Source organism: Engystomops pustulosus, chromosome 1 (genome assembly GCF_040894005.1).
Source record: "Engystomops pustulosus chromosome 1, aEngPut4.maternal, whole genome shotgun sequence".
NCBI classification, from domain to species: domain Eukaryota; kingdom Metazoa; phylum Chordata; class Amphibia; order Anura; family Leptodactylidae; genus Engystomops; species Engystomops pustulosus.
Genome location: NC_092411.1, coordinates 38,058,290 through 38,130,378, shown reverse-complemented (window position 1 = coordinate 38,130,378; position 72,089 = coordinate 38,058,290). Strand labels below are relative to the sequence as shown.

At 43.2% G+C, this 72,089-nt stretch overlaps 1 protein-coding gene across 1 annotated transcript; it reads right to left on the bottom strand.

Annotated features, from left to right (window-relative positions):
- Positions 1 to 25,750: 25,750 nt before the first annotated feature.
- On the bottom strand, positions 25,751 to 38,999 carry ENC1 (ectodermal-neural cortex 1). Its single transcript, XM_072138568.1, has 3 exons — positions 38,660 to 38,999; positions 30,565 to 32,364; positions 25,751 to 28,293 (listed from the first exon to the last, which is right to left on the bottom strand). Exon 2 carries the CDS (start codon positions 32,351 to 32,353, stop codon positions 30,584 to 30,586), a length of 1,770 nt encoding a protein of 589 aa, XP_071994669.1. The 5' UTR covers positions 32,354 to 32,364; positions 38,660 to 38,999; the 3' UTR covers positions 25,751 to 28,293; positions 30,565 to 30,583.
- Positions 39,000 to 72,089: the final 33,090 nt, after the last annotated feature.

Below are 72,089 nucleotides of genomic sequence, written 5' to 3'. Positions count from 1 at the left end.
ACTTTGAACCTCTGCTTGGTGCTTGGTTGTTTCTGCACCATGAGGGGTTAATTCCCAGATGCTGTCCAGCACCTATCAGGTTCTGGAGGTGGAGTTCTGGCTGCATAAATTGCAGCTTCACTAGTCACCAGTGCCAGTGTTTGAAAATCCCTTTCTCCACCTGGTTGCTGCTAGTTTGTATTGCTCTGTATCTGTATCTATATTGTTGCTAACTCGGCTAGTTTTGGACTTTGACTCTTGCTTACTGATTCTGCTTTTGACGTACCCTCTAGTTGTGACTCCGGCTTGTTTACGATTCTTTTATGTTTAATGTTTGTCAGTCTGTTTGTGTTCCCCTTCCCACACTTACCCAGAATATTTCGAGTCTTCAAGTAGTCGCCCCACGGTTTAGCGTGGGGGGGCTATAGGAAGGGACAGAGGTTGGGGCAAGCTCAGGGCACACTATCCCCTGTCTTTTGTGTACCAATCCTAACAGAAACACTGGCCACACATAGGTCTGCATCCTGTATCCGACCTGCTACATTCTCTCCTTCCATGGAGCCTTTGTCAGCTGTGGTCACTCAGGTCCAGACCCTAACTCAGCTTGTTCAGGATCTAGCTTCCCGTCTCCAAATTCAGGAATCTATGCAGGTTCCACGGCAGACATCACCGCAGGATCCACTGCCACCCACGCCTGAACCTAAGGTTCCTCTCCCTGACGTGTTTTTTGGTGACCGTAAGAAATTTTTTTCATTTCGGGAGGGCTGTAAACTTTACTTTTCTTTACGCCCTCGTTCATCGGGCACAGAGATTCAAAGGGTGGGCGTGGTAATTTCCCTGTTGCGTGGGGATCCGCAAAATTGGGCTTTTTCTCTCCCACCTGACTCTCCATCCCGTTCTTCTCTTGACGCTTTTTTTTCTGCTTTAGGCCAGATTTATGACGAACCTGACCGCCGAGCACTTGCAGTTTCCCACCTTAGATCTCTGTGTCAGGGAAAACGGACAGCAGAAGATTATTGTGCCCAGTTCAGACAGTATGTGACTGACTCTCAATGGAATGACTGCGCCCTAAAAGACCAATTTATGTCCGGACTGTCAGACCGAGTACAGGACTTAGTCTTAGCTTATGCCGAGCCTCAGACATTAGATGATGCTATGACTCTGGTCATCCGAGTTGATCGTCGCCTAAGATCCAGGCGATCACCTCGGGTGTCCTCGGACTGTCAGCCAGCGGCCAGTCCGTCTCCAGGTAGTCCAGAATTGGAATCCATGGAGCTGGATAGCATCTCTCCTGCACAGCGGAAGCAACATCGAATAAGACGCCATCTTTGTTTCTACTGTGGAAGTCCTGATCATCAGATCAACACCTGTTCCAAGAGGCAGCAGCAGGAAAACTTCCGCTCCTAAGCAGTAGTCGGGGGGACTGCTTAGGAGCTCAGGTACTCCCTATTGTGTCTAGAATGTATTTACCTTGTACGGTTAAGTTTCAGTCTGTTTCCTGCACTGGTCGCGCCTTTTTGGATTCAGGTGCTGCGACTAATTTAATCGATTATAATTTTGTCTCTCAGTTTTGCATGTCATTGATTCCATTGTCCACTCCTATCCAGATGTCGGGTGCGGATTTGACCCCTCTACAGGCAGGGTTGATCAAATTCCGAACCCCGCAGATAAAGCTTATGGTAGGAGCTATGCATGAAGAATGGTGTTCTTTTCTAGTTATGGAAAACCTGTCTGAAAATGTCATTCTTGGTCTACCCTGGCTCCGGATCCATAATCCGGTAATTAATTGGGAAACTCTGGAGCTGGTTCATTGGGGTCCTCTCTGTAAGGAGCACCTGACCAGAGTTTCACTATGTACAGTAGTGACGGAAGATCAGGGTCTTCCAGGTTTTCTCTCGGACTACTCAGATGTGTTTTCAAAACCCTTGTCCCAAGTCCTTCCTCCTCACAGGGAGTTTGATTGTAAAATTGACCTTCTTCCTGATGCTAGATTGCCAAAGGGTCGTATATATAACTTGTCGGTACCAGAACGGGAGGCACTGAAGAGTTATATTGATGAGAGTTTGGCAATCGGACATATTCGTCCCTCTGAGTCGCCCACTGGGGCCGGGTTCTTTTTTGTTGAGAAAAAAGATGGTGGTTTACGGCCGTGTATTGACTATCGAGAATTAAATAAGATAACGGTAAAAAACTCAGGTCCCCTCCCCTTGATCCCGGATCTCTTAAATCAGGTTTCTGGGGCCCAAGTTTTCTCTAAATTAGATCTCAGAGGGGCTTATAACCTGATTCGGGTCCGAGAAGGGGATGAGTGGAAAACCGCATTTAATACACCTTTGGGGCACTTTGAATACCTGGTTATGCCCTTTGGTTTGAGTAATGCCCCAGCGGTTTTTCAAGGCTTTATGAACTCCATTTTTCATGATTACATCGGTGTGTTTATGGTGGTGTATCTAGACGATATTTTGATTTTTTCTCCTGATATGGTTTCTCACCAGCAACATCTCCGCCAGGTACTTACCAGGTTGCGCAAAAACCACCTCTTCGCTAAGCTGGAAAAGTGTGTTTTTTGCGTCCAGAAGGTTTCCTTCTTAGGTTATGTTGTGACTCCCTCTGATGTACAGATGGATCCGAGTAAGGTTCAGGCGCTCACGGACTGGGTTCGGCCTACCAATCTTAAGGCCCTACAACGATTTTTAGGTTTCGCTAACTATTATCGGAACTTTATAAAGAACTTTTCTGTGATCGCCAAACCCCTCACGGATCTAACCCGTAAGGGTGCTGATCCAAACAACTGGTCCCCTGCCGCTTGCTCAGCGTTTGAAACTTTAAAAGCGGCATTCTCGTCAGCCCCAGTTTTGGTTCAACCTGACCTCTCTCTACCGTTTGTTGTGGAGGTTGATGCCTCCGAGGTAGGAGTAGGTGCAGTGTTGTCTCAGGGGTCCTCCACTCTCACCAGACTTAGGCCCTGTGCATATTTCTCTAGAAAGTTTTCCTCTTGTGAGAGGAATTATGATATTGGTAATCGAGAGCTCCTTGCCATTAAGTGGGCATTTGAAGTCTGGCGACACTTTTTGGAAGGAGCTCTTCATCCGATAACTGTGCTCACAGATCATAAGAACTTAGTATATTTGGATACTGCTAAGCGTTTGAACTCACGTCAGGCTAGGTGGGCCTTGTTTTTCTCTCGCTTTAATTTTGTGGTCACCTACCGACCTGGGTCAAAAAATGTGAAGGCTGATGCCTTGTCCCGTAGCTTCGGGACTCCTGAGCTTCCAGCGACTACGGACAGTAATATTTTGTCTCCAGGTGTTGTGTTGGCAGCTGTCTCCTCCCACCTCTCCTCTCAAATTTTAGCAGGACAAAAATCTGCACCCAAAGACCTTCCGGAAGGCAAATTATTTGTTCCTCTTTCTTGTCGTTTGAGAGTGTTGGAGGAGACGCATTGCTCAGTATTGGCAGGTCATCCGGGAATGCGGAGTACCTTGGATCTCTTAAAGAGAAGTTACTGGTGGCCTCACATGACTAATGATGTGCACGCATTTGTCCAAGCCTGTCAGGTCTGTGCGCGAGGAAAGACTCCCAGGAGACGTCCTGAGGGGCCTCTTCTTCCGCTTCCAGTTCCCACCAGGCCATGGTCTAAAGTGTCAATGGATTTTGTCACTGATCTGCCAGCATCTCAAGGCTATACAGTGATTTGGGTGGTAGTGGACCGTTTCTCCAAGATGGGACACTTTGTTCCATTAAAAAAGTTACCTTCAGCTGAAGAATTGGCTGATTTGTTTATACAGAACATTGTACGCCTCCATGGTATACCAGATGATATTGTGTCTGATAGGGGCGTACAATTTGTTTCCAAATTTTGGCGAGCATTTTGTTCTAGACTGGAAGTTAATCTGTCGTTCTCCTCAGCGTTTCATCCTGAGTCTAATGGTCAGTCCGAGAGAATGAATCAGGAGATGATTCAATATCTGCGACTCTTTGTCTCGGACAGTCAGGACCAGTGGGTGAAATTCCTTCCGTTGGCAGAATTTGCTATTAATAACCACTGTAGTTCGTCCACACAGGTATCTCCGTTTTTCTGCAATTATGGTTTTCATCCACGTTTCTCTTTTTCATCTGTGCCTGTCTCTAATATTCCTCGAGCGGAAGCCATTACATCCAAGTTGCGCTCGCTCTGGTCACAAGTTCGGGAGAATATTCAGAGGGCACAAAATTCTATGGTCCAACAAACTGAAAGAAGGCGCACTAAATCTGATACGTTTGTGGTGGGGGATAAAGTGTGGTTATCAACAAAAAACCTTAAATTGAAGGTCCCCTCTTTGAAGTTTGCGCCCAGGTTTGTGGGTCCGTTTGTTGTTACTCATATTGTTAACCCGGTTTCCTTCAAGATTACACTTCCAGCAGGGTGGCGGGTCCATAACACCTTCCATAAGAGTCTTCTGAAGCGCTATGTTGAGCCTGTTTTGCCTCTTTCTGACCCTCCTTCTCCATCTATTGTGGAGGGGAATCTGGAATTTGAGGTGGAAAAGGTGGTGAATTCCAGATGGGTAGGTAACTCCCTGCAGTACCTGGTCCATTGGAAAGGTTTTGGTCCTGAGGATAGGTCTTGGGTTCCGGCTAGGGATGTTCATGCTCCACGGTTACTCAGGTTATTTCATCAGACCTACCCTCAGAAGCCATCTTTAAGATCTAGGGGTCCGAAGGCCCCCCGTCAGGGGGGGGGTACTGTCAGGTTCGCTAGGGAGATTGCTGGGACTTCTGGTTCTTCTGGTGGTACCAGCAGCGTTCTCCGAACCCCGGCGCGTATCCGCGCAAACTCCACCTCTCGTCCTGGGCAGCGGCTGCTAAGATCTCGCGCTGTCTAGGAGTGGCTGGGACTTTGAACCTCTGCTTGGTGCTTGGTTGTTTCTGCACCATGAGGGGTTAATTCCCAGATGCTGTCCAGCACCTATCAGGTTCTGGAGGTGGAGTTCTGGCTGCATAAATTGCAGCTTCACTAGTCACCAGTGCCAGTGTTTGAAAATCCCTTTCTCCACCTGGTTGCTGCTAGTTTGTATTGCTCTGTATCTGTATCTATATTGTTGCTAACTCGGCTAGTTTTGGACTTTGACTCTTGCTTACTGATTCTGCTTTTGACGTACCCTCTAGTTGTGACTCCGGCTTGTTTACGATTCTTTTATGTTTAATGTTTGTCAGTCTGTTTGTGTTCCCCTTCCCACACTTACCCAGAATATTTCGAGTCTTCAAGTAGTCGCCCCACGGTTTAGCGTGGGGGGGCTATAGGAAGGGACAGAGGTTGGGGCAAGCTCAGGGCACACTATCCCCTGTCTTTTGTGTACCAATCCTAACAGTTGGTTCATCTAAATTACAGTTCTGGACTAAAATAGTTAATGCTACAGTGTGTACTACAAGGCTGCTCCCATTGTTATAGATCATAAAGACTGGGGGAATTTTCAAATTGGACTTAGTGTCCACAAAAAGCATCTCTGTTTCTGGAGGCCCCAGTATCGCTATAGATTACAGTAAAATGGTCAACATGTACTATTTCATTTTGCCTGCAGTGGCGCTATAGAGGATTTGAAGATTAAGGGTTCATTCACACGACCGTCAGGGGGGGGGGGGCGTATGTACGGCCGCAAGCTTGCGGCCGTACATATGTCCCCCCATAGACGGCTATACAGTACGGTCTCAGTACGGTGAGCGCAGCAAGCTTCTATTTTCTATGGCAAGGGGTGGGGGCTAGCAGCGCTCACCCCTTCCTCCTCTCCAGTGCGCCGATGTGTGCCACGGCGAGCACACGTTATTGTGAAAGTAGCCTAATCTTGATGGTTGAGGCCATCAGCAAATTCTCCTCTAAAGCGTTATATGCTCAGCTTTTTAACCAATAGGGATTGAAAGAGTGGACAAACCCTCTAAGAGTTCATCTGCCATATACATACATTTCTTCCATTGGTTGTTATTGAGGGTGCAGTCACACTTTGCAATTAAGACTGCATCGCAATCAGCTTTAAGGTGGATTTAGGTGCAGTTTTGTTAATTTTAACACGTGAAAGACATTTGTTGAACAGGTTCCCCCTTCAAAATCAAATTCACCCGTTCAGTTCATGTCTTTCACCTGTTAAATTAACAAAACTGCCCCTAAAACCACCTCAAAACCGATTGTGATGCAGTTGTAACTGAAACATGTGAGGGCAGGCTTAAAAATATACCTGTGTGAAGATCACTTCTCATAAATGTAGCCATGTAATCCCTTAGAAACAAGATTGTTGTCCTTGGATACAACCACTGCTACTGGAGAGATTGCACAAATAAAGCAAATAGTTTTTTGCATTAAAAGGGAACCTGTCACCGGCTACATCCCTTCTAAACCAGCAAACGTACCTTATATGTGCTGTTAATTGCTTTCTAGCCTCGTCTTATTAAATTGCAAGAGTTGCTGTTATCCAGAAAAATAAAGTTATATCCTTGGACAGCCACCAGTCAATGGAGGTGAGGTTCAGGGAACAGCAGTCAAGCAGACAGTCACCCTCAAGGCCGCCTTGTTAGGTAGCCCATGCTTCCTTCCTTCTGGTGAACTGATTCGTGCCATCCCCACGTACCTGCTAGCCAGTCGTGCTGCCTTGTGGATGTGCATGTCGTGGCAACGGATTGGCCGGCTAGCATCAGCTGCACCAAACTCCTACCTTTATTTAGGTACATTTGTTAGCTCCTACCTTTATTTAGGTACATTTGTTAGTTTAGAAGCAATGCGGCTGGTGATAGGTTCCCTTAAATAGGAGTTACTGTATGTCCCTGTGGTAATGAACACTGAATCCGGGTGGTTTGGCTATCTTGTTTCTAAGGAACACAAGATATTATCTTCACAAAGATATGTATTTAATAACATGAAATTGAAGAAATGTATATATGTGGAAGATGAATTAATTTAAATCTAATGCTCGGATGGGAATAGCCCTTTAAGTCCTGCACACTAAAAAGATAAGAGTGAATATGAGCTAACATTCTTAGAGGTAATGGGAATCCCCTACACTTACATTAACCCGGCCTTATCACGACAGGGAGTATAATAGGATTTGCTAGCGGCAGCATGTGGTTTTATGGGTAAGGCTGTGTCATGCCTCACTCCTTTCATTCAGTATTAGTTTCTACATGTCCACTCCATGACTCTGGCCTTGATCAAGAGTCAGAGGTTCTGTTTCCTCTCAACTCCCAAAACTTGACTCCTCAAAGAGCCTTTGTAGTATCATTAGATGAGTTTATCAGGCTGAGTATCCTGTGTGTTTACTTTGAACATGCCAAGTCACATCCAATTGCTCTCTCTCTAAACATTTTACACGACCACAATGACGGCACACTTACTAACATATTGCTGTGGATGGAACTTAACAGAACCAACGCTCCTTCTAGAAGTGTCTGACCTATTTTAATCAAATCTGTCGAAAGCCCTGAGAATCTACAAACAGCAAAACTAAAAAAAATCTGTTGTTTCATCGTAAAATGAATCTGATAGTTGTGTATGTAAAATAAAGCTGACTACGCACTTGAAAAAGATATGACGTGGGCTCCTCCAGATCACAGCTGGAAACCCACTCACCCCAAAATGTACATGCACAATAGTCTCAGAGAAGCCTACATCATGTGGGGAGTGGAGAGAGACACTACTGTAAGTAATATACATAGACATTGCCTAAAAAATATACCCCCTTAACAAATTGAGGCTCTCACCATAATGAATTTCAATGTACATTGCCCACATAAATTAACCCCTTTTCCCCCCGCCATACTAAATTTTAATCCATTCTATCCCCATCAGGGTCTCTTGACAAAAATAATACAGAAATTGTCATGGCTTGTATAAATAAGATGATCATGGAATGCTCAAAACGTGTTGAATAAAAAGTTTCTCTCTTCTGGAGGACTTTATGTATTTAGTGCTGGATCACTTTTCCACTTTCCTTAGCACTGCAACCAGGCCCCTTGTGCCAGTACCACCACTACTGCCAAGATGTCTACCATAGGGAATTATTCAAGGGGCCTTTGTTAAAAGACTCAAAAAAGTGATAAAACCATACAGCATGTTGAGATTAAAGAGATATTCAAATTTTCTGGGACACTGCAATGTCTGGGCCTAAGAATGTGTCTAAAAACCTTCAAAAATTATCCAGTGAGCATCTAGTCAATTAATTCTAAAGAGATGTCACGTTATATAAAGAATAGGTGTGGTGTTTTATATTGTTAAAAATGCATGAAAAATGAAAAAAAGAAGAATAGTTAATACAAAAAGTTGTGCTGAGAGCAACAATTTTATAGTTTTTGAACACATCATATTCAGGAAGATTAGAAATGGAAATATGGGTGGAAATCAATCACATAGTAATGCTTAAAGGGGTATATTTTGCATGAACGTCTGCACCGCAACCACCGACTACAGCCAAACGTAGTGGTGATCACATGACCTGCCCAGGTAGGTACATTGATGTGGGCATGTGACCAGTGGCCATCTTCTGTCCTGTCTGGAAGATATCAACGGACTGATTATAGGGCCGGTAGCATTTTAATTCTCCATCATAGTGCATGTCCACATTTTTCTACGTAAGGGAGCAAAATTTTAAATAACAATTATCTTTATATAATTTATATAATTAATAATCTTATAATAATAATAATAATAATAATAATAATAATAATAATAATCTTTATTTATATAGCGCCATCAAATTACGTAGCGCTTTAATATATATATATAGCGCCATCATATTCCATAGCACTTTACACATCAAATACATATTAGCTTATATTTTAAGGATCAATTTGAATATGAATTATGCTTATTTCTGGAATACCCCTTTATTATATTTAATATTATTTAATGGTTTATCATGAAAAAAAAACACCCATATAATTATAATATAAAGATCTTCCCACAGAAGTGTAAGCAGGGAAATCCTTGTTTTAACAAGAGATCTTATGGTAACATGGGAAAGGATTACCAGACAGGTCTGTGAATTGCCGCCCGCCTGACACCCTCATCTCTGCAGAGATAGAGATTACAGTATCTACGGCAACTGGAAACAAAAATGAAGCTTTGGTTCCTAAGCTCTTGAAGAGAGCCCCATGGGCCAGACTTTCAGCTCAGACCTGGTTATGATATTACCAGTTTTACCTTCCTCTCGTCTAGCACATCGCCTGTTAATAAGAAATGTGCTAGAAATCGTCACAGGAGATCCCTTACCTCCGGAAAATATACATTCATTTATTTCCATTACCTTTCACATGAGAAGCCATTTGTTTTAATAAGATACCAAACTCCTCTTTTATCACAGTCAATACCATTCCCCGCATAGAAAGGGTTTGGTGGTTATTTATGGGATTTTACGGCAGTGTGTTCCAAGCAAAAAAAGCAAAAATTTCGGGATCAATTTGTCTGACAGACTGTCATTGATACTCGTGATGTTTTATATGTAGAACTGATGAATAACTAAATTTTTATGAGAACTGGAATCATTTCTCTCCTCTACATATTCACATATATCTTATATTTTGGGAGTGTGGAAGAAAACCAAGGCAAACATGAGAAGAATGTACAGATTCTATAAATATGTTGTCTTAGGCCCCCCCAATGCTGCATATGACTTATATGATACAGTTCCCAGAGCTGGCAAAGATTTCTAATAACATAGGAAACGCATCTGTGTCTAAAGAGAAACTTGTGTATAGACCTTAACACGTTTTCAGTTACTCCGAAGGTAAAACATACTGGTCACTATCATAGAAGAATACGTCATCTTCTTTTAGTTTTAGTATATATATGGCAATGCACATTTGTATTTTTCAATTATCCCAAACATTATAGGTCCCAATTCACAGTGTGGGGTAAACCTGATGGGGCACATTTACTTATTCGTCCTTTGCGCGATCCCCGCTGTGCGTTGTCTAACGATCATCGACTCAGCATGATTCACTAAGATTGTGCGCCCGATATCCTGCATGTGTCTCTTCCTCGCTCAGGTCCGCCGGAGTTCTCCTTCTTCTTCTCGGTGCATGTAAGTGCCTGGCTTGTGACACAAATTCAAATGTTAAATCGTCACATAAATGAACAACATCCGATCGCGTGCGCCACAATCCCCTTTTAAATGCGGCGCAAAATGGTAATCGTAGGAATATCCAACATTTGTGCGGTCCGCGGACCCTTAGTAAATGAGCCCGATATCTTTTTTATCCTAAGAGTAAATTACACTGAATCGTTACTTTATTCAGGCCACCCATTGTGAAGTACATTGGACTAGAGTTGTACAGATACCAGAATTCTGAGTGTGATACTATACCTAGAGAAGTATCACGATACTCAATACCGATACTTTCAAAAAAAGAAAAAAATATATTATCTGAATGTTTAGGATGTGGTTACATGGGGCGTTTACATTGGGTATAGAAATACAATGCAAACGTCTGTGGGTGGGGCTCAGCCTAATCGCATATGTATTTCCATTGAAACACATGTGATCAGTAATGGTCAACCAGTGTTTTTTGCAAGGAGAAATTTTAGCGCTTTATGACAGATTATTATATGTATTGTAGAGGTTGTCCTGGTAAAGTTAATGCAACACCCCTGCCAATGTATAGGCAAGGGGGTAGTTGCGAATAGGGCCCTCTATCTGTCTCTCCCCAGCAGGTGAGCCTGCGCATCTCGCCTATAGTGCAGTAAGTCTGAGGTAATTAGCAGCTGTAGATCCTGCCTGGAAAGGCAATAGTTAATTGGGTGTGAGTTATCAGTAGTGTATGTGTCCATGTCCGGTTTTCTGCATGGTCAGACAGTCATGAAGAGATGGACAAAACACATACGGGTACATTTACTTACCCGGTCCTGTCGCAATCCCCGATCTAGACTGTCCGACGAGGATGAAGTCCGGTGCGATTCACCAAGATCGTGCACCCGATATCCTTCATGTGTCGCTTCCCCACTGAGGTCCGCCGGAGTTCACCTTCTTCTTCCCGGTGTATGTAAGTGCATGTCTTGCAACACAATTTGAATTTTAAATCCCGCGCTTAGTCCAAATCAGTCGGGTTGTCTGACGGCCACACCCCCCGATTTGTGTCACATGAAAGTGGGCACCAAAATCCGATCCCATGCGCCAAAAACCCCTGTTAAATGCGGCGCAAATCGGAAATAGTCGGCAAACCCGGCGGAAATGCGGTCCGCGGACCCTTAGTAAATGTGCCACATAAATGCTCGTAGTGCAAACAGCCTGGACACTTTGCTAGAGACTGTTGGCCCTCAAAGGGCCACAAAAATTCCCCATCTATTGCCAAGCAAAAAGAATTTGCTGCTAATGGTCAAGCAAAGGGAGCCCCCTTCAGAGCATCCATAATAGTATTAAGTAAAGTTGCCAGATGACGCTCAGGGTGCTCAGGTGTTAGCGTGGTCTACAGAAAGGAGAAAAGGTGGTAGAGAAAAAAAGAGGCAACTGGGCTGCCTGTGTCACATCTATGCCAAGTCAAAGGAAAGATGGGTGCCCCTTACTGATGTCAGCCCAATCGCTACAAATAAAGGCCAAAACATTAGGTGGTGGAATCCCCTAGAGCAGTGATGGCAAACCTTTTAGAGGCCGAGTGCCCAAACTACAACAAAGACCCGCTTATTTATCGCAAAGTGCCAACACAGAAATTTAATTTGTGATTTATACTCCCTTCTCCGTCACAGTTTTCATTGATACCAGCCCCTGAGGACACCAATAAAGCAGAAAATAGTCCCAGGTAAAGCTGTCACTTTAAAATAGCTCTGTGCACAGCAAGTCCTGGTTGTCTGGGACTGCAGGAAGATACCTGGAGTCATCTCTGGTGATGGCCTGAGTGCCCACAGAAAGGGCTCTGAGTGCCACCTCTGGCACCAGTGCCATAGGTTAGCCATCACTGCCCTAGAGAGTATCACTAACATCTACTGTACATACATCCTATTGATGATAGCCTTCCCTCAATTCCCTCAACAGATATTGCTGTAGGCATTCTTATAAGTTCCCTTTAATTACTAGAACATATAAACCAAACCGGTTTTTCAAGTCAGATGGTAATTATCAGTGTATTAGCTACTCCTGGTTGTAAACTTGACATGTCACGTACAGAGCTTAAGCTCACATTGTGGTCTTTTGTTTCTGAAGATGTGGGGGGGCACATAAGAGAAGAGTGTAATGTGGATGCATGATGGTATCACATTAGACACATCTCATAAGTGCCCTCACAAAGACTGCAATGGATGTTAATAAGCTCATAAATACACTGGACTCATTACTCTGAATTTGCTGTATGGGCCTGCTTATTTTTTATGTGTTCCGAGTCATGTTACTGCTAGATCTGTGTATCTGCACATCTCTAGTATAATGTGACAATATGTAACATTTATTATGCTGATATAATGTTCATTCTTAATATGCGTATATCAGACATAGGCTAAGATTATCAGCAAAGGGATTATGCACCATCACCGTGAGAATTGACAAAGGGTATTGCACCGGGAAGAGGGGGTGGGCGGTAAACCCCTTAAAGACCACAGGGCACAGTTTCAGATGGATGCAGAAATTGGAGCCTTCCAGCCAAATAATGTGACTAGTTGTGCATTTGAGTAATTCCACTACTTTTTAATAATTTCTTTTGCATTACCTGGCTCCCTGCCAGCAGAGGAGAGCAGTGGTGAGTTCTGGGAAGGCGGAGGGTCAGTTCAAACGGCATTAGTTGTCTTCTCCTCAATGCCTTCTTCAGCCTCCCCGCTCCCCCGTTTACGTCAGCTCAGTGCCGCAAGTTATTCTCATTTTAACTGCACCACACGCTTCTGGCAGGAAGCCAGGTAATGTTAAAGGGAACTTGTCATCAGAAATTGCCTTAAGAAACCACGACCAGTCTGTTGTCAAGCAAGTGAACAGCTTCTAGATGATGTTTCTTTAATGGCCTGGAGGGGTAGCATCATAGAGAAAGTCAACTTTGAAGTGAGATGTAAATTGGTTTTATGAAGTCAAAGAGGCGGAGAGTTTAACACTGAAGTAAAGCTTTCCCTGCCTTAGAGTGTCCCCTTTACTGTAATTATGGTCCTGCGTCCAGGGACATCATTGGCCAGATCTCTTGAAGTCTGGTGCATGATGTCACTAACAAGGGAAGAGGTGTTCAGAGGCCGGGAGAGCTTGACTTCGGTGTTAGACTCTCCACCTCCCTGACAACCAATTTACATATGACTTCAAAGTTGATTTTCTGGATGGTGCCACCAAGCTGCACCATAAAATAAACAAGATCTAGAAGCTGCTCAGCTGCTTGACAACAGACTGCTAGTGGTTTATTAGGCCAATGTCTGATGACAGCTTCCCTTTAAAGAAATGATTAAAAAGCAGTGGAATTATTTGGATTTGTATCATAAATATGCCCCACACAGCATATACACAATATACACACATACAGCATATACAATTTACAGATACACACACATACACAACATGTATGTTACATACATATAATGCTGTACAATGTGCAGCATAATATGTATATAATCGTGCACATCCTCAATTCTTCAGTGCCAGGTAAGATGACGGGGCCCCTTGACACTTTAGGCCCCATAGCAGATGCTACCACAGTAGTTATGCCCCTGGTGGTCAAAAACATGGGAGGTTCATGATTTATTTTTACATTTTCGATGTTTTTAACTCGACCTCTTTACCCACATTATTGGTTATCAATATAAGATTGGTTGGGATCAAATACCCAGCATCTCCATAGAACAACTGTTCTCGGCAGCTGACCAGAAGACCACTATCCTAGTCTTATGTACCAAACAGGACATTTATTCCAAAAAAAGGTGAAAGCCCACGAACCCATCCCTTTTCAACCCTTTATTACTGTTCCAACATAGTCCTCTGATACAGGAGTGGTTAATCGGGGGACAAAAAAGGGATAAGCCAAATGACAGATGACTACATTCTTATTATATTTAGATGGCACAAGATCAAAATCCCATCAACGCAGATGAACTGATGAAAGGAAAAAGCAATACCAGGCCGGCTCATGCTGGAGGTACTCATTGCACCCATACGTCAGTGTCCCTGGCTTCCATACTGGCCGTCCTCTTCCTTTTAGCCTATTATATAATCAAATACCATTCTAATGATAACATAGTCTCGCTTTGGTGACTTGTACATAGAGATTCCTTATTCGTAGCATTGTGCAGTACAGAACCTTCCTGATGACTCATTTACAAATGGATTATATTATATTGACCAGAAATGGAAACTACTGCACTCTATGAGTAACATCAAGCTGCACTCATTCTGGTGACAATGATTCATACTTAGAACTTACCTAATCTTTGCATATTCTCAGGATAAGCTTCCATATGTGTTTACAGGAGCAGTAACTTTTCTGGCAATAATATGATTTCATATTTAAGCAGGTTACTCCGATGCAGACTCCAAATATCGGTTGAATTATTGATATATACAGGTTCACACGCTCACTCTACAGCATCATATAGGACATTAGAGATTAGCTCTGAGTAATACTGATGTAAATAAAGCACTTAAAGGGGATGTCCACTTTCAGCAAATAATAGATATGGTTTGTGTAATGAAAAGTTATATAATTTTACAATACACTTTCTGTATCAATTCCTCATAGTTTTTTAGATCTCTGTTTACTGGCAGTAAACTACATTGTTTACTTGTTGTAGAGAAAAATCTTTCCCTTGTCATTTCATGTCACACAGAAATAAATATCTATAGGCGTGCACCTGTGTGACATCACATGACCAGGGATATAAGGAGAATTTCGCCTGTGTGATATCACATAACCAGGGATATAAGGAGAATTGTACCTGTGTGACATCATATAACCAGGGGTTGGAATAATAATACTATCTTACCATACCTCCCAACATTTGTGAAAAGGAAAGAGGGGCAAAATGGCGGCACGCGTAGTGATCCCCCTAAGCCACACCCCCAATCACTCCCTGGCCACGCACCAAATTTTAGCCATATTAAAATAATAAAAATCATCTCAATAAAAAAAAAAAATTATCCTCATTGGGATTTAAACCCAGAACCTGTCCCAGAACCTGTCCATGTACAATAATAACACAGCGCCTCAACCCACTGAGCTATAATCTCTGTGATTAACAAGGTGGAGAATTTTGGTAACTAAGAACTATGAGTATATACTGCCTTGGTATATAGGGAGGGATCTTCTCAGATTATTGTAATTATTGAGACTATTATTATTATTATTATGGAGATTATTATTATTATTATTATTATTGAGATGATTATTATTATTTTTACCATTATTAACCCCTAGGCGCACCACGACGTTATACTACGTCCCCGGGGCTAGATGCTTAGCGCACCGGGACGTAGTATAACGTCTAGCTTCTGGGACCGGCTCACGAACGGAGCCGGTACCAGAAGCAGCGGCTGTCAGCTGTCTATCACAGCTGACACCGCGCTGTAACACCCGCGATCGGAGCCGGCTCCGATCGCGGGTGTTAACCCCTTACACGCCGCGGTCAAGCATGACCGCGGCGTGTAAGGGTGTTCCTGCTGTGGATCGGATCCCCCGTGCCGCTTACCGGGGGATCCGATCCTCTTCCGGGCAGCTCCGAGGACTGGCATGTGCCCCGGAGCTGCCCGGTCTCCATGGCAGCCAGACCCCTTCCGGGTCTGGCTGTAAACTGTCTGAGCATGCGCAAGCTTGCTCAGACAGTTTACACTGCTCTACAATAAAATAGTATTGTAGAGCAGTGTATTGAACTTAAACCAGTGATCAGAGCATCACTGGTTTAAGTTCAAGTATGTATAAGTAAAAAAAAATGCAAAAACAGTTAACACTACACATTATAATAAATAAAAAATAAATACATAAAATATAAGCCCCTAAAATGTCACTTTCCCATAAAAAACTTAATAAAGTATAAAAAACATAAAAACACAAAAAAAACCTGCATATTTGGTATTGCCGCGTCCGTAACAATCTGCATAATAAAACAGAATTGTTACTGGACCCGCACGGTAAACGCCGGAGGAAAAAAACGCAAAAAACGTTCCGAAAAAAGATAATTTTTAATTAATACCCTATAAAAAATGCTCTAAAAAGTGATTTTAAAAATTTTATGCACTCTAAAATAAGCCCACTAAAAAGAACAACTGTTCTCGCAAAAAATAAGCCCCTAACCAGATTTGTCAGCCAAAAAATAAAAAAGTTATGCATATGAAAAGATGGTGATGCTAAAATGAATAAGATTTTCTCCAAATTAGTTTTTATTCAGTACAATTGAATAAAATACACAAAACCCCCACATATTTGGTATCCCTGCGTCCGTAACAATCTGTATAATAAAACAGAATTGTTATTAGATCCGCAAAGTGAACCCCGTAAAAAACAACCTAAAAAAACTCTCTCTGAAAAAGATGATTTTTTATTAATGCCCTTTAAAAATGCTCTAAAAAAAGTGATTTTAAAAAGTTACGCAATCTAAAATAAGACCACTAAAAAGAGCTATCATTCTTGCAAAAAATAAGCCCTTAAACAGATTTGTGAGGTGAAAAATAAAAAAGTTATACATATGAAAGACGGTGATGCTAAAATTAACAACAATTTTGCCAAATTACTTTTTATTCAGTAAAAATGGTAAAAAATTAAAAATATATATAAATGAAGTATTTTCATAATCGTGGCGACCCATAGAATAAAAATAATATACTATTTTTATGGTATGGTTAACGGCCAAATAAAAAACACATAAAAATTTTCCTAAAAATTGATGATTTTCATTTCCTCCACCAACAAAGAGTTAATTAAATCTCACCAATTAAATGTAGATGCCCCAAAATTACATACCAGAAAAGTGCATCTCATGTGGCAAAAGAAATAAGCCCCTATAGGTCCTCATTAAAAAAAAGAAAAAAATTATAGCCTGTACAATGTGACATAGCAAATCTGATTTGGATGGCGCCTCCTTCCCTTCTATGCCCGGCCGTGCGCCCATACAGAAGTTACCACCACATATAGAGTATCCGTGTACTCGGGAGAAATTGGGTATCAAACTTTGTGGAGCCTTTTTTAATTTAATCCATTTTAAATGTTTAATTTTCCACCCAAAATGAGTGTATTGTGAAAAAATATTACAATTTGCAGACTGCACCTCCATTTTGTTTTAACCCCTATAGAACACGTAAAGGGTTAACAAACTTCTTAAAAGTAGTTTTTCATACGTTGAGGGGTGTAGTTTCCACAATGGGGTAATTTACGAGTCTTGCTATTATTTAGGCCTCTCAGTGTCAATTAGAAGTTGATCAGGTCCATCTAAGTACGGGTTTTGGCGATTTTACAAAAAATGTGAAAAATGGCACCCAAATTCTGAGCCTCATAACATTCTAGTAAAATATGTGGAATCTTAAAAAACCATGCCAACATAAAGCAGACATTTGGGAAATGTAAGTTATGAATTTATTTGGGTGCTATGACTTTCTGAATCAAAAGTAGAGAATTTAGAACGTTGAAAATAAAGAATTTTTCAAAATTTTTGCCAAATTTTGTTTTTTTTCATAACTAAACGCAAAAGATTTCATCCAAATTTTTAAACTAATTTGAAGTACAATGTGTCACGAGAAAACAATCTCAAAATCCCCTGGATATCTCACAGCGTTCCCACGCTATAACCACTTATAGTGACACAGGCCAGATTTGAAAAATGGGGCCGCGTCCTTTAGGCCAAAAGATGCTGTGTCCCGTAGGGGTTAATAATCATCTCCATAATAATAAAAATAATAAAATTTATAATAATAATAATAATAGTCTCAATAATGACAATAATAATCCCTGAGAAGATCCCTCTCTATATATCAGTGCATTAGTCTGTGTCACAGTGTAAATGGCAGATAACATGTCTTAGTTACCAGAAATCCTCAGCTCTGTATTACTGGGCTTATAGCTTAGTTAGTTAAGCTCCTGTCTATGGTGCAGAGGGTCCCAGGTTCGAATCTCAGCCTGGCCAAAATTTTATGTAATTTAATTGTATAAAGAGCTTGTGTCTGGGGAAGCCCTGGAGACCATATATGGACAGATGCTGATCTGAAGCTGATGACGTGGTCCCTGCTCTCTCCGCTAAGCACTTCTCTGAAAAGGATTCCCTCCCGATGTCTGTAGCAGCCATTTTGTACTGTGAGTTCTGGCTTTCAAAGTATTTACTATGGGGACACAGCGGGACCTGGGGGGAGAATCCGTGACAATCTCATAGCTGCCCGTGACGCGGGGCAGAGGTACGAAAAACGGGAAAGTCCCGTCAAAATCGGGACGGTTGGGAGCTATGTATTACTGTATGCAACAACTACTTTTGTATGTATTGCATGTATGAGGGATATTGTAAATGTTAATAAAGTTAGGCTGTTTAAAAAAAACTCTCTGAGACAGGAAGAGACAGCACAGACATCTTTCCTTGCTTGTTGCAGATGGACTGATAGCAGTACAGACATATTATCCTGTATGCTGAGAAATACTGTGAGTTCTGTTCATAAATAAAGTTCCACTACTGGAGAATGATCTGCATAATCTACTGCTAAAACAGGGATATAGCAAACAGTACCTGTGTGTGACTTCACATGACCAGGGATATGATGAGCCTTGCACCTGTGTGACATCACATGACCAAGGATAATAATTCTTTATTTATATGGCACCTACAGATTACGTAGCGCTGCACAAAGCATGACAAATTGGTCTCTGTCCCCATGGGGCTCATAATCTAAACAACCTACCAGTATTTTTTGGAGTGTGGGAGGAAACCGGAGTACCCGGAGGAAACCCACGCAAACACGGAGAGAACATACAAACTCTTTGCAGATGTTGACCTGGGTGGGATTTGAACCCAGGACTCCAACGCTGCAAGGCAGAAGTGCTACTCACTCAGTCACCGTGCTGCCCTAGTTATAATGAGCAGTGCTCCTGTGTGACATCACATGACCATGGACCAGTAAAGCTCTTATAGAATGACAGCAAGCAGAGATCTAGAAAACTGTGGGGAATTGATACACAAAGTATAACTATGGAAAATTGAATAACTTTTCATTACACAAACAATAATTATTTTCTGAAAGCGGACGACCCCTTTCTGTCTCTATCTTTGATTTTGTCTAATTCACTCATATATTCTTCCACCTCTAAAGAGACCCTACACGTGGATACACGTAATCTAATACAGGAAAAGGCAAAATTAAGGAATGCAGCCTTATGACTATAGGCGATTAAATGTCTGAAACGGGTTAATGGAACGCTTGGATTTCAATACAATAAAAACAAAATTACATTGTACGGAAATTACAAAATTATTTTTAAAAATCCAATTAAAAGCAAGGGGGTCGCTTATAAAAAAAAACCACCTTGTTATGCAAAAAGCAAGGCTTAATAGCTCTATAATTAACAAAAATTGCCCCAATTTCTAAATCATTCCTAGCATACATAAAATTGCAGAATATCCCAATTATGGTTCTGTTCTCTATAATGCATCTCTATGAGGATACGGCAGCCTGTTTGGCAGAGTATCGTAAATCCCGATATCTCTGTGATCCTATTTACCTCTGATTATAACAATCTGGTGGCGCTGACAGAAATGGCCGTTGTAGATGTAATTTCACACAAATAAGTAGATGGAGGGAGACAGCTGGGAGCGCTCAGATCCCTCCATGCTTCACAGTGCCAGAGATTGACAAGCATTGTATTCCTGGACTTACTTTCAAATCCAATCAATGTTTAAAGCAGCGGCATATGCCATGTGCGCACCAAGGACGGATCTTAAAGGAGCTCAGGAGATTAGATCTTGTTGTTACAGTCTAATAGGAGACGCTGCGGTCAGTTTATTTATATAAGATCCGTTTACAGCATAGATCATGTACGATCTACCACTTCCCCTACACTGAAGCTTATTGTCTAATGTGAGAACCTAGGACAATTTTGTGGGTTTGTTGTATCAATGTAAAAGCCTCATGACAGCAAATTATTGTAACCACAAATAGACAATAGTGAATAATCCTCTCTGAGTATTAACCACCAGCAAAATAATCACAATAGGAAGCATTCAATCATGTGTTAATACTGCGAATGTCCTAAGGAACATGACACCAAGGTGCGGAGAAAAATAGAACAATGCTTTAAATATACATTCGTCATTCAAATAATCCGGCATTGACTGGAGCCCAATTATGATGCTGTTTAAGTTTTCTTGTATCAGTAATGTTCACTAAACCCCATTTACTAACCTCAACCAGACGATAATTGGAATGGGACGTTCCTATCATTGCCCATTCATGGACAATTATTATGACTATTTGGAAACTTACAAATAGTTCACCACCATTCGGTTGGCATTGGTTGGCAACTCTGGTAGCAAACAATACTTTTAGGTTACATTTAAATAATGGGACAACAAATCTCTCCCTTCTCTCATTGATTCCCTGTCTGATGTCAGAGAAGTGATCCAATCATCTTCAAGACCAGTGGTTCAGCATCTCATATAAGGTTTTGTGGGTTATTGCGCTTGGTCTATACTGACCTAGCAAATATTTATTCTGTATTCTGGTATATTTGACCTTTTGTGGACTGAATTGTCCTCTTGGTTCAGACTCAATTTTGTCCTCATCTCGACTTTGGCATAGGAAGGGAACGTTGACCAGTTGTCTCCTACCGCTGTGGGTTGATAGACCAATTCGGCAGGGACAGCTGGGAAGGATGTTTAGTCTCAGGGCCCACTGCCCTTGTCTATTTCATCAGTCTCTTTCCTGACTATGCATAATACAACCATTCCATTAAAAAGTAGAGCATGTCCTAGTTCTGATCGATAGAAAAAAATGTAAGCTACAAGGTTGCAACTTCACAACGATAAATTTAAGAAAATGCCCATGCTTCAAAGAGCCGAGACTCAGCCCAGCCGTGGGCATTCTTCTGATTCTGGTATCCTGCCACAAAGCCATTGTGGGCCAAAAACAAGTGTAAGACTTTACAACTGGCAAGACAATCAGATTTTCAGATAAAACAAATTCTGAATTGTTGATTGTTGATAAGATGACAAACCATCCTCTAGTTATGTCCCAGACAAAACATGGCTTATCTCATGCGATGTATCACTACTATGTTTATTCACACGCAATGCAATGTTATAGTCTATTTAACACAACATCTGCATGAAGTTTGCATGTTTTTCCATGTTTGTGTGGGTTTCCTTTAAGTTTTGCGACTTCCGATTGCACTCTGAACAGATAGGTGACAGACCTACAAAGACTCTGATGAAACGGATGAACATCGAGCATATAGAGACTGAATGCAATAAGTGTGGTTGGGTCAAGAGGTTTTTCACGAAGTGGAAGCCTTTTATAACTATCCACAGTCTTTTATATGAAGAAAAGAAACAGTAGCTGACCTCTTGCATAAAAGGTACCTGACCGAAAACCTAAGAGGTACATTAGATGTCCTGCTGGTGAAGAGACAGTGTCGGACTTGGTTTCCTTTAGCCAGTGATGGCGAACCTATGACACGCGTAGCCATTTTCAGTGACACACAGCGGCCCGAGAGTTAAGTTTCATCCTCGGCTCCTGCGAGGCTGAGGGATAGTCACGCATTGAGCTCCCAGCACAAAATGCCATACTATAGTTATTTAAACTATAAATATAACAAAATTATAGGGTTTTTTTTTTGTCAAGGTGACACACCACCCGATTAATGCTCGGTTTTTATGGTGAATTTTGACACACCAAGCTCAAAAGGTTGCCCATCACTGCCTTTGGCCCACCAGAGAAAATCAATTTGGGGGCCCACTCTTCATTATCCCACAGGAAATATACTCTAGCAGCCTCCATATTGTGGTGTTTTCTGATGGACCTCTGGGGTTCCGTATTGGGTTGAGCCAGGGCCCACCGGAGGATCCTCTGGTACTCTGGTGGGTTAATTCGACACTGTGTAGAGATGCTCAGAATCCCCCCTCCTTGTTGTTGGTGATATGTAAGCAACTTTGCCCCAATTTAGCAAGCTCTGCAGAAACTGTGTGTGCTATATAAATAAAGGAATTATTATTATTCTCCCCAACTTTTTGTGTGTTCCTTTTGTTTGTCAGATTTATGTCAGTATGTTGTTTATGTACTCAAAAATCAGCCGCCCCTGTCTGTGCTACCTAGTATGCTAAATAAAATAATAATTAGTATAATTACAGTGTATGTTAAATAGATTTTTTTTAATATCCATGCTCTATCCATAGAATAGGTCAATAATATCAGATGAGGTGAGGGTCTGACACTTGGGACCCCCAACAATCACCTGATTTTTGTTGCCCCCCGCAGTACATCTTCTATTCCAGTTAAAAGAAGTCAAGCTGCAGTAACATAGCTGGACCCCTACACAGAGAACAGGGGGGTTATCTAGCCCTCCAGACACTTTTTATACTGATTATACACAGACTCATGTTAGGTCATCAGTATGGGATCTGTGGGGATCTGACAACCAGACCATGCACCAAACAGGTTGGTGCACAATTTTTCAGTTTCAATGTATGCAGTGTACAGATCTGTTACCAGAAGGCCTGAAGCTCTACTGTCATTTACTTTATATCTTTAAAAGGAACAGGTCACCACCAGGGTCGCCATCAGGGGGGTTTAGTGTGACTTTACTCAGGGGGCCCCATGGATGAGAAGGGGCCCCAAGTCACAGGATACCCTCCTACCTTCCTAGGTGCAGGGAACTCACTGTGAAGACAGGACCAGATTATCATTCTGTGGGGGGCTGGGGCCCACAAAATTTGTCAGTCAAGGGTTACAGTAGTAGAACAACTAAAAAAGGCCCAAATGTTGCGGCGTAGCACTGGCCTAATAGTGGATTTCATCACTGACAACTTTGTTCACTTCCAGCCATCATATGTACTGTATGGCTAATATATTCACATTATTATATATGGGCCTTTTCTGTTTCTTGTCTTTTAACCCCTGACACACATCCAATGGTTAGAAACATTTTTCACTTCTAGTCACTCTCCCCTCCGACAGGTGTCAGCGAGTCTGAATGGAGCCTAAACAATCCGACGTATAGTGGAAGGCTGACCATTGTTAACCGTTTCTACAGCAACTGGTGCAGAGAAAAGGAGGAACCTCCACGTCTTCTGCCAAGGTTTTATGTGCGCGGTGCTGTGAATCACTTCAGCGTGTGGGACGTTTTTGTAGCTTTTTCTAAATTCATTCCCCTCGGCAGCGGTGGAGTAACAAGCCTAAATTCCCACATCAATGGGAGAAGCATGAGTCCAGAATGTTCCCTATGGAGCGGAGAGGCCCACCCGGACTTCACCTCCTCCCAAGCCTACACACAGTAATTAATAGAGGCAATGGATCAGACCGCTGTCTCACTTCAACTACAGTGAATGTAGAAGTAGCCTAAAAAGACGACCACAAATGTTATTCAAATATTGTAACGGGAGAACTATACTAAAATATGATGGAAACATTTCAGAGTCCTTATTAACCATGCATTCAATGCAAAGACCACAGTTTCAGATCTTAAGAAGTTAGTCAACCATCCAAGACTGATGATTAAAGCCTCTCTTCACTTCAACCGCAGTCGCCTGCTAGAGATGGGAGTTTTGCAAATGACTTAAGTAGTTCGTTGTTCCAGGGCTTGAAGTACAGAGATAGAAGCCAGGGCCCCAGGTTTTAGCTAGAAAACACATGACGGTACAAATCAACATGAGGTCAAGAGGAGAAATCCTCAAGGCTAGAGAAGACTTTGTATATCTTCTCCACGTAAACAAATTCATCTTATTTTTTAGGTAATTGTAATGAATTCCTTAACTTAAAGTGACCTACCAGAAAGGCTTTATTCCCATGTCTTTATATTTTAGATAAGTATCCTCCATGATTGGAATGCACTTGTTGAAGATAACAGATGTGGTGACCATGGAAAACATTCAACATTCCAAAAATATCTCCCCCCCCCTCCCAAAAAAAAAAAAAGAAAAAGATTATTTTGCTATAAATTATCAGGTCTTGGATAATTCTTTGGGCGAAAGTTAGCATTATTTGCAAGTGTTTGATGTATCCACCACCCTTCCTGACAAATCCTAGAGGGTGTAAATTCAGCGTTGATGGGGCGGATCTAAGCCAGGAGAAACCTAGCGTATATATGTATAGCCTACACCTTAATAAGCGCAGAGTACTGCACAGTCATGGGGCAGGTACGCCAGCTTAGGTCTTGATAAATCTGCCCCTCTGAGTAGAGATTGAAGCACTGTTACCATATTGACCAAATGACGCATGCAAGCAGGTACGTAACTACAGTGGTAGCAGCCATAACAGCTGCTATGAGGCACACAGTGTTAGGGGGCCCCAGCATCCCACCTGACACACTTAAGAATGGAAGATATTCATCATAATACACATATAATGCTGTACATTATACAGCATAATATGCCTATAACTGTGCCCATCTTTCATAGTACATAGCACGAATTGGCAGCTCAGATAAGAATTATCGGGGGAGAGGGAGGGGACAGCAGAATGACAGGACTAGGGATCTTTCATCTCTAATTACTGCCGTCTACTTCTCCATGTGACGAGGAGCTACTGGGACAGATCTGTGTAAGGCTGCATTCACACTAACGCAAGGGGGACGTATATACGGGCGACGTATATACGGCCGATATACGTCCCCCATAGACGGCAATGGACGCGCGGCGCCCTACGGGAGCAGTATGTCCTATTTTTTCAGGGCATACGGCACCGTGCGCCATATATCCCTATGGAGAGGGGCGGGGGTGAGCAGCGCTCTCCCCCTCCTCCTTTCCCCCCGCGCTACCGTGTGCCAGCCGCGCTACGATACGGCGGGCACCGGTCGTGTGAATCCAGCCTTAGCGTATAATTGTATATATCAGAGCATAAATGTGTGTATGAGTGTATAAATGTGTGAGTGGACAAATTTTCAGAGGGGGTAGGAGGCCCCATTCAGAAGTCTGCTATGGGTCCCCGCCTCTCCCAGTTACACCCCTGCATGTAGGATATGTCTAGCTTTAGTCAATGTAGTGTCCAACCAGGCTCCACCAATAGCGATTCAACGTGGACATAAGACTCAAATCCCAGTGGATTTCTCATAATCACATGATTAAATTATCCAGGGCTGTTTTTTTCCATTTAACTCATTTACCCTTCTATCCATCCACTAGTGTCGAGGATTTTAGTATCATACTAATTTTCCCCTATTGAATAAATTATCATCTTAAAAAAAAAGTGTTATTCCATTTCAGCAATCTGTTCGCCCTTTTAACTTGCTCTTGAATTGAAAGCCCATTAAGTTTTCAGATGAGGGAGAGACTGTTGCCGTTGCTAATTCAGTCTCGGTGTCAAAGAATTTAGTGGTTCTTTCCAGTTAAAAGGCTTGTGTAAGATCTGTTGTAATCTATCTACGAAACCACGTTACAATATTAGGTTCTAACCACATTTCTTCCCAAGAATTCCATAGGTTTCCGCCTAAACTTTGAGCTCTAATTAAAGATGATAAAATGTGGGGTTAGACTGAGGCAGATGTTAATCTCTTCCCATGGTGTTTCTGTTAATGTCGTCCAAGTCGAGGTTATAATAATAAAGCATGGGGGCCTTTGAAGAAAAATTGGATCCATTACACCTCAAATCTCCGACAATCAAGAATCAATCTAAACGTATACAACATTGAGACATAAAAGCCGTATCCTATCAACTAAGAAAACACAAGGAACAAAAGACACAAAAAATATTTAAACAGTGCAATTTTATTATTTTCTTACCACAAATTCACTTTTAAAGAAAATGCAACAAGTATACAGCGGAGAACGAGAAAAACACGTACAAAACGAACGGCTTCGGCAAAAACCGAGAAATTCCAATGAATAAATAAATAAATAACTTTGGGTGATGTCAATACCGATCAAACGAGCAGACAATTAACAGTTATACAAAAGACGACAGTGACGACAAAGTATTTAACAAGAGGCAAAGATGAGAAGTTGGTGGTTTAAGGACCAGGTAAGAACGGAATAACACTGTACAGACACTACGTGCCAACAAGTTGTAATATACAAAGGAAGAGGATGACGGGTGACCTGCCGGGCGGATGGCCTGAGAAAGTGACCTCCGCGGCTTCTTATATTACCACTGTGTATAATTAAAGGACAGGTCTTGTTACACCGGCAGCTTCAGTAAAAGAGGCCGCTGCCCTCCTTCATGGTCTTCCTTGACCTTTACACTGATTCCATTACAGCTGTATTTTTACCTTTGCAGCATTGCAACTTGAGTTTATGAGTTATCCCTAGCATCCTCATCGGAAATAGGACATGGATACAAAAGTCATGTGTGCGTTTCCAGGACTCTATGAAGAAACTGCTTGTGAAATCCACTCACTTGTCACATAATAACCATTAACAAGGGGTCCGTCACCACGCAGGCTGCTAATGTTAGTGCCTTGAGAGGGAGATTTAGGGGCAGCAGCTGTGATACATATGTGTGAAGAGTCACATTTAATAAAGCTGCAAGCAAGAGCTCTAGTTGGGCATTCTTCACCCTTCAACAACTTCTCTGATGGTATTTCTATCACATTGGCGATGTGAGTGCCACTTACTACTAGCTACACTCAACACTTGGTATCTATTGTGCAAATTGGATGGCGGATTATTTACCCTCTCGATGTTAGGTTTGTATTCTAAGAACCCTTCTATGTATGTGTAGTGTTCATGGACAATTCCTTTAAATGGTCATCAAAGTCAGCTAAAGGATTTTAGTAGTAATTGAATGTATTATAGGATGTGTAGAGCTGCTTTTTATCAGGGAGACCCATCTCTATGACCTTCATAAATCCTAATCGGTTTAGTAGATATTGACTGCTATGGTACTCTTCCTTCTCATTGAGCTCGGAGAGAGGTTTTTCGTTTTCTGCTCCATTAAAAAAAACACCACATTACTCCCTCACCATATATATGCCAGTGTGCATTCAACATCACACTAAAAATATGCAAATCAGATGAATGCATGCATTTTTTATGATAAGGTAGTCATAGTGTGTATTGGGTGGATAGTCACATTGAAGTCAATTTTGGAATCATTGACTCCTTAATGGTGATGACTCTGGATGGCCACTCTATACAAGTAAATTTGTCTTGTATCTGTACTCAAAGTGTCATATATGTCATATAATGAAAGTATTTATATAGCAGTATAGATTTAGCAGAGCTGAGCTTGTCATTTGGGACAGATCACTATGAAATCATGACGTGTTGTCCCTCACATGATGAGGTCACCCCATCTGACAACCCCGGCCATTTCTGCAACCACGACGATCATTTAATAGGAATTCACTCCATATGGGAAGTCAGCCCTGCTACATCTGTAATTTATCATATCCGATACTGCTGAACCCACACAATGAATTTCTGACATTAACGTAAGCAGATACATTCTCGGTATTAATATCTGGCTGAAGACCAGATTCACATAATTTGCAATGCTGCATGCAAGGAAGAAAACACAGCGTCCTGAAATGTTGCAGTGGTCTTTACACATACAATCATGTAACCAGGCCTTACACATGTCAATACAACTACAGGCATTGTATCAGCATGCAGACAGCACAGGACAATAAATAGACAACTGGGAATGTAAGAACAAAGTCATATATAAATAGGCAAATGAAATGGCAATGGATTCTGGGGAATAAGACATCCAATATTTGTTCACAGTTTTTTTCCTTCTGGCTAGGTTACAGTTGTGGTTTTTATGCTTTGTTAATGTTGAGAATGCGTTAAACCGCAACTTTCGAAAATGCCCATGGCATAGCCCACTTGTGCAGTCTTAAGTCAAGATATGTGCGGCTAGAACTGTATACAACGTGACATATTTGCTACTTGGAACCCGCCAGCTTCCCCCACAGCTGGTGCTGACATTTCTATCTCCCTTGGAATCAGATGATAAACTCGTCCGCGGAGAGAAACTGTCCAGATGGATTCAAGCAATGCAGACATATTAAATAGGCCCCTGGGGGTTCCAATTGCAAAACCAAAAACAACATTTTCCTTTTGATACATTGGATTCAGAGCATAAGGAGTTAATACTGATATCTGAAGCACAATACAACCAAAAATGCATCTTCAGTTCAGGAATATCTTAACCGTGGCTGCTGCGGGAGCGCCAGAATCCCCAGCTGCAGGAGGGAGAATGTAGGATTGGCAAACGTCTTCAGTTAAGATCAAAAGTCCTTTTGTCGTGTTCATCTAAGAGCTGGCCTAGAATCTTCACAGCTGAGGTCCTGTGTGGTGGACAAAAGACAGACGGAGGACAGCCATTAGTCTCCAGTATCACAGGCAGATGTACAGCAAATAAACCACAATCAAATGATCCGTCACCCATATAATAGCCACAAAATGACACGATAATCATATTACTAAATCCTAAACAAGATTAGTCACCTCGCACCACGGGGATTTCATAGTAAACTGTGCTCTGCTATAGAGACCGGGCTTATTAATGTGTAATGTCTAGCTTGGAGCAATTCTTGAAAGGGCCTGAAAGCAATTCTCCGGAGATGTCAAATGTAGAACCAGAGAAACAGAAAGTCAATTTCTATAATAGGGAAGGTGCTTTAAAAAAAACAATAACTGCACACACCAGGGTCAGCTCCAGGTTTCAGTAGGCCCTGGGCGGCAGAACCTCAGTAGGCCCCTTTGCAGTGAACTCATGTGGCAGCATTAACAAATCAGAAACTAAAAAAACAGTCCCCTGTTCCATAAAATATTCCCTAGATTATCATACCAAACAGCCCCCTCGTGGTTATTTTATGTATAAGAGCATTGCTTGGATATCTAGCCTTATTCACTTTCATAGGGGGTACTGAAAAAGGGAATTTCTAGGTTCATAAAACATGACCACTGGAGACCAGGAGCTAAGGGACATGTAGATTGTGACCTCTCACAGGCATGGTCCTCCTTCCACCTGGTTCCTGATCACTGTAGTGTTTGTACTTGTCTATATGTAACGTACGTGAACCCCTTACTGATTGTTTAGCACCATGGAATTGATGGTGCAGAAGTCCTGAGGTGATACAGTTGAAACCAGAAGTCCTGGACTCAAGCCCTACTCATAGTCCAGTGTTCAGACCCCTCAACCACTAAACAGCTATGGCCTCCCGTGGTAATACTATATCCTTGGTTAACTCTTTAGAACTTTGAATTAAATACTATATAGAACTTCAGTTCACTTATTTTTCTAATGTACCCTTCTACATAAGGACTATGCCTGGTAAAATCTTTCCAAGTGGCAGAACTCAAGCCATAATCACATCTTCAGTCAGCACCAAGGCGGCTGGATTACATTGGAATGAGGTTACCTGCCCTGACCCTGGTTCATACACTTAAAGAAACTAGGATTACAGGTCGGCTGGCCTTCAATATCTTAACTATCTGTGAAGCCACACCTGCCCCATGAGGTCAAAGAAGTGAGGGGGGCGAGAAAGAAAAGTTTCATGTAACAGTTCCCCAGCGGATTATTAATCATGCTCCAAACTTCTAAGGAATGAGACAAGGCGGAGAAAAATGAATAATAGGAAGGCGAGACCTTCACAGGACTTAACCCTTACTGACAACATGAGAGCGAGGAATCTTTTGTTTTATTTACACCTCTACAAGGAGTCGGAAATGTGTGTGGATGGATGAAACACTTAGCATACTTGTGATAAAAGATGTTTGCTGAAACAACAGAGCATGGAGAGGGGGACGTCACAGTCTTTCTTCTCAAGAGTTATGTACTGTATAAGCAAAAGGGGGGAGGAGGGCAAACAAGGTCCTACGCCCAAGCTGAGAGCCCTCTCTACATGACCTTGAATATGTTTGTCTGTCAATGCTCAAAGCACTCAAATATGAAAAGAGTCTTACTATTAATTGTACTGGCATAATTCAGAGACAATGGAAAGAAAGACCAGGCATGTATCATGTATTGTAACCACTAATTAATAAGGTCCCATCTGCCCCATTACCCATCCAAACTGGCTATATCCCAAGGCAAATCCCAATCCCATAGAATACACATGTAATTGCCGTACACTTGAACTGTCTGGGGAAAATTATTAGGATATAAATAACAGGTTTCCCATCAGTAGCAGAGGTTCCTACTCCTACCATCCCCAATAGGCAAGGTCTATCAAATACTAATCCACTCTGCAGCTGGTAAGCAATAAAGGACCCCTACTGAATCAAATGGTCATTCAGTCAACATGTGAGGCCTTTGAGGGCTGACCATACACATCAGATTAAAGAAGACTGAATCTGCCATTTCCAGAGGACCAACTGACTGTCTAATGTGTACGAACGTATGTAACTTTCACCAAAAAGCAGAAGATATATTTAGATATGCCTGACCCCGGTGTTATTATGGTAGATAGTACAGATACCATTGGCTGTGGCCTTTCAATATTGTGATAGACTATTTGGGTCTATGATCAATGGGAATACAAATCATTATATTGTGTCACCAAATCTTCAGTGATATTTGTTGTTGGAATTGAATCCTATGACATGAAACTTACCATGCCAGTCTACAGTGCTTTACGATGGCAGATGTTTCCATGTGCTCACAAATGCCGTGGGGATAAGGGAATAGGGCACTGTAGTTATGCTGTTCCATGCATCAATTGTTGGGTCATAACAGTCTAAGGTTTTGCACCTCTGAATTCCAAAGTACCCTCCAACTACAAACAGTTTATTGCCAGACGCTACAGCGTGGCAGCTCATTCTTTTGGCCGTCACATCACCAGCTTTAGTCCATTGATATGTTTCACTGTTGAATTTATAAGCTGAACAGGCAGAGAATTCAGTATCCCCTCCCATGATGAAGATCTGGGTTCCTAAAACAGCTGCTGCTGTGTAGCGCCAGGGCTGCGGACAAGTGGCCGGAACACTCCATCTGTTTTCAGAAGGATCATAACATTGAACCTTGGGCAACTTATCGTGGCTTACGCTAGTTCCCCCAAAGGCAAACAATTTAAGCTTTGCACTAACCACAGCAGCATTGCTGACACCTTCTCGAAGAGGAGCCACCATGGTCCACTTGTTGGTTGCTGGGTCATACTGTTCAACTTGTTTCAGGGACACTGATGGAGATGCTGGGAGTGAACCAGTGGCTGCTGTGTGGCCCCCTACTACATACAAACAGTGTTTCAGTTCAGCAGACCCATGGCCAAACCGTGCCACCAGCATTGGGGCAGCCTTTGACCACTCTTCATGAAGGGTATCATAGACCCATACGTCCTTCGAAACACCATTTTCTGAACCCCTTCCACCAGTGATATAGACTTTGCAGCCAATAGCACATGCACTGAATTCTTTGCGAGGACTTGGAATGTCTGCCTTGGGTATGATTTCTTTTGCCTTCTGGTCAACAAGGTATAATTTATCACACATGAAAGTCTGTCCGCCTAGAAGAAACAAAGCATGGCCGGTTTTGCGAGGTTTTGCACACATACTTGTCACTACTCCATCATTTTGCAAAATCTTTAACTTGCACCTTATTGCTTCTTCTACAAGCTCTTTGCTCTTTTTCTGTTTAATGATCAGCTCTTCCATGGCCACATTCTCCATGAGATATATGGCTGGTAATAGGGCTAGTCGTACAGTCTGGAGCAGCTCAGGTAAGTAACAGCAACGTTTGTTTAGATCATAATTAATCCAGTTCATGGCTGACTCATACACCATACGCTCATCTTCCGTTTCCAGTTCTTCATGGGATAAGAGTTGGACAACAAACTCTTTGGGTAACTGTAGAAAATCTTCAGTTTTGCAGATGGTTTGAAAGTTGGTAAGGCACATTCTCCAAGACAGTTCATACAGCTTAGTGCATTGATGGGCATCGGAGAGGAGCAGCATGCCTAGACAGTTGGTTGGATGAAGGTTCTTCTCCAAGAACTCAGCACATGCATCTCTGATATCCTCAAACTCTAACATATCTCCAGCTTCCAAAAGTGATTCAGCATTTTCTTCATTTATGATGACCCTGGAGGAATATGCGTAATCCAAAAGAAGTTCTAAAACTTCTGGGTGGACAGCATCATGAAAGTTCACCTCATTGGCCTGGCTTTCTTTGAGGCCACCACTAAACATTGCTTCAAAGTAGCGACTGCAAGCAGCAAGGACCGCACGATGGCAGGGAAAGGACCGGTTTCCCGCCAGTAATAAGACATCGGTGAAGAGGCATTGCTGCCTTAAGAGGTTCAGATGAGTTAGGACATTGTCAGCATATGAAGACTTGTGGAATAGGTAGATATTCATCGAGCCGGTGCTGGCTCTGGACTTGCGGTTCTCATGTATGCTGACTGACATTTTCTCCTGTCCTGTAAGAGACAAAACAACAGATGTACAATTAGTAATTCAGACGGATGAAACAGCAAATTAACTAACTCACTTTCCCTGTTTAAATGGAAACTTACACATTCTCACTATATGGTATGATCCCAACCACTTTGTGAGCTCAACCAAAACTTGTACAAAATGTGACCAATCCGTTCACACTGGATTAGAATCATACAAGCCAATGGTATTGCTTGTCACAACAAACTGTAAAGCTGTGAAAAGTCAGATCTGTGGCAACTGCATTTAGGCTACAGCAACACTAGAACACACAAAACAGTAGAGCAAAAGTATAATACATACAAATATAAAATACAATACTGCTGATAAGTGACAATAAAAAATCTATAAAAGCAACTATTAGGAGGTCTCTAAACTCAAAAATAGACTGATCACATGGTGAGCATTAACTTAAGTTTATACAAAAGTCTAAAAAAGTTGCTTGATCCAGTTGAATCATCTTCTAACTACTCTATGAGGGAATTCTAATGATCACCATACAACCCTTTAAATTTACATCACCTAATTCAAGAGTGCGGAGAAGGAAGGAGAAGGAAGCCCCTTGATATATTGTATTATCTGTTGGCCCATCTGAAATCATTTTTTTGCTGACATCTGATGCATGTCTTGATAATGTTTATCTTCCATCTACAGATAATGTTCAAGACCTTTGTCTGACCAAAGCAAAGTGCAAATCGAAAAAACATCTATCCTATTGGATGACCTAGTACAGTGATGGTGAACCTTTTAGAGGCCGAGTGCCCAAACTGCAACCCAAAACCCCGCTTATTTATCGTAAGGTGCCAACCAAAAATTAAAGCAGTAACTTATTGCTCCCTGTTCAACAACTTTCAATCGTATTGGCCTCCTGAGGACAGCAACACAGTAGAAAGATGGAAAATTTTCATCATTTTAGCTTCTTTCCAGTTTCCCTCTGTACACAGAGAATTGTGGTGCCAGCAGGAGGTCCTCAAAAAATAATTCAACCCTGTCTTATTCTCCCTCTTCTTACAGTCCCAAGTAGCAAAGTCAGTATCAAAATATGACTGAAAGCAGCATCTTTTAAGTTTCTTGGAAAATTCTTTGAGTCTTGTCTGGTGTGCTGGGGTGATGGCCGGGTGCCTACAGAAAGGGCTCTGAGTGCCGCCTCTGGCACCCGTGCCATAGGTTCGCCACCAGTGACCTAGTATGTCCATGTAATACCTGGAGATCTCAAATATTTTAAAGGACAGTGTGTAATTCTTCATTTGGCCTGTGATGGCACTGCAGGGATATTGAGCACATAAAGCTACAGGCGGTCCCCTACTTAAGGACACCCGACTTACAGACAACCCATAGTTACAGACGGACCCCTCTGCCCACTGTGACCTCTGGTGAAGCTCTCTGGATGCTTTACTATAGTCCCAGACTGCAATGATCAGCTGTAAGGTGTCTGTAATGAAGCTTTATTGATAATTCTTGGTCCAATTAAACCAAAAATTTTGAAACTCCAATTGTCACTGGGGCAAAAGAAAAAAAATTGTCTAGAACTTCCATTATAAAATATACAGTTTCGACTTACATACAAATTCAACTTAAGAACAAACCTCCAGACCCTATCTTGTATGTAACCCGGGGACTGCCTGTACTGGTAGATTTGCCCAGACTTTACAGCATTGAGACACTTTGTGATCAACATATAGTGATGGAACACTTGTAACAAAAAGAAAATGCCCCCAAGTTTGGTTTGGTTTAAGGTTTAGTGTCTCGTTTTACAACCTCATTTCCGTAGCAAACATCTATTATCTTGATTTTAACCAACCACTTTCTGCAGGTTTTTTCCTGTATATAAAGAATGAATCATGAGTTTTATAAATAGCAGTGAATTTTACAATTTCTACATTTTTCTGCTGTTTATATGTCACGCTTTGTACTTTCCCTAATGTGGTATATGGGTGAGATATTTAAACAAATTGTTTTCCACACTGCTCTACAGTCTGGTAAAACCTGTTATCCAACATCTTCGAGATATGTGGAAGACTTGGGTTCACCCCAGCGCTGCTTATCCCTTCCTCACACTTCCATCTGTGACATTCATCCAAGTCACTTTACACATGTCACCATGTAAATAACTCAATGACAACAGAAAAACACATCTGATAGCCATGATACATGGGATAAAGGAGAAGGCAACCTCAACACCTCCATGTGTTGAAATGTGACAGCCCTGATCACTGAACTGTTCAGTGTAGATTAGTGGAGACCACTGTGGGACTCAGCACCAAAACAGGTCAACAGCTGCACAGGACATTGGGCAGGAAATACCTTTAAGATCTTAAGTTTACTGCCTCTAACTAATTAAACATCCTCCATGCAGGACTTCCTTCATTCTGATGTACATACTGAATAGTCAAGATGGGTACTAATGACACAAAATGTAGAAAAATAACCAACAAAATGGTTGTTTAAACAGGTCCTCCTAAGGACATGATTCCGAAGGTCATGACTCCATCCATACCGAAGTTGCTCACTTTTAATTGCATGCAAAAAGTTTTGATAACGTACAACCACCCTGGAAACTGGCACGAAGGTCAGCCACACACAGGGTTATAATTCGTTGAATGTGTGAGGTTCACTATTTTGCCTGAACCCTCTAGAGAATCATCTGTTACTGTATTGGACCATTGAGTCCCTGAAAGTTGACTTGTTTGCCAAATTTATACAACTTTATTCCAATGTTAGTGATCTCCCAAAAATAACTACTACAGTCTATTAAAAGGTCTTATTGATTTACACCTTTCAAAGTTTTATCAACTTCTTTTATCCACAATATGGGAGATGAATAAAATCTAACACTATGCAGGAAAAGGCAATCTAGAATCTGGATCGCCCACTCCTTTATACTGTTAGGCTTCTTTGATCTCACGTGATTGGATCCGATCCTGTTCTTGGCCATAAATACATGGCTCCTTTACAGAACTGTAATATTCCAACGTAAAACAGTCTCAATCTGGTATTACTGATCTACAAAGAAAACAACAAAGTTGCAAAACATTTCCCCGGACCCTTGGCTTAAGGATATTTATCTCTTTATCTTTATCATGCGTATATGGAATGAACATTCTGCAGTGATTTGCATACATTGGTATTACTCATAGTGCCCAGTAGGGCTCACAATCCTAATTCATTGGGGGTTATTTATTATGACTGGCTTTTTACACCAGTCATAATATTCCCCCTACGCCTGCATTCAGTGTCTCTCATCTCTGGCCTTCTCTGCCTAGTCGGACCTGTTTATACCAGGTTAAGTATAGTACATATGGCTATCTGGGATGTTCACACCCCATGTGGCTTGCAGGGATGAAAAGCCCTAAAAATGGCTTCAAAGACCCATCTTATATGCCAAGGCATTATAAATGTGGGCCATTATGTTTTTGGATTGTGGAAGAAAACTGGAGGAATCCCATCAAACATGGGAAGAGGCAGCTGCAGATGTTGCCTTTGATCAGATTCTTACCAATCCCATTGGTAGGACCTTCAACCGTCAGACTTAAATCAATGGGGAAAGGGGGAATCATCTAATGGGGTATAGCCCAATAGGTTGGATTCCCAGACATAGACCTGATACTTTCAACATTCCCTATGAAAAGGATTGGAATACCCCTTTAGAAATGTATGTTTTACCCAATGTATCTACCCCCCCCCCCCCAATAACTGCACACGGCTGTCTGGTCCAAGGAGTGATAGACAGGCCGATCTCTGGAAGGAACATAAAGGGAATGCATTCGAGTTTTATCTCCATTCCCTTAAAGGAACGAATGCAATGCCGATCATTTCTAAAGATTCCACACTACACATTTTTTCCATTGCACTTACAGCCAGACAGCGATTCTAAGGAAAGCACAGAGTGCTCTGGAAGTTCACGCTTCCCTTCTGTTGCTAACCTGTCATTCAGTAGTCAATGAAGACGACAGTGGGTGTCTGTATACTGTATAAAGATGATCTCATTACAAGGGGAAAAAAAATATGAGTATCTCACTTTTACAGTAAACTGAAGGAATTTATCTGACAGACAGAATTTATAACGCTTGCAGGCTGGAAGGAATGTACGTGTGTATCTGACTTCAAGGCCGCTTTGAAAGGTTGTCAAGACTGATCAAACCTGTGAAGTACAAGAATCAGTCACCCTCTCGGTGTTAAAAGGACTTAGAAGGGAGAACTGGAATGACTACATGTTCTGTAATCATTGATGAAAGGCTTTCAGAGACATGGTCCAGACTTGAGTTTACATACATACTGATATAACATCACTTTGAGAAGACGTTATGTCTCATATATGGTATATTCACACTATCCGATAGAGCCTTACTATAGGAGCTGGTCAATAAGAGTGCATGACATCATTGTAATGTTTCCAGATCTTATATATCCATCAAAAGTCCATGGCAAATAGATGTAGCAAGGTTGGATTTGACATTTGTCCCTAACTCATCAATATATCAGGATATCATAAAACTATCTAGGCATCTACGCAACATAAGTATCACCTGAAATCCGCTTGTACATAACATTCTCCCTAAGAATGATCCAGCCATCAACGTGCTAGACTAAACTTGCAGATCACGTGCAATGTGCACCAACAATAGCTGAACAAAGTCCAACCCAATTCATCCCAATGATTGCAGACAAGAGTACAAAGACGGTGGACATGGTCAACACTGTTCATTTCTGTAGATTTTTATCTCATGTATGAACATGTAATTCAGCATTCTGCTTGTACAACATAAGACATTGCTCCGCGTCATGTAGACAGGGTTATCATGATCTAATAGGAAGAGGCATCTTGCTGCATTTTTCAACACAAAGGGAACCTAATGTGATGGTCCTTGAAGCTTCAAAGGATCCGAACAACATATTCATATCCAAAACACAATACAATGTGACTACCAGGAGTCGAGGATTTGGCACAGGCTGACAAATGTCCAGAACCAAATCATTACTTCTAACCATTCAGTGAATACACATATTTTATCCATCCACATGGTACAGCACCACGGTGGATTTATCACATACTCTGCATAGTCAATGTGCATCTGTAACAACCACTCCTCTGAGGCGCAGCTCATGGTGGGAACACGCTTTTAGCCTAACCGAACATGACAGCTGAATATGCAGCACGTGTAAGGAGCATTAGGTGTATCCAAAGCCGTGTCTACAAAATGATTTCACACTGAACCCCCGAGTCCGGACACTGACAAGGATTTCCTCTACAACATGGCCAGTAATTAATTTCTAATCATTGCCAAACACAATGCAAATTATTTCTTAGCTCCTACATCTGCAGTGTACTATGTGGGAGTATTTTGCATAAATCAACATGTTATTTCTACACAATAATAAAACACAATAATAATATTTTCTTACGTATATGATCTTTTGCAAATATTATTTAATACACTGCATAAAATACAAAGATATAACATATATACTACTATAAGTGACACACATAAGGTTAACAACCTTAGAAGATCCTTTGTAAGCATCAACGTACCATAAAAGTAAGACACATTTTGTAATTGTCTTTGTTGCAACTAGTTTTTGGGACAATACAAATATGTAAAATGTGCTGTAGGGTGATGGGATACACATATGCGGGGGTTGGGGGTACCAGGATGGGGCAATGAATCCAGCCCTGATCCCTGGCCATGCTGTCTAGGAGCAGACACTGGAAAGCTGGGCAGGGGAACATAACAAGCATTGAGGCACAGGACACAGCGCTTCTCATTCAAATATCGCTCCTCCCTAAATTGGAAACACACAGCAAAGAACAATCCGAAAGTGCATCGCTGTTACCATAACAATCCCAAATCCAGAATTCTCGCCTGGCATTGCCAAGACTGGCATTGAAATCAATAAATAGTGCGAGTTATACGTGACTATATGTAGCAGAGCCGACTTGTTTTGTCTTTTGTGCACTGTGATAATGCAGTCATTTTTGTGCAGTCCTATGTAAATCTCATGCGCACGTTATGATATTGCAGTTTATGATTGGAAATAGGACAGCTAGCTCTGCTACGGTTGCATCCTATAAAGCTTTTATATATCATTACCGTCCACCGTTATCATCAATAGTATCAATGGAAGTAAACATATCTGGGATAAATAGACTGGATGGACCATGTGGTCCTTTTCTGCCATGTTTTTACACTATACTAAGAACTCAAAGTTATTCCGTATATACATATTTTGCCCTCTTTATACTAAATACCAGCCCAAAAATGCAACACAACAAACACTTACCCTCAGCTCATGTCACTGTGTGCGTTCTGCGCTTCCTGATGTAGCAGTGTGGATGGTTACAATTGTGTTCTTGTTACAAAGTGTCTGGCCGCAGCTGCCCAGTAATCCAGGGCTGGCAGATGATAGTCACTTGGCTTCTTCCTTGGCTTCCTGGAGGACACATGGACTACAGGCGGAGGAGGGGCGAGGATTTGCCACACAAGGGGAGTACAGAGCAGCCCTGCACTATGTCTGAGCGCTTGTGGCTCTCTGCAGACTGCCTTCATTCACACAGAGGTGTTAGAGGCACAAGGAGGAGAGAAGGCTGGATGAGCACACCCACAGTGCTCCACTACTCCTGCAGGAGGGGCTGGGGATATGCTAATGCACCCAAAAGGCTTCCTGAATGAGGACAAAGGCATTGCCAATAGCTAGCAGTGTGCTCCACTGAGGATCAGCCCAGACACATTCTCATCTCTGTATATACAAGACTCCGGCATAGCACAACAAGCTGGATCATCCTTATACTTACCTGTTTCCTCTCCCTTATGTAGCTCCAACATATTCCACCGCGCTGTAGAGTAATGGATATTTCTCACATTAGTATTCCATATATAATTATATATAACTATAAAACCATGAGATTGTGGCAGATTAGAGTAGGTGGCATGTCCCTATGCCACGGCACAGAGGTCCCACCTGTGTAGTAGGTAATCATGGCCCCCAAAGGCAAACTAGGGTGCTGTGCATTCTTGGACAGTTCTCGGGCCGTTTTTACAAAACATGCATTTTGTATATTTACAATGCGTTTTGCCCAGTTTGAATCCGTTTCACAGCTGCCTGTACTAACAGAAGTGAAGGAAAACGGATTCAAATCAGCCAAACACATGGTAAACATACAAAACGCATGCGTTCTCAGTGCGTTTTAAAATGGTCCAAGAAGGCACCGTGTGACAGCACCCTCAAGGTTCCTTTGGTTATAAATCCTTCACCTACTGATGGTTCATGGTAGAAATGAGTGGACTTGATGGTCGTGTTCGGCATTCAGGTTCGGCCGCCTGACCTGGACATATCGGCCATTAGCGGCCGATCAGCGAATCCAGGAAATTGACGCCCCTATGAACTAACCATGGCTCTGATTGGCCATCAAGTCCAGAGTATAGTGGATTATAATTTAAGCGGTTCTGACAGTAGTTTGGGACCCAAGCCTTCTAGGGAACCGACAGCCACCCAAACCACCCACCAAATTCTATACTGAGAAGGACCATCAAGCATGAAATTCCCAGACATCTGTTCTTCCTCTCAATACACATGTACACCAATCCCTTTCAGGACCTTTGAATGTCCTGCAACTACAGATTGAAAGCAGGCAGAAAAGACACATCCTCCCTTCCCCAAGAAGATGATGATTCCAGTACCATATGTAGGAAGTGAATTCTGGACTTGTAGGGGCTGTAATATTCATACAGGTCCGGTCATCTCTAGTCTTTGTACCATGGTGTATGTTCAACTGCTACCTCTACACCCCCTATACCTAAATCCAAGTGGTCAGTGTATAACATATTGCCCCACATTTACCAATGCTGTTCACAAATTAGACAAAGTAAACATAAACCTCATAGTAACAAGATCACCACAGTGATCGGTGCATCCTGATCTATGATATAACGATGGGCATTTATTAATTAAGGTGATGCTGGAACTCTGTTACATTTTTCTGTGTGATGTAAGTTTGCACGGCCAAAATTTTGCACCAAAAAAAGGAGCAAGTCGAGAGTGTCGGAAAATGCTGATAAAGGCAGGAAGGAAGGCGCAGAAAGGATTAAAAAAAATGCCAGTTTTCCATTTCAAAGGCCGTAATAAATGACCCCCAACACGTTTGTGATTTGTAGTCCTTATTCACTATTAATAATGTATGACTGATGATAAGGCTTGATCAATACACTTTATAGTGCGTGGTGTCAATGGATCCACCTAAAATGCTGATCACTAACATTATTGTTACATATACATTTTAGATACATAGTATACAGAGTTGATTATAAACCTAAACAGCCTGCAGTATGGATCCATAGCCTGGACTGCAGCACACTTCATCCCTATTCATGGAGATAGCCCCATGTATAGGACAGGGCATGGGAAGAATAGGATCTCCCTCCAGCAATTGAGAGCATGATGGTCTAGACAAGACGTCTGTACGGAGCAGTTCATTGAAATGCACATTTTCCTGATGAAGACTATTTAGGCTGTAGCTTTAAATGACCTCCTATTGATTCACAAATTATAGGCTTCTGGGAGTTATCTCCTGCATGTGCAATTATTCCCCGCTGTCAGAGGGTAAGGGATAGAAGTCATCTTATTCTAGACGGATTGGGGTAAATGTCTGATATTATTGGCAGATTATATCAGATTACTCCTTATCCAACCTCTGACAGATACTTATAATCCATAATAGTTGTGTGAGGCTTCACGCCATATGTCATTTATGAATTAGCTAATTTATATAATCTACGTCTCCTGATGTGTCATGTTATATCGTATGCGTTCATTTTTTACAACTATTTCTATGTATTTATTGCGTCCTTTTAGCTACACTAATATTTTATGTATTTATGCCTTTTGTATATTAGATTGGTGGCAGCAGTTTGTCGCCATCTAGTGGCTGCTCGAATACTGGCTCCTAATTCTGTCCAACTGATACAATTACATGTCCCAACATGACCGTCACCTGCTGGACAACCACTGTGTGTAGGTTCATAGTAACTCATGGGGGCTATTAGTTTCTAGTACAGTATACTAGCCTGCAGCAGTGCAACCAATGTGCGGAAAGGTTATGTCTATCATATCCTAACTATAGCCTAGTCTAACGTGTGCCTAACCTTTCAATTCACTTTACAGAAATCCAGACTCCAGAATGTGTAAAGGACTATCGTCGCTCTCTTTGATCATTATGTGACATGTGATCTTCATTTTCTAGCAGTTTTCCTCTCTGAAGTCACCATACCTCCCAATCGTACCAGTTTCAGTGGGACAGTCCCACTTTACGTGGCGATACGTACCCACTTACCTCCACTGTACCATGTAATTACCTATGACAGGCCAGTATATGGGTGAGCTTTGTTTTTCATTTTGTATGGCTTCGGTTTTAGCATATATGGAACTCATTGGCTAACCATGGCTTATCATAGAGATTTTGTGATTTTTGTCATTGTATACTTGTGTTATCTCATTATTGTATATTCCCTCCTCTCCGGACCTGCCGGTTGTAGCAATCCATCATTTTCTTGACAGTTGTTAGGGGTTGGGGTGTTGAAAGGGGACCGTACGTAGGACATTATCACGGTCCTCTCAGGTTTGCTTTGAGATTTTCTTCTCCCATTTTTAAATATTTTTAATTGTTTTTATTTGTCTTTGTCTGGTGATTATGTATTGATTTAATAAAAGTATTTTTTCTTTGACTACATGAGATGATTTTCTTGAATGTTCATATGATGTGTCCATATGTCTAGCTCTTTATGCGATTTTGAAATAGCAGTGGTGATCGTACTTTGGTATAGATACCGTATATACTTGAGTATAAGCCGACCCAAGTATAAGCCGAGACCCCTAATTTTACCACAAAAACATGGGAAAAACTATTGACTCGAGTATAAGCCGAGGGTGGGAAATGCATTGGTCACACCCTCCCCATTTATATAGTCTGCCGGACCCTGCCCCATAGTATATAGCCTGCACCTGCCCCCAGTACATAGCCTGCCAGCCCATATCCCCAAATATATAGCCAGCCCCCTGCCCCAGTATATAGCCAGCAGCGGGGGAAGCTGGAAAGCTGAGTTTTGATGTATATATTTTTTTACTCAAGTATAAGATGAATTTGGGTATTCAGCACATTTTTTGTGCTGAAAAATTAGGCTTATACTCGAGTATATATGGTAAGTGCCACAGTGTGGCACAGCATTTAGGCATGTTACACTAATGCTAGGTTTTTGAAATAGGGAGGAAGAGTATTTTATTAGTCAGTTCAGATAGTCCTCTTTTTATCTGACATGGTACAGGGTGGTTTGCTGTGGTTAACTGTATTAAAACCAAATAGAGTGAAAAAGGAATTTTCTTTAATTTTTTTATGTAGAAGACAAGTTAATCTTAAATTGACCCGGAATTTCCATAAAATGCATGTGGTTTGTTCCGTCTAAATACGGCTACAGATACACAATACAGAAAGAGTCTAGCGCTAAATTCCCAAGTGCATCATTTAAAGTAAATTAATGTACCGAATCCAGACCAAAATCCATATAAGATCTTTGCTCAACCCATCTGCCTTGCTAATGAGTGGGTTCTCTACCAATTCCCAGACAATAATATAATAAAATAATATTGTTTATAGCACTGGTCTCTACATATGGGGAAAAGACAATTTAAGGAACCACAACCTGTGCAACCGTGGTGTAAACTAAGCCCATGACACAAAGGGGGCATTTATTATCGTCTTTCAAACAGAAAACTGGCAGAATTTTTTTCACTTGCTGCGCCTCTTGTGCCTTATTTATGAACTTTCGGCGCCACAATTTTGGTGCTTTTCCAACACTCATGGCGGGCGCAAATTTCTGGCGCCCCTTGTGAATGTGACACTTTTCAGGCACTTCTATTTGTCCGTCTCCTTTTGCGGCACAGTTTTTGATTCACAATTAGAGCAGCTAAAAACTGGACTAGGGAGACCTATTTCACCTTCATGAATGGGGAGACATTTCTAATCCTTTTTGTTCATGTGCCAAATCAGTAATCCCTTGAGGGTGCGATCACACGTTCAGTTTTGCAGATGCAGTTTTTGAAGCCAAAAGCAGGTGTGGATCATAATGGGTGAGACAAATAACTAAAACGTGCTGCTCCTCCTCCTACTTTTACTCCAGTCCAGATTTGGGCATCCAAAACTGCATCCGAAAAACTGAACGTGTGACTGCAACCTCAGCCACAAACTTACATCACACTGAAAAATTTTGCATGTTTCCAGCACCACCTTGGCCCAAATTGATAATTACCCCCCAAAGTATCCAGGAGCTCATCCAAATCCCTGTAAGAATAAAACTGGCCAAATCCCAAATTAACCATACTGCTTCCTCTAGTGGCCAGATGTACCATACATCCTATTTAGGTTCAAAGTGGTTCTATTTCACTAAAGTGCTATAGTGTGCTCAGGTTATGTTCCCATTTTGTAGCCAGGTGGATTCCTGAGTTATCCTTGTAATGGAGGGCATATCCCACTGTATACACCATAAGCAGTAATTGGTTGCTGCCAGTGTTGTTTCTCCCAGTGATGCCATTGTCCTGATATGGACAGTGATGTCATTAGGGACTTGAGCATACAATCAGTGGATGTCGGGACTGGATGCTATTTGTTGTATCTGTCCCCCATCGCCTCCAATGGCCTCAACTGAGTATACATGTTGCTCAGCAGGAGGGAGCAAAATGGGAAGATGCAGCTTGCCGTGTTTCTCATAGTATCCAATGTATACTTGGCAGATGGAGGCAAAAAGGATGTCCCCACCTGCTAATATATGTCTATGGACGGCCTTGCATATAAGCAATGTGAATGTACCCTTAGCCTGTGGAGTTGCACAGAGGCCCAAACAGGCCCCAAGGTGGCACCAAGAAGTTGTCTTACAAGTTTCCTACAGATACAACTTCCGCCTACCAAGGAAGGACCTATCAACCCATCTCCTGCCATAGACCAGTAGAGAGGTTCTTATTATCACCTTCATGCCCTAGATCACCACTACAATGTTATTATTAACCCACTCATTACCCTAAGTTTCCACCCTTTATATATCACTCATTCACTACTACTCTTTGTTGAAATAGAAAGGGCATTGGCAGAAAAGCCGTTCTGGTATGTTATTCATAAGTGGTATGCAATTAATATATATATATAGTAAAAAAAAAAGCCACGCTATCCCGCATACCAGGACTGTACACAAATAGCTTTCAGCATCTTATAGCTGTAAATGTCACATGCGCCATGCAACACACAATGCATTTCTGTAGTGCTCGGTCATGCCAATGGAGGTAAATGTATACATTAATGTTAATGCGCAGGTCAATAGTCCCACGCCTATAGGCCTGAGCAATGTGTTCATGATGACAAGAGAGTCAGAGCAGGAGAACATTGCGATAACTTTTACTTATGTAACCGGAACAGATTTATGAAGAGCAAACAGACCTGAGTGACAGCCCTCGCCATTGGTATTTACCTGAGGCTATGTGGCATTCTCTCAATTATTTAATGTTGGATGTTTCACATTTTTGTAAGAAGTTCAATCAACAATAAAATGACAGAAGAATAATGAACGGATTATCACAAGACTGGAGCACGGCTATGAAAGAGCCTATTGCTCCATAGCTCTGTATGTCTACGCATTCTTACCTTACGTGTATGTAATTTATGGGCATCTTTATCGCTTTAATACAGAGCACAAGGCAAACCTCAGCACAAAGAGACTTCTTATTATAACAGCAAATTGGCAATCCAGTCTACCCAGTTTCTTATTTACCCAAATGACTGCTTGGCAGAGATGCCAGTCCATGTCTTATGTCTGCCCGGGATTTCTGCATTCCATTTATTGCTTAACATAGGAATAGTCAGTGCTGCAGTTCAACACCTATTCATATCACACTTAGCCAGCTGGTCCAGGACTGGGAATAGTCCAAAACACATATCTCTGCTGCTTTATGGGTCTATAAAGGACACACTGGGGGTAATATATGAAGTACGTTCTAGGGACTACTATAAAAAACGCTGAAAGTGAGTCAACAGACCTGCAGAATACGTCCCAACACTAACATCGGCAGCGGTTCAGGGTTTCCTGCTAAATAAAGAAAAACATGTGAACTAAAGTAAAGTAAAAGCCAGTCTTGGAGTTCTCCTTTCTATTCAAGTTGTTAAAACTTACATTTATTTTTTGGAAAAATTGAATTACAGCTTAAAATTTGTTCTCTTGATATCAACCACAAGCTTTCATCTGTTAGGGAATAAGTAAAGTTTTAAGCCACATTTTCTGGATAATGAAAATAAATGAAATCATTTTTATATAAAAATATGTTTATTTGCCCTGTTTTATGTCTCCATTTCTTTCTGCAATATGTCTAAATAGGCATTTTAAAAATCACGCTGATAGCTGAAGAATGGATAAAGTTTCTAGTGACTTAATGCTCAACAGTCAATGGAAAGTCTCCTTACAGAGCAGAATGATCAAGTACAGGCAGTCCCCTACTTAAGGACACCCAACTTACAGACAACCCCTAGTTACAGACAGACCCCTCTGCCCCCTATAACCTCTGGTGAAGCTCTCTGAATGTTACTTTAGTCCCCGGCTGCAATGATCAGCTGTAAGGTGTCTGTAATCAAGGTTTATTGATAATCCTTGGTCCCATTACAGCAAAAAAAATTGAAACTCCAATTGTCACACTGGCAAAAAAAAAATTTGTTTGGAACTAAAATTATATAATATACAGTTTGACTTTTTTGAATATTTTGACTTACATACAAAACTTAAGAACAAACCTAATGGAACCTATGTACCTGTAAAATATTCCACGCATGAGAGAGGTGATCTTTAGTCCTCATTTATCTGCTGTGTACAGAGATGCTTTTTAGAAGCAGTTCTCACTGCCGTTGGGTGGTAGCCCAGGCCCCCAGCCTTCTAGAGGGCTCAACAAATTTTAAATTGAGAAGGACCTCCACCCATGAAATCCTTGTACATCTGTTCCTGCTCACAATACACATGCACACAAATGCCATATAAGGACACCTGAAGTCCATCCAAAGGTCCTGGAAGTGTGTATTCAGAGTAGGCAGAGGGGGTGATTAAATGCTGCACTACTTTTGCTTTTGGGTGTTTCTTGACTGGAAGAGACCCAATGACTGGTTGAGCCAGACCCCAACCATGGCCAATGATTACACAGCCCTTGTTGTGAGATTGTATTGGGCCTCTTGCCCCAGTCTTTCCTGTTCTTCATTGTGTTGCACACGTCGTCATTCTGGTAGATAAATGTGTTGATTGTAACAAGAACTGAGAATCCTAACACTCTGAAAAGTGAGAAGACTAGCATATTACTAGAAGAAACCTTCTCATAGACTGTAACTGGGGCACGGAATACATGCTATTTTCAGTATTACTACTCTATTTTCTTTTAGTTTTTACTTTCATTTTTTTCATCAGAGATGTATCACACATGGAGGACGCTCTTACTGTCCATTGCATATGCAACACCCCTGCCAACGTATAGGCAAGGTGGTAGTTGTGAATAGCTTCCTCTCCATGTCAGGATCTATCTGGTGAGCCTGCACAACTCACCCGTAAGATATTGCAGGGAGAATATAGCGTAATTGCAGCTGTAGATACTGACTGGAAAGGCAACAGTTAAATTGGTGTAAGTAATTATCCAATGATGTGGCTGTATTGTAAGGCTGGCGGCACACGTGGCGTTTTGAATCCGTTTTAGGGCCTTTTTTAAGCAGTCTGTTAAAGAACACATGCATTTTTGAAAAAAGGATGCGTTTTTGACCGGTTTTACAAATGATCTTAATTCAAATGGGGCAAAAAATGAATGCGTTTTCAAAAAACGCCACGTGTGATTGCAGCCTTAGATGGAGTGTGATTGGAGAGGTGCTACCACTAGACCAGGGGAAGTATAAAAAACCCTTCTCCATAACAAACTCATGGTTCAGACTGCAGACACTCAGGGGTTGCCCCAGGGAGAATCCAGTACATTAGTCTTTCCCTCCATATTTCTTGCACACACCACCCGCTGGAGACCTGCCAGGCTGTAGGACAGCCCTCCGGTCCCCAAACGGAGCACTGTGGTTTTGAGCAGTAGTGTAGTAGTAGTGTCTTTTTCACCTAGGACCCTGTAAATAAGATGGCGGCTGATGGCTGGTTCAAGCAGCAAAATTTTTATTTATGAAATTATTTATTAAATTATTCTATATTGTTTCCTTATAAAGAATGGCTGGACCATTATACAAGCTCTACCTCTTGTGTCACCCCCTCATCCTCATAGACTGTAAGCTCTTGTGTCACCCCTTCATCCTCATAGACTGTAAACTCGTGTGTCACCCCCCTCATCCTCATAGACTGTAAGCTCTTGTGTCACCCCCTCATCCTCATAGACTGTAAGCTCTTGTGTCACCCCTTCATCCTCATAGACTGTAAGCTCTTGTGTCACCCCCTCATCCTCATAAACTGTAAGCTCTTTTGAGCAGGGCCCTCACTCCTATTGTTCCATATGGCTGTTTGTTCTTTGTAATGTAATATTAAAGTTGTATTTGTCCCCTATGATTTGTAAAGCGCTACAGAATTTGATGGCACTATATAAATAAAGATTATTATTATTATTATTATGATAGATAGATAGATAGATAGATATGCAACATCCCCCACCGGGGCCTAGCCCTTGAGGTGAGGCCTGGAGTCAGCCGGGGCCCGCTGTACCGGAGTGGCTGGCGGTTGCGGCCTAAGCACGCTATTGTCACGGTGCTTGGTACGGGGAACCGGAGGGCTGTCCTACAGCCTGGCAGGTCTCCAGCAGGGTGGTGTTGGCAAGAAATGATGAGGGAGCGGCTGCTATAGCGGATCTCCCTGGGGCAACCCCTTAATGTCCCGAGTGTGAGTCTCTGGGTGATGGACAGGGTGCCGGTGATGAAGGCAGCCGTATTAGCAGGGACCAGACGGAGACAGAAGTTGAAGAAAACAACTTACAGTTCTTTATTTGAACCGGCAGGAACCGCAGCAAACGTGCCTTTAACAAGATGGTGGAGTACTGGAGAGGTATTTGGAGGGAGCCACAGGATGTAGGTCACCAGCCTGGATGTAGAGGGCAGGCTGGGAGGCAGCTGTGTCCTTAGAGGATGCTTCAGCTCGGTCCTGGATCTCTTCAGGTATCACCCTTGAAGGTAGGATGATACCCCTTTCCTCACTAAACTAACTCTAGTCTTATTCTCCACTTCAGGCAGGGGCTAGGCTCTTCCTGCACTGCTCCGGTGTGCTAGAGACTCTGAGCTGCTGCTCAGCTAACTACTCTCTGCATGCGTCCTGCAGACCCAGAGGGCCTGACTAGGACCGGTCTCTTCTCCCTTCTGGGAGAGACTGCTTTCCTCTCTCTCCTGAGAGAGACTTCTCTCTGAGTGTTCTCTAGAACATTCCTGGCCAGGGGGTTTTATTACCTCCCTTTGGTCAGGTGGTGGCTGCTCCTCCAATTACCTCTCAGTTCACAGAGATAGGATGTAACACAGATCATTGGATACTGGACTTTTACATCATATACAGATTTAACTTCTGCCTTGCCAGGCAGGATTAACCACTGCAATGTCCCCTGTTGTGATGTGGTGACATGTTATGGGGCTCATTCGCAAGCACCCCCTCGCATCGGCGAGGGTGTTGCAGATAGATAGATAGATAGATACTCCAGTCATGCAGATACATCCAGAGGTGCAGTCTTATTCTTGCCATTATATACTCGAGTCACATCCAGAGCTGCAATCACCTATCTACTGTTAGATCATGTCACATGACTGCATTATAGGTAATAGCAGTTATTTACTATCCCAGGCAACACAGGGCCTACAGCTAGTATAAGAATATGACCCGTTGGGTGAGACAGAAAATGACTATGAGTTGCAGTAATCTCGCAGATTGTGTCTTCTCTCTCACTCCTCCATCCTTCCTCTACCATAGAATTGTATAGGCACAAGTGATCTGATACCTTGTTAGGTGACATTTCTTCTTAGGAAAGAAAGTCAGATTCATAGCTATTTCAAAGCCAGGTAAGAAGACTGGGATGGAGGAAAGAAGTCTTTCCTCCACATCAGTCTATTACTTACCACATCATTTCTTATGGGTATCTTATAAAATACAGTCCTTATCCTGCACCTGTCATGAATATCTGCAATTTTCAATGATGTGAATGTGGCTGAGTAAACAATAAAAAAACAAGACTCCAAATTCCTGAATCCTTAATCTACAAATGAAGACTTTTCCATCATTCTCTTCCTTCCCTCCTGCCAGTTATAAGGGCAGAGAATCTTGTTGTCAATGTGATTGTGAGATGCTGATATGTGAACTGCATGGGGTTAATTGAATTAGCAAGTCTGAGAAATATCTCTGCTCCATTCGGTTCTAATTTGTTCTATAATTTGATAGATTAGACGAGTCTCATTAACACCACAGTAAAGTAGTATAGACGGAGTCCTCTGAGATTTCTGCTTTGCTCTATATTCCTTTCAATGTTAAACGAGGCCCTAGGATTTCAGTCCAACTTGCTGAAGGTTTCATATCTGTAAATAAGAACACAATGGGGGACATGTATCACTCCTACTGCTTCCTTTTTCTTTTTTTTATGCAACTTTTTGTAATTTGTGACTTTTTAGGTGCAGGTGAAGTTATCTGCCTCCAGGATTTAATGCAGTGGCTGTATTTATCTTTGTAGCTCAGATGTTTGTACAACTTGTGAGACCTTTGGGCTTGGAATTGTCCCATTCTTGTGTGTAATAAGTCACAAAACAGAGCATGCTCTGTTCAGCCGCTGTGCCGCCCATTAACGCCAGCCTCAGTTTTTATACAAAGGTTGGTGCTCCTGCTGCACACTGAAACTCAGGGGTGTAACTACAGCCATAGCAGCTTCTATGGGGCCCGCCATGTAAGGGGTCGCAGGATGGATGACTGAATTATACTGTAGACAGGGGCATAGTTGCAGGTCCCTACTGTGGCTGTATTCACGCCCCTGTCAGCAGGGACAGAGGAAGGGCTGGAGGCATGGCATCAATAAATTATAATTTGTCCCTCAATTATAATGCTCTAGACTAACAGGTCGGCCCAGCACTACCCAATAAACAACATAAAGACTGCAGCATGCAAAACCTTACAGAATAATATTATGTAAAGAGACAGAAGCATGGAGACAAAAGGTCAAGTTAATCAAGAATGTTTTATTGGAAAAAATATATATCACAACACAAAGACAATAAAAACATTTAAAAATGTGACCACTACACACCTCTTCCTCAGGACAGTGGAAACGCATGATAACTCCAGCTCCCCCTGCTGGACAAGATCAAAAAATGCACAATATGCAATACTATGTAAAAAAAATCGGCTGAAAAATGTATGTTTTATATATGCATATGGGCAAATCAATACAAATCCTGATACACAATATGTAAATGAGAGTCCATAAAGCACTTATGCCAGAACAATTCTAAACGTAACATATTTTACCTGTATGGCAAGCTACAAGTAGCTTCCTCAGGGGTCTGAGGGGTCTTAGGAGGCTAGGAGCACTAAGTTAAGCATCTTGTCAAGTAAATTTAGGTAAATGGGAACCATTTTCAGGGCTTTTATGTGTTCAGTGATACATTAAGCAACAGAACCATTTTAGGGCTTAACATAACATACAAAAGAACATGACTCTATATGAAATCTGAGGCATTTGGTGGTACCAAAGAGGACTTGTGCAAAACTATGGATTCCTGTTATGGATCTGTATATTACAGTTGTGTGCATGATGTGCTATATACATGCTATATACTGTAACTTACGGATGTAACACAAAAAGTAGAAAAGTAAATGTAGAACTTATATAGAAAGTGTTAGCTTATACTGCCATCTTCTGGACAAAATAGTCATAGTCATTTTAGAATTCATCAATTCGGTACAACAAAACAAATTGGAAGGATTTAAAAGATTAAGAAAAGGTTTAAAGTTTTGTGGAGTTCTGACTTGCATTAGGGCTCAATTACACATCTGCTTTTCTTCAGTATGCTCTGCATGATTTCCACTTACCCTTTATTGTCTATGTGCAACACCATGTCAATACATAGGCAGGCTTGTAGTTGCGAATAGCCCCCTCTTTAGGTTAGGAGCTGTCAGAGGGAGTCAAGAACCCTCTAGTAAGTTTCTAGGGTCATCATGTAATTGCAGCTGTAGATTCTGCCTGAACAGGAAACCGTTAAATGGGTGTAAGATGTTATCCAATTATGTGGCTATAATGTAAACTGGAATGTGATTGGAGAGGCGCTACCACCTGACCAGGGGGAGTATAAAAACCCCTGTGCAGAGGGAGCACAAGGCTTTTTACCACCAGGTCTCTTAGCACATGGACAGAGTGAAGAGAGAGACAGTGTTCAGTACACCTTCAGTCCCAGGACCAGAGTCAGGAGACTCCAATCCAGAGCTGCAGCTTCCACAGTTTGGTCACAGCTCCATCTCCATTCTCCCAGCCTGCATCTACTACCAGGCTGGTGCAATATTCCTGAGGACCACTCTCCACGATCGCTCCAGTACCAGAATCTGCTGTTGACCGTTTAGGCCCGTTGCCTGCCACCTGTTGTTCAATAAAGAACCGTGAGTTGATTTGCACAACATTGCCTCCGTCTGATCCCCGGATATGGCTGTCACCACCGCGGGCTTCCCCATCCGTTACCCAGGGACTTGTCTTACAGACACTCAGGGGTTGCCCCAGGGAGGCCCAGTACATCAACCTATCCCTCCATCTTTCTTGCACACACCACCTGCTGAAGACCTGCCAGGCTGTAGGACAGCCCTCCAGTCCCCATACCAAGCACCGTGACATCAGCGTGCCTAGGGCCGCAACCGCCAGCCACTCCGGTATTCTGGGCCCCGGCTGCCTCCAGGCCCCAAGAAAAGGCTAGGCCCCGGTGGGCGATGTTGCATTTGTAACTATTCACATATCCTTTTTCTTGCTGACTTTTGGTCCACTAGGAAACAAATTCCAGCATGCACTATTTTTTCGTGTTTGCAGACAATGAACTTCTACTATCAATGGGTCCACAAAAAACTGATGACATTTACAGTCGGTATGGAAAGTATTCAGACCCTTTTTCACTCTGTTTCATTGCAGCCAATTCGTAAGATCAAAAAAGTACCGTATATACCTGTGTATAAGCCGAGTTTTTCAGCACAAAAAAATGTGCTGAAAACCGTCCCCTCGGCTTATACACGAGTCTATTACAAAATAATTTACCCACTTAAAGGAAACCTACCACTTGTAGTGGCAGGTTTCCGATGGAAATACCGGGCACCAGCTCAGGGTGAGCTGGTGCCGGAGCTTATTTTAGTTAGTGTTTTAAACCGCGGTATCGCGGTTTAAAACACTTTTTAAACGCTATAGCCGGCGCAGGCAGGTACGCGCTCGGCGCTTACCGTGCGCGCGGCTACATAGGAAGTGAATGAGAGCCGCGTGCACGGTAAGCGCCGAGCGCGTACCTCCCTGCGCCAGCTATAGCGTTTAAAAAGTGTTTTAAACCGCGATACCGCGGTTTAAAACACTAACTAAAATAAGCTCCGGCACCAGCTCACCCTGAGCTGGTGCCCGGTATTGCCATCGGAAACCTGCCACTACAAGTGGTAGGTTTCCTTTAAAAAAAAATAAACTTATATACTCACCCTCCGATGTCAGCGCGGCTCACTGATGTCCCCAATGCCAGCGCGTCCCGTCTTCTTTCTTCTCCGCAGCTCCTCTTCTTTCTTCTTGCTTCTCTCATGGACGCGGCAGGATGTATGCTACTAGGGGCTGCTGTATACTACTAGGGGCAGAATGTATACTACTTGGGGCAGGCTGTAATCTACTAGGGGCTGGCTGTATACTACTAGGGGCAGGCTGTATACTACTAGGGGCTGGCTGTATACTACATGGGGGCTGGCAGGCTGTATACTACATGGGGGCTGGCAAGCTGTATACTACTGGGGGCTGGCAGTCTGTATACTACTGGGGGCTGGCTGGCTGTATACTACATGGGGGCTGGCAGGCTGTATACTACTAAAGGCTGGCAGGCTGTTTACTACTAGGGGCTGGCAGGCTGTATACTACTGGGGGCAGGCTGGCTGCATACTACATGGGGGCAGGCTGGCTGTATATTACATGGGGGCAGGCTGGCTGTATACTACATTGGGGGCAGGCTGGCTGTATACTACATGGGGGCAGGCTGGCTGTATATTACATGGGGGCAGGCTGGCTGTATACTACTGGGGGATGGCTGGCTGTATACTACTAGGGGAAGGCTGGGATGCCTGTATACTACTGGGGGCAGGCTGGGATGGCTGTATACTACTGGGAGCTGGTGGCTGTATGCTACTAGGGGCTGGCAGGCTGTATACTACTGGGGGCAGGCTGGGCTGTCTGTATACTACTGGGGGCAGGCTGGGATGGCTGTACACTACAGGGGACTGGTGGCTGTATGCTACTAGGGGCTGGCAGGCTGTATACTACTGGGGGCAGGCTGGGCTGTCTGTATACTACTGGGGGCAGGCTGGGATGGCTGTATACTACTGGGGGCTGGTGGCTGTATGCTACTAGGGGCTGGCAGGCTGTATACTACAGGGGGCTGGTGGCTGTATGCTACTAGGGGCTGGCAGGCTGTATACTACTGGAAGCTGGCTGACTATATACTACTGGGGGCTTGCTGGATATATACTTGGTAGTCTGTGACCAATGCATTTGCCACCCTCGGCTTATACTCGAGTCAATTGTTTTTCCCAGTTTTTGGTGGTAAAACTAGGGGTCTCGGGTAATACTCGGGTCGGCTTATACTCGAGTATATATGGTACTTTTTTTTTTTTTTTTGGGGTCATTAATGTATACTCAGCAACCCATCTTGACAAAAAAAAACTGAAATGTAGCTATTTTTGCTAATTTATTAAGAAAAACCTGAAATATCACATGGTGATAAGTGTTCAGCCCCTTTGCTCAGTATTGAGTAGAAGCAGCTTTGGAGCTAGTACAGCCAGGAGTCTTCTTGGGAAGATGAAACAAGTTTCTCACACTTGGATTTGGGGATCCTCTGCCTCTTCCTTCCAGATCCTCTCCAGTTCCCTCAGGTTGGATGGTAAACGTTGGTGGAAGCCATTTACAAGTCTCTCCAGAGATGCACAATTGGGTTTAGGTCCGGGCTCTGGCTGGGCCAGTCAGGAATGGTCACAGAGATGTTCTGAAGTCTCTGCTTTGTTATTTTAGCCGTGTGCTTAGGGTCATTGTCTTGTTGGAAGGTGAAGCTTCAGCACAGTCTGAGGTCCAGAGCATCTGGAAGAGGTTTTCATCCAGGATATCTCTGAACTTGTCCACATTCATCTTTCCTTCAATTGTAACCAGTGTTCCTGTCCCTTCCCCCACAGCATGATGCTGCCACCACCATGTGTCACTGCTGGGATTGTATTTGGCAGGTGAATTAGCACCAAAAAGTACAATCGTCGTCTCATCAGACCAGAGAATTTTATTTCTAATAGTCTGGGAGTCATTAATGTATTATTTGGCACACTGTATGCGGCTTTCATATGTCTTGCACTGAGGAGAGGCTTCTGTCGCACTCTCTGCCATAAAGCCCCAACTGGAGGAGGCTGCAGTGATAAGTGACTTTATGGAACTTTCTCCCTCTCTCTCCCTACTGCATCTCTGGAGCTCAGTCACGTTATTCCTGGGGTTTTTCTTCCCCCACGATTGGTTAGTTTGGCTGGACATCCAGGTCCAGGAAGAGTTGTGGTGATCCTAAACTTCTTCCATTTAAAGGAAATCTACCACTTTAAAACATCCATTGTAACCCAAACATACTTTTAGATAGGTGTTGTTAAGCGATTGCTTCGGCGTTCCTGTGTTCATCACACAGGGAGCTCGGCGCACGGGTATCAGCATAACTATGCACAGCAATAATAATAATAATAATCTTTATTTATATAGCGCCATTAAATTCCGTAGCGCTTTACAAATCATAGGGGACAAATACAACTATATTACATTACAAAGAACCAACAGTCATATGGAACAATGGGAGTGAGGGCCCTGCTCACAAGAGCTTACAGTCTATGAGGATGAGGGGGTGACACAAGAGGTTGTATAATGGTCCAGCCATTCTTTATAAGGGAACAATATAAAATAATTTAATAAATAATTTACTAAACAACGATGTTGCTGCTTGAACTAGCCATCAGCCGCCATCTTATTTACAGGGTCCTAGGTGAAAAAGACTGCAGAGAAGCCTGGAGCTTGGTATATATCAGCTGTTTGCCGGATAACAGATGGGAGATAGGACATAGGATGGATTAGTAAAGGGAGAGTTGACATTTCATGCGGTTAGCGAGTGTGATAGGCTTGCCTAAAGAGATGGGTTTTAAGAGCACGTTTGAAGCTTTGGAGGGTGGGTATTAGTCTCAGAGTCTGGGGAAGGGCATTCCAGAGAATTGGTGCAACTCGGGAGAAGTCCTGGATGCGTGCATGGGAGGTTCGAATTAAGGTAGAGATTAATCTAATGTCACTGGCAGATCGAAGAGCACGGGAAGGGCGATAGACTGAGATGAGAGAAGAGAGGTAGGGAGGTGCAGCATTATTCAGAGCTTTGTGGATGAGGGTTATTATTTTAAAGTGAATACGGAAGGAGACAGGTAGCCAGTGCAGTGATTGGCACAACTAGAGGCATCCGTGTAGCGTTTGGCCTGAAAGACGAGCCTGGCTGCTGCATTAAGAATAGATTGAAGAGGAGAGAGTTTAGAGAGTGAAAGACCAATTAGTAGGGAGTTACAGTAGTCTAGTCGAGAGTGAATAAGTGCAACAATTAGCATTTTGGAAGTTTCAAATGTCAGAAATGGTCGGATTCTGGAGATGTTTCTGAGATGCATCCGGCAAGAGCGAGCAATAGATTGAATATATGGTGAAAAATAGAGGTCAGAGTCCAGCACAACCCCAAGACAGCGGGCCTGCTGCCTCGGGGTTATAGTGATCCCACAGACCGAGGTGGAGAGGTCAGGGGTGGTTTAGTTAGTAGATGGTGGAAAGACAAGAAGTTCGGTCTTAGAAAGATTAAGTTTCAAGAAGAGAGAGGACATGATGTTAGAGACAGCAGAGAGACAATCACTAGTGTTCTGGATTAAGGCAGGAGTGATGTTACATGCAGAAGTATATAGCTGGGTGTCATCAGCATAAAGATGATACTGGAAACCAAATCTGCTGATGGTTTGTCCAATGGGGGCAGTATAGAGGGAGAAGAGGACCTAAGACTGAACCCTGAGGAACCCCGACAGAGAGAGGAACAGAAGAAGAGAAAGATCCAGAAAAGGAGACACTGAAAGTGCAGTCAGAGAGATAGGAAGAAAACCAAGAGAGTGCAGTGTCCTTTAGGCCAATGGAGCGAAGCACCCTGAGGTGGAGCTGGTGGTCCACAGTATCGAACGCTGCCGAGAGATCCAGGAGAATAAGGAGAGAATAGTCACCTTTGGATTTTGCAGTGAGGAGATCATTGGAGACTTTAGAAAGAGCAGTTTCAGTGGAATACATAGAGCGGAAACCAGATTGTAGGGGGTCAAGGAGGGAGTTAGACTTTATTCACACTACCGTTATTCACACTACCGCATTGCCGATATACGTCCCCCATAGACGGCAATGGGCGCACGGCGCCCTACGGGAGCGGTACGGTGCAGCACACGTGCGGCACCGTACTGCTCCGTGCCCCGTGAAAAAATAGGACATGTCCTATTTTTTCAGGGCATACGGCGCCGTGCGCCATATATCCCTATGGAGAGGGGCGGGGGTGAGCAGCGCTCTCCCCCTCCTCCTCTCCCCGCGCGCTGCCGTGTGCCCGCCGTGCTACGGTACGGCGGGCACCGGTCGTGTGAATCCAGCCTTAGCTGAGAGATAGCGGTAGCAATAGCAAGCAGCAAGCAGTGCACCCCGCCCGCCCTTTCTCTCTCCCGAAACCTTGGGACGTCACCTAGGTCTTGGGAGCGGTAGCGCACGTGCACTAGATGTGGGTATCACGCGGCTAGCTACCTGCAGCTGCATGAAGTAACCTGGATGCATGGGACTCACGTGAGACGTCGGTGAGGAGACGCTGTGGTGATTCTTTATTCTGGTTGTTCCACCAACGAGGGAGCACAGTCCAGTGACACAAATGTCGTGTGCATAATTATAATGATAACCAAGGGTCCTGCGTGACAAACACAGGTGCGCTGGAGGTCCATTAGCATAATTCTTATTTGTTTTTTTTAGGCGAAACCTCTCATTTCTTTGACTAATCAAGCCCTGCACCTGGTAAATACCTTTGTAACCTTGGCCAGATTTGTGCCATGCCACAAATCTGTCTCTGAGCTCCTTGGGCAGTTCCTTAGACCTCATGATGATGAGCTGTGGGGTCTTATATAGACAGGTATGTGCCTTTCCTAATCAAGTCCAATGAAGGAGTAAAACCATCTCAAAAAGGATCACTAAGAAATGGACAGCATGTGAGTTAAATATGAGCAAAGGGTCTGAATACTTATGAGCATGTGATTATTCAATTTTTCTTGTTTAATAATTTATCAAAAATATCTATATTTCAGTTTTTTTCTGTCAAGATGGGGGCAGAGTGTACATTAATGAGCAAAAATTAACTTGTTTGATCTAAGCAAAGAGAGAAAAATTAACCCCTTAACGCCGCAGCCCTTTTTTGTTTTTGCGGAGGGAATGCAGTGAAATTGGTAAAAAAAAAACACATTTGTGCCGTATTCTTGTGGGCTCGGGTTTTATGGATTTCACTGTATGCCCCAAATTACATGTCACCTTTATTCTTTTGGTCGGTACGATTACGGGGATACCAAATTTGTATACGTTTTATAATGTTTTCATACATTTAAAAAAATTAAAACCTCCTGTACAAAAATTTCATTTTCATACTTTGGTGTACGGAGCTTTGGGAGGTGTAGTTTTTTGCTGACTTTGATGACGTTTACAATGTTATCATTTTTAGGACTGTACGACCTTTTGATCACTTTTTATAGAATTTGTATTTTTTTTTTAAATGGCAAAAAAGTGCCATTTTCAACTTTGGGTGCGATTTTCAGTTAAGGGTTAAACGCACTAAAAACCTGATATTATATTTTTATAGATCAGCCATTTTCGGACGCAGCGATACCTAATGTGTTTATGATTTTTACTGTTTATTAATATTTATATCAGTTCTAGGGAAAGGGGGGGTGATTTGAGTTTTTAGATTTTTTATTATAATTTTTTTTAAACTTTTTTTTAATTTTTATTTTTAGTATTTTTCAGACTCCCTAGATTGTCTGTACGATCCTATCATATATTGCCATACTACTGTATGCCACTATATGTGGATTTTACTCCTCATTCATTACAATATACTGATAGCACATTATAATGCATGGGTTAACCCGAAGTAGCCTCTTTATGTTATAATGATTTTTATGCATCTTATACTTTTCTATTTAGGAAGATAGAAGATGAGCCTAAATGAGAGAAAAACTGTACCCGGCAGCCGGCACACACTCTTGATGTCAGCGGCTGACGTCAGAGCTGCACGGAGCTGCCGCCACTGCCACTGCCAGGTGGATCGCGCAGAAGACCTGAGGGGGCCACCGGAAAGGTGAATTTTGATGTATTTAATTTATTGACTAGCTGTACCACGGAGGAGCCACCGTCCGACGGGACGGGGGAACCGCTGACCGACGAGACGGGCTGTATACTGGAGCAGGGGGCTGGCAGGCTTTATACCGGGGCAGGGGGCTGGCAGGCTGTATACTGGGGCAGGGGGCTGGCAGGCTATATACTGAGGCAGGAGCTGGCAGGCTAAATACTGGGGAGGCTGTGACCAATGCATTTTCCACCCTCGGCTTATACTCAATGGGTTTTTCCAGTTTTTTGTGCTAAAATTAGGGGAGCCGCCGACCGACGGGACGGGTTGCATACCGGTGCAGTGGGCTGGCAGGCTGTATACCGGTTCAGGGGGCTGGCAGGCTGTATACCGGTTCAGGGGGCTGGCAGGCTGTATACTGGGGCAGGGGGCTGGCAGGATGTATACCGGGGCAGGGGGCTGGCAGGATGTATACCGGGGCAGGGGGCTGGCAGGCTGTATACTGGGGCAGGGGGCTGGCAGGCTGTATACTGGGGCAGGGGGCTGGCAGGATGTATACTGGGGCAGGGGGCTGGCAGGATGTATACTGGGGCAGGGGCTGGCAGGCTGTATACTGGGGTAGGGGGCTGGCAGGCTTATTACTGGGGCAGGGGGCTGGCAGGCTGTATACTGGGGCAGGCTGCTGGCAGGCTATATACTGGGGCAGGGGCTGGCAGGCTGTGACCAATGCATTTTCCACCCTCTGCTTATACTCAATAGGTTTTTCCAGTTTTTTGTGCTAAAATTAGGGGCCTCGGCTTATACTCGGGTCGGCTTATACTCGAGTATATATGGTAAATGATTTTTCAAAATTTTCTCAGTGGATAAAATACCAAAATGCTCCACAAAGTGTGATACCTAATTTCTCCTGAGTAAACCAGTACCCCATGTCACGGGTGCCCCGCAACACTCGGCGCACGATTTACCTCGCTGCGGCGTCTCCCATGGCTATTGCGCGTGTCCTCGTGTCCTCCTTTAGATTTAAAGGACAGCACACCGATAATTGCTGCTGGCCAGTTCCCCTTCCTGTTAAATTCCCAGCTAGAGATGAGCGAGTATACTCGTCCGAGCTTGATGCTCGTTCGAGTATTAAGGTACTCGAAACGGCTCGTTGCTCGGACGAGTATTTCCCCTGCTCGAGATCGAGCATTTCATTAAAAAAACACAGTGAAGAACAATGAAGAATAGAATAAAAACAGTGAACACTGTGAACACAGGATCATTTAAGTGAAAAACACAGTAAATAACACAGTGAAGAATAGATTACAGATGTTCGGCACATCTGCTTACTTGTCGGAAGATACGCGCGGAACGGTGCGAACAAAATAGTATGTGAAGAACAATATATATGTGTGAAGAACACATTGAAGAACACGGTGAGCAGGACAGAGACACCGGGGAGCAGCACAGAGACACCGGGGAGCAGCACAGAGACACCGGGGAGCGGCACGGAGACATCGGGCAGTGGCACGGAGACATCGGGCAGCGGCACGGAGCGGCACGGAGACATAGGGGCACGGAGACATCGGGGCACGGAGACATCGGGCAGCGGCACGGAGCGGCACGGAGACATCGGGGCACGGAGACATCGGGGCACGGAGACATCGGGGCACGGAGACATCGGGGCACGGAGACATCGGGGCACGGAGACATCGGGGCACGGCGACATCGGGGCACGGCGACATCGGGGCACAGTGACATAGGGGCACGGAGACATAGGGGCACGGAGACATCGAGGCACGGAGACATCGGGGCACGGAGACATCGGGGCACGGAGACATCGGGGCACGGAGACATCGGGGCACGGAGACATCGGGGCACGGAGACATAGGGGCACGGAGACATCGGGGCACGGTGACATCGGGGCACGGAGACATCGGGGCACGGAGACATAGGGGCACGGAGACATAGGGGCACGGAGACATAGGGGCACGGAGACATAGGGGCACGGAGACATCGGGGCACGGAGACATAGGGGCACGGAGACATCGGGGCACGGAGACATAGGGGCACGGAGACATCGGGCAGCGGCACGGAGACATCGGGCAGCGGCACAGAGACATCGGGGAGACTTCAGTGGAAGAAGAGCAGCGGATCCCGGGACAGCGTATCTCCCGACAAGTAAGCAGATGTGCCGAACATCTGTAATCTATTCTTCACTGTGTTTTTCACTGTGTTTTTCACTTAAATGATCCTGTGTTCACTGTGTTCACTGTTTTTATTCTATTCTTCACTGTTCTTCACATCTGCTAACTTGTCGGGAGATAATATACGCGCGGAACAGTGAAGAATAGATTGCAGATGTTTGCATACATCTGCTAACTTATCAGAAGACATTCTTTTTCAATTAATTAACACATTTTATTCCCGAACCATGGTCCCTTTGAAAAATGCTCGAGTCTCCCATTGACTTCAATGGGGCTCGTTATTCGAGACGAGCACTCGAACATCTGGAAAAGTTCGTCTCGAATAACGAGCACTCGAGCATTTTAGTGCTCGCTCATCTCTATTCCCAGCCCCTTCCTATGTTCCCTGACAGATCTTTGTGCCTCACAGCCTTAGAAAATGCTCCCCGATATTCCTGCCCTGACCCTGTGCCTGGACCTGACCCCGAGACTGTCTACTGCTAAGGTACCTCGACCTCGGCTGCCAACGCGGGTTAGTCGCACCTGTGGAACGGCCTGATGGCACCCTGCCGCAGCAAGACCTCTGCTTTGCAGCGGGCTCTGGTGAAGACCAGGTGCCACTTAGACTCCGGTTCCAGGTGTCGGCTAGTACCACCTCCCGCAGTAGTCCAGTGGATCCACGCATCCTGAATCCTGACCCCATATGTGGTAGCAACTGCTATATGGGCACACGGCCGACATAGAATGGAAGCTGCGCTATTCAGAGCAGATTTGCATTGTTACTATTTAAAGACTATACTATATTATTTTTTGGGGCAATTTGGACATATAAGTGCTTATTTTCTGTAAGATTCGATGCACTTTACAAATACTTCATTTTAGTGGTTCTTTAGCTTATTGACGGGATTTTATTAACTCTTGAATCATAGTATCATACTTTATACGGTTGAGAAAAGACACATGTCCATCAAGTTCAACCAAGGAAGGGAAGGGATTTAGGGGAAACAAATCTATATAACATAACCATCAATGTTATTTAGATGTAAAAAGGCATCTTGTCACGGGTGGTTCTGCGACCCATATCGCGGGCTCACCGTGTCCCTCTGCCCCCGCTAGCGCATCGCTTGGGAGTCTCACCTTTCCTGGCTCCTGCCACGACTCCCTCCGCCGTGCACACGAGTCCCCGACTCCAAGGGGTCCCACACACCGGCTTCTCTAGGAAATGTATATAAGCCTGCCTCTTCCTGTGCACCCTGCCGGATCTTTATGCCTCATGCCGTAGAGAAAGCTGTGTTTGATACCTTGTGCTATTTCTGTGATTTCCCGTTGTGACCCCGGTTCCGTTTCTGACTTCGCTCATTTGCCGTCTGCCCTGACCTGTTGCTACGTCTCCAACTTTGATTTTGTGCTGCCCTTCCTGACCTCCTGCCTGTCCCCGACTACCAGATTGCCTGCTGTTTCTGTACCTCAACCTTGGCTGCCACTGCGGACAAGTCACGCCTGTGGAACGACCTGGTGGTACCACGCCGCAGCAAGTCCAACCCGCTTTGCGGCGGGCTCTGGTGAAAACCGGGTACCACTTAGACTCCGGTCCCAGGTAGTGGCTTGTGTCATCGTCCGCAGTGGTTCAGAGGATCCTTAGCCTGACACACCTAGACCCTTCTTGAAGCTCTCTGTCCCTGCTGTGACCAGAGCCTCAGGCAGGCTATTCCACAGATTAACAGTTCTCATAGTAAAAAAACCTTGTCACCTCCGGTGATTAAACCTTGATTTCTCCAAACAGAGACAGTGCCCCCTCGTCTTTTGATTTGATTTAATCTGAAACAACTCTCCACCATATTTTTTTGGATGGACCATTCATATATTTATATAAATGAATCATGTCCCCTCATAGTCATCTATTTTTCAGACTAAATATTCTAGTTGTTTTAATCTTAATCATAAATGAGACCCACCATATCCCCTATTATTTTTATGGCTCTTCATTGAACCCTCTCCAGCTCCAGGGCATCGTTTTTATGGACTGGCGCCCAGAACTGGACAGCATATTCCAGGTGAGGCTGAACCAATGCCTGGGGAAAAAGATAGTAATCAATTCTGGTTTCTGATTTTTTTGCATCTTTTTTTTTGGCCATTCCCTGTACCATAAAACAAAGTTTTTCAGGCTTTTACAGATTGTTACGGATACAGTGATACCACATATGTGCTATATTGAATTCTAGTACTGCATCGCGGGAGGTGCGTTCCCGCAAAATGCAGTACTATTACGTCATGTTATATATGTTATAGCCGACACCTGCCTCTAACGCCCACGATTGGAGATTTCTCCGATCGCGGGTGTTAACCCCTAACACGCCACGGTCGCGCTGACCGCGGCGTGTTAGGGGCATTTAAAGTGAAACAGACAGCCCCCCGCGGCGCTTCCCGGGGGGGGGGGGGGTCCGCTGTTCCGATCGCAGCCCCGGGACTGCCAGTGCCCGGGGCTGCACGATCCTCCTTCTGGGAGCGCAGCATGCTCAGTGTGTTACATTACACAGTGTAATACATCTGTATTACACTGTGTATGTGTAATGTGAAGAATAGCTAGAACAAGCAATCAGTGGATCGCTTGTTCAAGCTTACCTGTAAAAGTAAATTTAAAAAGTTAAAAACATTAAATAAAAACATTTTTTAATAAAAAGAATTAATTAAATAAAGTTAAAGTCCCCTAAACACAAATATTCCCTATACACATGCAATAAAGTGAGAAAAACACAAAATCACCAAAAAACCCCACATATTTGGTATCGTCGCATCCGTAACAATCCGTACAATAACTCAGAAACATTATTGGACCCGCTCAGTGAACGCCGTAAAAACAAAACCCGAAAAACACGCCAAAAATTTACATTTTTCATAAAATCTCTGCACAAAAATGTTCTAAAAAGTGATCAAAAAAAGTTATGTGTGCCAAAATGGTACCACTGAAAAAGAACAACTCAACACATAAAAAATAAGCTCTAACCTAGCTCTATCAACCGAAAAATATTAAAGTTACGCCACCGAAAAGATGGCGATGCAAAAACAAATGAGATTTCCTCTATATTAGTTTTTATCCAGTAAAATTGTAAAAATAAATGAAAAACTATAATGAGGTATCACCGTAATCGTAGTGATCTGTAAAATAAAGATAATATAGTATTTTTAGTGAACGATGTACGAACCCCAAAAATACGAAAAGAAAGTAAACCAAAATTGACAATTTTCTTTTCACCCATACATTCAAGAGTTAATAAAACCTCATCCATAAGCTAATGACCCACTAAAATGAAGTATTTGTAAAGTGCATCTCATGTTGCAAAAAATAAGCCCTTATATGTCCAAATTGCCAAAAAAATAAAGATTGTATAGCCAATAAAAATTGACAATGCATAATCTGTTCTGAATGGCGCAGCTTCCCTTCGATGCCCTGGCGTGTGCCCATACAACAGGTTACCACCAGATATGGGGTATTGTTATATGCGGGAGGGATTGGGTATCAAATTTTGTGGAGTGTTTTGGTATTTTATCCACTGAAAATTTGTACATTTTTTGAAAAACACATTAATTTAGCCAAAAAAATTTCACTTTCAAAATTGCATCCGATTTTATTTTTACCCCTGTAAAACAATTAAAGGGTTAACAAACTTCATAAAAGTTGTTTTACGTATGTTGAGGGGTGTAGTTTCTATAATGGGGTAATTTATGGGGTTTTACTTCATTTAGGCCTCTCAAAGTGACTTGAAACCTGAGCAGGTCTCTCAGTAGCAGGATTTTGCGTTTTTTATGAAAATGTGAAAAATCGCACCTAACGTTCAAAGCCCCATAACAGCTTACAAAAATGATAGTATGCATAAAAAACCATCTCCACATAAAGTAGACATTCGGTGAAGTATTTTTGCGGTTATGACTATGTATGGAAAAAGTAGAACATTTTGAAGTTCGAAAATCAAGATTTTTTCCAAATTTTCACCAAATATCTGATTTTCTCATAAATAAATGCAAAACATACCACCAAAATTTTTCAACTAACATGAAGTACAATGTGTCACAAGAAAACAATTTTAAAATCACTTGGATATGTTAAAGCGTTCCGAAGTTATAACCACTTATAGTGACACAGGGCAGATTTGAAAAAATGGGCCGTGTCAGGAAGGTGAAAAGTGGTTTCAGCGTTAAGGGGTTAAATCTTTTTTTTTATACAGGTTGGCTTGAACAAGCAACACTAAATTTATGTTTACATGTAGTTACCACTAGGGGGAGTTCATTACATATTTATTATGATTCTATCATGTTAAATACTTGTTAAAATTTTTAAGGAATGTTACCTTTATCGGCTAACCAGAAAAATTATATTTGCAAGCTTTAAGGGTTCACGGGCCCCAACATCAGATGGAGTTAAAAACAAAGCACTGAGAGAAGAACACAACATATAAGAGATGTTACACCATGATCAGTGATTAATGGTTGTGGAGCCCCCTGGGAACAAACAGGTGGGGGCCCTTAACACACTTTTTTTCAATAAAGTAAATACTGCTCCCCAGAAAAAAATAATGCTTCTCCAGAGATCCCAAAAAATAGAACTGCCCTTATACTGAATAAAAATCACAATTTATCGACTACATAAGCTCATCATACTCACCTCAGTTGCAGCTGCTGAAGAACCTCATAACACACACAGGGATGTCACAGTGCAGGGCTAATACACACATTGAAGTCATAGTACAGGGATATTACACAGTGATGTCACAGTACAGGGTAATACACACAGTGATGTCACAGTACAGGGTAATACACACAGTAATGTCACAGTACAGGGATAATACACACAGTGATGTCACAGTACAGGGATAATACACACAGTGATGTCACAGTACAGGGATAATACACACATTGATGTCACAGTACAGGGATAATACACAGTGATGTCACAGTACAGGGATAATACACACAGTGATGTCACAATACAGAGATAATACACACAGTGGTGTCACAGTACAGGGATAATACACACAGTGATGTCACAGTACAGGGATAATACGCACAATGATGTCACAGCGCAGGGCTAATACACACATTGATGTCACAGTACAGAGATAATACACACAGCGATGTCACAGCGCAGGGCTAATACACACATTGATGTCACAGTACAGGGATAATACACAGTGATGTCACAGTACAGGGTAATACACACAGTGATGTCACAGTACAGGGATAATACACACAGTGATGTCACAGTACAGGGATAATACACACAGTGATGTCACAGTACAGGGTAATACACACAGTGATGTCACAGTACAGGGATATGTACACAACCGGGACGCCAGAGTACAAGGATAAGAAACGGATTGACGCCACAGTACAGACATTGTACATTATAATGATGCCACAGTACAGTGATAATATACACAGTGATGTCACACTATAGCAGTAATATACACAGCAATGTCACAGTACAGGGATAATACTAACAAGTCACAGTACAGGGATAATACCAACAGCAATGTCACAGTACTGAGAGTTAATAGACACAATGATGTCACAGTACTGAGATAATACACATTGGGGCAGATTTATCAAGCTGCCTGAAAGTCAGAATATTTCTAGTTGCCCATGGCAACCAATCACAGCTCAGCTTTCAATTTGCCAGTGCTCATGGATATTTTAAAGGGAAGCTGTGATTGGTTGCCATTGGCAACTAGAAATATTCTGACTTTCAGACAGTTTGATAAATCTGCCCCATAGTGATGTCAAAGTACAGAGATAATACACACAGTAATGTCACAGTAAAGGGTAATACACACAGATCTCACTTACATCATGACCCTCTTGTGTTGATGTGGCATTTGCAACAACCCCCACCAGGGCCTAGCCTTTTCCTTGGGCCTGGAGGCAACCGGGGCCCAGAATACCAGAGTGGCTGGCGGTTGCAGCCCAGGGCGCGCTGGTGTCACGGTGCTTGGTATGGGGACCGGAGGGCTGTCCTACAGCCTGGCAGGTCTCCAGCAGGTGGTGTGTGCAGGAAATTAGATGAGGGAGAGGCTGATGTACTGGTTCTCCCTGGGGCAACCCCTGAGTGTCTGGGTAATGGATGGGGAGCCCTTGGTGTTACAGCCAAATCCAGGGAACAGACAGAGACAGGCAATGTGCCAAACAAACTTGTTACGGATCCCGGATTGTCGGAGATTCCGTATTACTGAAGTGGAGAGTGATCCTCAGGAGTAGATTCACCAGCCTGATAGTAGGTGCAGGCTGGGAGGTAGCTGTGTCCAGATATGGAAGCTGCAGCTTTGTCCTGGGTGTTCTGTGTGTAGCACGGAAGGTGTGTGTCACACTATCTCTCTGGTCACTGGCAATCTGTGTGCTATAGTGAGAGGTGAGGCCTAGGAGCTCCTCATGTGGTGAGAGCAGGGGCCCAAAGAGAAAATAGAGCACTTGCCCCCTCCTGTCCCGGGGCTTTGTTAAACCCTGGTCAGGTGGTGGCTCACTCTCCAATCACACTCCAGTTCACTTGAAGGAATACAATTGGACAATAACTTTAGAAAGCTTAACCCTTGCCTGCACAGGCAGTATCTAGAGCTGCTAATTACCTTACAATGACTGTATTATCCTAAAAGCAAATTGATTGGACTCCTCTAGAGGGATCCTACAGGTAGAGGGCCTTATTCGCAAGCACCCCCTTGCCTATACGTCAGCAGGGGTATTGCACATTAGTTGGAAATACCGTATATACTCGTGTATAAGCCGTCCCCTCGGCTTATACATGAGTCAATACGCCCCACAAAAAATACTTAAAAAATAATAAACTTATATACTCACCCTCACCCCGATGCGCAGCGCTGCTCCCCCGATGTCCGCGCGGGTCCTCTTCTGGCTACCGCGCCTGTCTTCTGTCTTCTCTATCATCGTGCTGGGCGCCGCCATGTTTTTTCTCCCGGGCGGCACCTAGTATGACGTCAGCAGCAGCGGAGAGAGCAATGGCGATGATAGAGAAGACAGAAGACGAGCCGCGCGGACATCGGGGGAGCAGCGCTACACATCAGGGCCATGCTGGGCCGTGCTGTATACTACTGGGGGCAAGCTGTATACTACTGGGGGCATGCTGTATACTACTGGGGGGCAGGCTGGGCTGTGCTGTATAATACTGGGAGTAGGCTGGGCAGTGCTGTATACTACTGGGGGCAGGCTGGGCCGTGCTGTATACTACTGGGGGCAGGCTGGGCTGTGCTGTGCTGTATACTACTGGGGGCATGCTGGGCCGTGCTGTATACTACTGGGGGCTGGCTGGGCTGTGCTGTATACTACTGGGGGCTGGCTGGGCTGTGCTGTATACTACTGGGGGCAGGCTGGGCTGGCTGTATACTACTGGGGGCAGGCTGGGCTGGCTGTATACTACTGGGGGCAGGCTGGGCTGGCTGTATACTACTGGGGGCAAGCTGGGCAGTGCTGTATACTATTGGGGGCAGACTGGGCTGTGCTGTATACTACTGGGGGCAGGCTGGGCTGTGCTGTATACTACTGGGGGCAGGCTGGGCTGGCTGTATACTACTGGGGGCAGGCTGGGATGGCTGTATACTACTGGGGCAGGATGTATACTACTGGGGGCAGGCTGGGCTGGCTGTATACTACTGGGGGCAGGCTGGGCAGTGTTGTATACTACTGGGGGCAGGCTGGGCAGTGCTGTATACTACTGAGGGCAGGCTGGACAGTGCTGTATACTACTGGGGGCAGGCTGGGCAGTGCTGTATACTACTGGGGGCAGGCTGGGCAGTGCTGTATACTACTGGGGACAGGCTGGGCAGTGCGGTATACTACTGGGGGCAGGCTGGGCTGTGCTGTATAATCCCTGGCACATGTCCAGAACACCAGTACAACCCTTGATAAATGACCCCCTTTGTGTCATTGATTGGAAGGTTATCATCCACAGTACAGAGATGTTATTTGAGTGGGTGTCCCCAGACATAGGAGCCTCGTGTTAAAGTTAGGCTCCGCAGCTTCATGTTTCTCCTCTTCTTATTCATAAGGGGTCATTTTCACATGAGTGTTGCAGAAATCGTCAGAGGAACAGGAAGAAGGTGAACATTTTCTAATGAATAGACAGAAGCAGAAAAAAAGGAACTAAAGATAGAAGATAAAATATAATACAGTTATACCACAAGGTCACACCAAGGCATTGTTAGTGTGACTAGATAAGCTATTCTTGCCATATTGTGCCTTACATCAAGCGGAATAGATAAATAAATGAACATAAAGACTTGCATCACATCTATTTGGTAACTTCCATTTCCACAAAAATGAGGCCTAGTAGTAAATATACAGGCAGTCCCTAAGTTATGTACAAGATAGGTTCCATAGGTTTGTTCTTAAAGGGGTATTCTCGTCTGGGCATTCACATTCAGTTTGATAAATCTGCCATATATAAACATTTCTTCAATTAGATGTTATTAAAAAAAATGTTCCTGTGTGAAGATAATTTCTCATAAATGTAGTCATGTTGTGCCTTAGAAACTAAATAGCTTCCTCGGATACGGCCACCTCTGCTGAAGGGATAGCACAAATACGCAAAAAGGTTTTGTATATGAAATGTCCTGTAGTTACTACATGACCCACAGCCGTCCTGTGGTAATGATTGCTGAATCCAGGAGGTCAGACAGGGCTCAATAGCGCATGTCTGGCCACTGCTGCCAGAGTGTGACGTGGTCGTATCCGAGGAAGCCATCTGGTTTTTAAGGGACCATATGACTACATTTATGAGAAATTGGGGCAGATTTATCAAGCTGTCTGAAAGTCAGAATATTTCTAGTTGCTCATGGCAGCCAATCACAGCTCAGCTTTTATTTTGCCAGTGCTCATGAATATTTTAAAGGGGAGCTGTGATTGGTTGCCATGGGCAACTGAAAATATACTGACTTTCAGACAGCTTGATAAGTCTGCCCCATTATCTTCACACAGGAACATTTTTTTAATAACATCCAAGAAGAAATGTTTATATATGGCAGATTAGTGAAACTGAATGTGAATGCCCAGACGAGAAACCCCTTTAAGTTGAATTTGTATGTAAGTCATAACTGTATATTATATCATTGTAGTTCCAGCCAGTGACAAAATTTTTTGCTGTAACAGGACCAAGGGTTATTAATAAAGCTTCATTACAGACACCTTACAGCTGATTATTGCAGCCCAGTCCTGCAATCCAGAGACTAACATCCAGAGACTTCACCAGAGGTCACAGTGCGCAGAGGGGTCTCTCTGTAACTAGGGGGTTGTCTGTAAGTCGGGTGTCCTTAAGTAGGGGACCGCCTTTAAATGGTTTAGGGCAGGTGTATAATTTTTAAGGTGGGAGAAGAGCACCATGGTTTAGAACTAACACCAGTCACAGACTTAGGTCAATCTTCAACATGTAAGCTGCCACAAATAACAACCACATAACCCTAACCTGTATAAGTCCCTTGCCTCAAGCCTTCCCCCAAGCTGTCCATCCTGCTGAAGTTTGACCAGTGGTTGCGTAAACCATGTTCGTTTTTGGGTCAGGATGAAAAAAATTTGCTTGGTTACTGAAAGTCTAGGACTGTTTGCTATTGGTGAGAAGAAGATCCCTCGATGATTGTTTAAATGTTAAAGGCTATTGGTAAATATGCAAATACATTCTTTGGATGGAACGAGGAAAACCTGCTTCTTTTTCTACCTTGTAAAGCAGTCCCTTGCCATTAAAGAGGACCTGTCACCCTGGAAAACCCAATCACCAAATGTGCCCCCCATAATCCTCCCCCAGCCCCTTTCTCCATAGCCATTTTTATTTTAAATTTATGTGCAGTAAATTTATTTAAACCGATCCGACCTCTTACTAAATAAGTGGTCGGATCGTGTATCCGGCGCGCTGGCAGCCAGCGTTATTCATTAGGGGGCGTGCCGACACACCCCCAGCACACCCCTGCCAGCGGTCACATTGTAGGAGAAGCCGGAAGCATCGCATCTGTCAGCGGCTGTGGACAGGCCGGTTACTTACAGCAGCGAGGAGAGCCGGCAGCGATGCGATGCTGCCGGCTTCTCCTACAATGTGACTGCTGGCGGGGGTGTGCTGGGGGTGTGTTGGCACGCCCCCTAATGAATAACGCCGACTGCCAGCACACCAGATACACGATCCGACCTCTTATTTAGTAAGAGGTCGGATCGGTTTAAATAAATTTACTGCACATACATTTAAAATAAAAATAGCTATGGAGAAAGGGGCTGGGGGGAGGATTATGGGGGGCACATTTGGTGGGTGGGTTTTCCAGGGTGACAGGTCCTCTTTAAGTATGACTTTTCAGGAAACCTAATGACATGATGTGAGATTAAAGCCAAACCAGTACAGAAGGTCCCCTACTTAAGAACACTTGGTTTACAGACGACGCCTAGTTAAAGACGGACCTCTCTGCCCACTGTGACCTCTGGTGAAGTCTCTGGATGCTTTAATATTGTCCCAGACTGCAATGATCAGCTGTAAGGTGTCTGTAATGGACATTTATTGATAATCCTTGGTCCAATGACAGAAAAAAATTTTGACACTTCAATTGTCACTGGGGCAAAATAAAATTTTGTCTGGATCTACAATTATATAGTATACAGTTTCGACTTACATACAACAATGTAACCGGGGACTGCCTGTATATCTATTCCAGAAGGAACAGATTTTCAGCTGTAAACAGCACCATTTCCATGGAGTTGCGTCTCTTCAGTACAGTTTAGGGAACTGGTTTAGCTGACTGAGAGGCTTTTGAGGTGTGGTTTTCCTTGTTCCATCAAGGAAAATGAATTTCCATATTTTCCCAGAATCCCCTAGTGGAGCATCAATGACTATAAGTCCGCACAAGCCTACCAGGAG

What these genes read in the sequence shown, in the direction of transcription:
- ENC1 (XM_072138568.1), bottom strand. Translation starts at nt 32,353, where the DNA reads ATGTCAGTCAGCATACATGAGAACCGCAAGTCCAGAGCCAGCACCGGC.